Source organism: Miniopterus schreibersii, assembly GCF_964146895.1.
Source record: "Miniopterus schreibersii genome assembly, chromosome: 16".
Classification (NCBI taxonomy): domain Eukaryota; kingdom Metazoa; phylum Chordata; class Mammalia; order Chiroptera; family Miniopteridae; genus Miniopterus; species Miniopterus schreibersii.
In genome coordinates, this window is record NC_138116.1 from 19,312,654 (window position 1) to 19,383,028 (window position 70,375).

Below are 70,375 nucleotides of genomic sequence, written 5' to 3' on the forward strand. Positions count from 1 at the left end.
CAGTTCCATCCCCAGGGGCTCTCTCAGACCCATCAGACACACATCAAAATAGAGAATCAAAAGAAGTGCCGGCAGCAATCTCTGTTTCTATTTCCCCAATAACAGTAATAAGGGTGTGTCAAGGAAGGAGTGGTAGGCTCTGTGAATCCACTGCAAGGCCTTAGCCAAGCCACCATATTTTTCTGAGCTTCACTTTCCTTATCTGAAAATAAGAGAAATACCAGGGGTCTCTAAGATCTCTTCTGATTTAACAGGACTCCCGATTCTGATTATACACACTTCTACAACATTCTCTCATGCATTGCAGACTTAAAGCCAAAAATAATAATAATAATAATAATCGTCTAAGCATCTTTGCCTCTCTTCCACTCCCTACCACATCCCTGGTACATATATACCAAGACCTTCTTGTGACTGGCACAGGAAGGAAGGGCACCAGGAGGGACCTTGCTTCAGGGGAGCAGAAGCAGGGCTCTCTTTTCTCATTAACTTCTTGAAGAATCCCAAACTGAGAAACAGTCTGTGTGTCAACTGCAGAGCAAACAACCTTCTGAGGATTTCATTATTGTCTTACTGTTTATTTATTTAGTCAGGTGGGTGCCTAAGGAAAAAAAAGACAGTGAAAACAACTTTCAGACCTTTTTTTCTCTCTACACACTCTTGCCTCTGAGTTCGTGCTCAGAGGAGGGGACACAGTCCAATTTTTTTGATGACTGGGAGGACCCTCCAACACACTACTTCAACCTTTCACATCTGGGTTTGAAAAAACTCTGCGATTACCATGTTTCTAGTTTGCCCGGCTCTGGAGGGGATGCCTGATGGCGGTTCAAGCCTGCTTTGCTCTACAGCGGAGGCAGCTCTACTGTTCACTCTGTTTGTTCCTGTCATCACCCCTGAAAGAACAGTGGTGCCAGGCTCTGGCCTATTAGCTCCCACTGCAGCCAGTCCTCTCATAAATAACTGGTTGTCAGGGATTTTAATGGAAGCCCTCTGGAAACCATAAATCTATGCAGTTCCCTCCTGCATCCTCCCTCATTTCCATCACAATATCACTCCAGAGGGACCAGAGACCAAAGCAAGAGCTTGGCAGAGCAGATTGGTAGGACGCTAGGGAAAGAGGAAGGTGGGGTGGGGGAGGGGAACAGAGCTGGGACAGTTGGTCTTAGGGAAGCATCTGCTGGGTGGCCTAGGGCCACCTGGAAGAAAGAGGGAAGAGGAAAGAGAATGTAATAGCAGAGGTTTCTGGAAGAGCAGCAGATGGGCCACTGATTCCACCTCCCACCCCCCAGAATGAATCTAAGCACCACGTAGCAGGCTTTCAGTGTCTGCTTGGGACTAAGCTGAGCCTTTACCTCTAGCCTCCTGCGTGGGCAGATTAGCAGGTAAAGGGGCAGTGTCCTGCGTCAGGAGGAAAATTTTTCCTCTACCAACTTAGGTCCAAAAAAATAACTTTTATTCATATGCATATGAGAGCACTTAGTAATCCCCCACGTAGCTAGGGATAAAGGTTTATACATCAGCTTAATAAGGTGGGGGTGGGGCAGAGCTTCAAAGGATGGAAGGCTCTAATGAGACTTGTTTACACAGTGTTTTTTTAATGTGTGTGTTGAGCTTCCCAGAGTAGAGATCTCTCTGGAGGTGGGAGATTGGGGCTGTTACTCTACTAAAGTTCTGCTTTATTCAAGTAAGATTTCTTTCTGCATCCACTGTAGCTCAAATGTTTTCACTTCAAAGTGAAAACCATCCTGGGGTTTTTTTAGTCCCTTCACGTGCCACTTCTCCAGTGTCTTATTGCTGCACAGCCTGATATCCTGAGCACACTCACGGGACAGTGTTCCCAATGAATGAGGTAACGTTCCTGGACCAGCTCCATCAGAGATGTGGATCTTGCCTCTTCCATGAGTCCTTTTGACTAGAAGTTTTCTGAGAAGGGCCTGTTTCTCCTCCTTGGGTGTCTCTCCTCAACTGCCAGAAAAGATTTCTACCCTCAGAAGAGAGTAATGATCCACAGTTTTACATAAGTAAGTCTTACTCCTTGGGACTAAGTAACCCTTTTTCACAGGAGTAGCTACATTTCAGTGGCATCTGGAAAATTCTCAAGAACAAAGAGGGATGGATATAGGCAACAAAAATGCTTGGCTCAGTCCTTAAGGATGTTTCTAAAATCACTATGATTCAGGAACTTAAAGTCGATTTTTTGTTTGATCTTTCACCAATCCTGAATTAACCCAGGCAGAAATAGTTCTACTGGCTGTCAATCCTTTGCAGGTAGGAGTCTGGGCTTAGACAGGTATGGACAAAAAAGGAGCCATGTACTAACCTGACAAGCTCAGGGGAGGCCTGCTTGGCGGCCTTACAAACTCAGAGACGAAAAGTAACCAGGTAGGATGGTCTGAAATTAGAATGTTCTATTAAAAGTGAGTCATGGTGGGTAGTCATGTCCTAGGCTGGTATCTTCCCTGACAAAGGTGAGTCTGTACCTTAACTGAGCCTGTCCATCGTCTTTTTGCATCTAGGGTAATACAACTTTGGAATGTCAGGGTAATTTCCTTTTTCCGGACCCTTCAGGGCACAAACACTGCACCAGAGCAGAGACCACAAAACCCTTCGCTGCTATTGTTATCGTGTGGTTAACTGTTAATTATCCTATACCCGCCTATGGAAAAGAAGTGTCTATTCATTTTACTTTTTATCCAATCCCCGAGATTTCTCCACTTTGCTTTCTCTGGTGTCCCTAATCTATCACCAACGGATTTCTTGTAACCCCCTTACAGTCTTCCCCTTTGAGTCTGATGTATAAAATAAGTGGTATAACTGCCGTTTTCCAGTGCATTTTCTCAATCCGTTGAGATTTTGTTTCCCCATAATTGTCAGTTTGGCTCAAATAAACTCATAGAGAACTACACAGGTAGAAAGGGAGGGAAACCACCATTTTTTGAATCCAGTCACTACTCTGATTCTCCCCTTGTCTGAGGGCAGTCAGCATGTTGCTGTGGGAAGACAAGACCCCCAGCCTCGGGCAGCCCTCTCTTATTGGCCGGTCCAGCGGAGGCGCCACCATCTCCCACACTCTCGGGAGTTGTCATGATTAGAAAAAGCTGAGCGGTTCATTATAGCTTTGGATGCCCATTTTACAGTTCAAGAAGCTAAGCCTCAGAGAGGACACGTCAACTGCCCGAGATTACACAGGTAATAATCATGTCTGAGATCTTGATTTAGGTCCCACCCAATGCTCTCCGTACAGCGCCGCCTGCTTGCTCCCCGGAGGCATAAGTACAAGGTGCCGCTACATCAGCGCAGCCCCGCGGAGCTGGAGCTCCGGAGCCGGGCGGTTCGGATCTGCGCCTGCGCACTGCGCCCCGACGGAGCGGTCCGGGTGGGCGGGGCGGGGCGGGTGAGGAGCGTGGCCCAGCGTCCTCGGTCTCCCGGGACAACGTCGGGCGCTTCCCTTAGAGCGCAGGGGCGGTTAATTGGAATCAGAAAGGAGGAGGGCGTCCTGGGAGCCCACCTCAGGGGCCAATCGAAGGCCTAGAAAGCCCTGTATGCAAATATGAGGGCCGGGCGGACCCCAAAGTAGGAAGAGCGGGGCTGGGGTTAGGGGTTGTCTGGCAGCCAATGGGAGCGCGTCTCAACCCTTCCAGGTGAGGGTCCGCAGGCGTGCTGCCGAGCGACCGGGGCCGCGGAGCCGGGGCGAGACGGGGCGCTGGGGATCGTCGGTAAGAGCTCCCCAAGGCCAGGTGCTGGCCCCAGATCGCGGCCGCCTAGCGCCTCCCCGCTGGAAACCTGGTTCTACGCGCCCCCGATGTCCCCCCCGGGGCTCAGCTCCCCAAGGCTATTCCTCTGCCCGCCCCGCTAGCGTTCTACGACGGCCAAAGTCGCTTACCCTCCGGGTGCCTGCGCCCCCTCGGCTCCCTAGTCTTTCTCTTCTCAGCCATCTCAGCAACGCTCGCTCTCTTCCCCCCCATGCTCGAGCTTACCCGCTAAAATCCCCTCATTCCCTTTTCTCATCCCTAAGAGTCTGATGCCAGGACCTCGCCCACACACCGACCCTCTTTTCCCAGCTCCATACGCCCTCCTGTCCTTGCGTATCTCTCGGGGGCACCCTCACTTGCTGCCCTCCCTCGATTTCCCTAAGCCTGGTGCCCCCAGGGAGCTGTCCCTTAGATACCAGAGGTCCCTGCGAATCGCGCACTCCCTCGGCCTCCTCTTGCCCCATCGTTACATCCTTCCCTTGATCACCTTTCTTCCTTTTTCTGGAGACACCTTCCAGAAAGACACTTGGGTTTTTCAGGGCCTGCACAGCCCTCTGCAAATGCTCCCACCCCCGCCCCTCCTCTTTTTCTCTCGCCTCCAGTTGTTATTCCTCACCCTCCTGAAGGAAGATTCTTCTAGGCTTGAGGGAAGTTCTCTGTTGGGATTTGAATCCTAGGAAAAATGTAACATATATGGGGATGAGTGGGAAGGGAGCTAACACTTACTAAACACTGGTATATAGCAGGCACTTTTAATATGTATACCAGTCCTACCATCATATTTTCCCTTTACAATATAGCCCTTATTTTGAACCAAGCACTGATTTAAGAAATACTAACTTATTTAATCTTTTTTAAAAATTATGTAGCATTCTGCAAACAACACTTTACATGACTTTTATTTATTTATTTTTAAATATATCTTTATTGATTTCAGAGGGAGGAAAGGAGAAGGAGAGAGAGATAGAAACAGCAATGATGGGAGAGTCACTGATCGGCTGCCTCCTGCACGCCCTTGACTGGGGGATTGGGCCCAGTAAGACACAGTAGGAGAGCTCTTCAGTCCATATCTTTCTGCAGACTGAAAGAAAAGTCTGGGCTATGAAGATCAGGATGAAAAGACTTGGCTAATACTTGAAACATGTTCCCCTATTGTTCTTAATCAAATGATTAAGACACTATTAATTCAGCTTTGCAAAAGAAAGCATGAAACATTTTCTACCCTTTTGCACCACCTCTAGGGGCTAGAAGAGTGGTCAACAAGTATAGTTCAGAAAGAACCTGCGATGTGTTTGCATGGAGCCGTCCCAGTGCTCATTTCCTCCCCCTGGTGGCCAATGAAGGTCATTTTCATGCAGTCTAACCAGGCTTTGGTTGGCAGCCTCTGGCTTGGAAGATCCCAAGCTCAAATCCCATTCTAAAATAGGAGAAAACATCAGGGATTTTTCACTGCCTCAACTATCCTATTCAGAAAGGTGAACTGAACATGTCTTGTGTCATTAAGAAAAACTGAAGATGGTATTTACTGTGCTTGCTACATTGGTAGCCCAACATAGGCTTTCTGAACTCCCCAAAGTATTTTGTCCACTTGCCTGTCCACTAACCTTGCATAATGAAAAGATATGTAGAGGGGCAGGAAGCCAGGGCTTCAGTCCTGGCTCCACTGACTTGCTCTCTGGCCTTGTGCAGGTCAAACCTCCTCTAAAAATCAAATGGGTTGAACTAGACACCCTCCAATGTCCCTCCCAGCTGTAGTATTCAGGGATCCCATAAGAGCTTAGGAAATGTTCTAGTTACACCCCAAATAAGAACCCTGGTACAATGTTGACATTGGTAAAAAGAAAGGAAAGAAACAGAGTGAAAATAAATACAAAGTAGAAATAATAGAGCTGTTGCCAGGTTATGGCAAATTTGGGAGACCCAGGCCCTTGTTGGAGGTGGGAATTTAGAAGCAGTTAGTTGGCTTTAAAGAAAACAATGTGGGACCAACTGATTCTTGAGGGGTAAAAGTCACCAAGACTGCTTCTAAGAGCTAGGTGATCAGTTACTTCACTTTATGGTTGCACCACTTATGGGCGATCATCAAAGAGGGAAAGGTAGTGGGTAGAGTGTGGAGGAAAAACAGCCCGTGGGGTCAGACAAACCTGGCTTCTGCCTCTTACCTCACTCTCTCCATGACTTAGTTTTCTCATCTGCAATAGATCGAAAATAATATCTATGATATGAGTTATGAGGATGAGACAGTTTGTATATAAAATGCTTTCCTATAATGCCTACTACTTGGTAAGTAGGTTGTAAACAGTAGCTACTGTTACAAATGAATGAAACTAAGTGTTTTAAGTGCTCACTATATGAAAGGACCCAAGGTTCATCATTTTAAAAAATGTTATTTATTTAATGCTCACAGTAGCACTTCTGTTACATAGATGAGGAAAATGAACCTCAGAAAGGCAAAGTTAGTTCATGCATTTATTTATTCTTCTAGTGCATTCATTCAAGAAGCATATGAACCTCTGCTATGTGCCAGACACTGTGGTAGGAGCTGAGAATTCACAGACCTGGTCTGTCCCATCAGGGAGGTCAGTCCAGGGCCTCACAGCTGATAATGATAGATAGTGTTTAGTGAGCACGTACTATGTGCCAGGCACTGTTCTAAGCACATTGTATTGCCTCAAATGAATTAACTCATTGAATTCCCATAACTGGGACAAACAACTTGACAGATGAAGAAACTAAGACAGAGGGATATTAAGTAAATTGCCTGAGGTCACACAACTAGGAAGCAGCAAAGCTGGGATTTAAATCCAGACAGACTCCAGAAGCTGAGTTCTTAGCAAGTGATTTAAAGTCGCATCTCTGACTGCAGAGGCCCTTAGACCGGGATGTATGTATGTCTCAGGATGCAAGCCACAGCCCCCTTCACACTTTACATTTTCTTTAGGCTTTGCCCTTTGAATCTATTACCTCACCTTCTTTGATTCCCCAGGCTAAAGATTCCTTTTGACTTTATCGGAAGGCTGGAGAGAAAGTGGGACCCCCCAAGTTAGAGGGAGTAGGTAGTTGCTGAGGCTGAGAAAGAAAATCTGATAGTCAAATAAGACCAGCATCTGAACAGACTGAGAGGGTTCTGGCTTCAAGATCTAATTCTTGTTCTGAAAATAAGGGCATTAGAATGTTTTTGGTCCAGCCCTGGAGGGAGCAGCTTTTGTTCTAAATCCAGATGTGTACTGGGCCAGGCATGTAGCCTAAATGAGAGAAATAACCTGAGTATTCTAAAATGTTTCCTCTCTCTTAATTCTACTGTAAGGAAAACAATAGCACAAAGGCAATTGTTACTTGGCTCCTGCATTAGAGAGACAATAGGGAATGTTAGGGACTGGGGCAGACTTGGAAAATGTCTGAAGAGGAAGCCACTCCTCTGCTCTGGTTGATTGCTGACATGATGCAATGGGGACCTATTTTCTGAAAGGAATGGAAATCTGGATTTTTATGGGGGAAAAATCTACATTTTCTAGTTACTGGTAACCACTATTTAACAACTATAACAACAACGACACACTATTGTGAGCCGAGTAAATGTTTTTGCAGGCTAGATTCAGGATGCAAGCCCCAGTAGGCAACCTCTGAGCAAGACAAAACTAAAACAGTCACATGTGGCAATGACTGTTGTCTGCCTTCTTGCACCTGTCTCAGGTGCCATCGAAGTGGCTCGGGGGAGGGTAGGAAGAATGACACAGTGAACTAGTTCCTTTAAAAGTACATGGGCCCAGTTTCTTGCTATATGTGCCCGAGGCTCTCCCTTGCAAGAATAAACAGAATTTGACTGTTTTTTTGTTTTGTTTTTAGTTCTTTGAGGCAGACAAATATAAGTAATGGCTTGTTCTTACTACTTGGGCAAGGATATGAAAAAAGCAAAGACAACCCACAACTCCAGATGCCAAATTCAGGGTCAGTTTTCTCTCCTCAAGTTAACATTAACCTTTAGGTAAACGGGGCCACTCCTCCCCAAGGGCTGGGTAAACAGGAGCCGTTGTGGAGGGGCTGGGGCAGTGGAGCTGGTGGTTTACCGGGGAGGAAGGGAGCAGCCCAAGGTCAAGATTTCATGTACCTTAGCCCTCTTGAACTTTGTCAAGAATGTGCCTGTTCACTGGGAAAAACCGACTCTCAAGGCCCAGGTTTCATCGGTTAGTTGCACTGAGCACAACTCTTTCTCCCCCTGCTCAGGTGTCACCATAAAGGGACTTGGGTATAAGTTTCTCTCCCTCTTCAGCAAGAGAGAGAAACAAGTGACAATCCGTGGCCGACTTCATAATTCTACCTCCCTCTTGCGGGTGACTGTGAGCATTCAGTGAGATGGCGTATGTGGCAATTATTTGAAAAGCCCACATACAGTTTATTATTAAATTATTCATAGGTTAGAGCCACCCCCACCCCCCCTCCAATTTTGGTTTGGGAAAGGGGCAGAGAGAGGTTGAAAGGTGTAGTGATGTTAAAAACATGGCTGTGAGGTATAAAAATTGCCTAGAATTATCAAGTCTGCGTACAGAGGAGAGGTGATTCCCGAGAGACTGTGTGACTCTGGTGAGCCTGCTATAATCGCATATTGCTGGCTGTAGTCCAAAGTGTTGGAATCCCTCTGGGAAACAACATGGTGATATAAAGAAATAAATACATAACACACACAAGCTACAGAATTTTCATATTCTTTAACCTAGTAATCCTGGTTGTGTTATGTATCTTAAGAAAATAATCCTAAAGAAGTAAAAGGCCTTCTGTACATGAAAGTGTGCATTTTAGAGCTAGTTATATGATAATAAAATTGGGAGCAACTTACATTGTTAACAATAGTGCAATGGTTGGTTAAATCCAGACACATTCCTTCAATGGGGTATTATTACACAACCATTAGAAATTAGAAATATGTAAGCTTGGTCACAACTGAAAGGGTGTTGATATGATATTAAGTAGGCAAAAAGCAGATACAAAATTCTTTACATGTTATGGTTACAATTATATAAGAATAATTGTGCTTAGACATTAAGAATAAAAGAGAATACATTAAAGGACCAGCGTTGCCATGTTAGGGTAGAAAAGCTAAAGGTGATTTCTCACCCTACCCTTTCCTAAACTTTCTTTAATGTTGTAGTATTTCAAGAAGAGTAATAATAAATTAGAATAAAGATATTATTAATATATTTTTTAAAAGCCGAAGAGTTTGTGAAGGAAAACCAGGTAGTGAGTAGCAAGAGGACTGCAGGCATTAAGAAGGACTGAAATGGTGAGGATGTTGGCAGGGTTTTGGAGGTGAGGAGGGGCACAAAGAACACCAGAAAATAGGCTTGATGGTCATAGAAATCTTGGATGTGAAGGGGATATTAAGTCAGTTAATTGCGCCTGGGCAGTTCTGGGTTCCCCACAGGCAAACTAAGCACATTCCTAAGGATTAGTGAAGCAGGGGTATTAAAAACCATTTTTAAAACAACTTGATATTTGAAGTTCAGGCAAACATTAAAGAAGTCATGATGGGCAGTTGAGCACTGACCTAGGATCCAGGAGATCGCGGTTCAGTTCCCAGTCAGGGCACATGCCTAGGTTGTGGGCTCGATCTCCAGTAGGGAGCGTGCGGGGGGGCAGCCGATCAATGACTTTTTCATCATTGATGTTTCTCTCTCTCCCTCTCCCTTCCTCTCTCTGAGATCAATAAAGATTTAAAAAAAAAAAGTCATCATGGGGATGGAGGAATGAAAACTCTGTTGGACTTCCTCATAGGTATTTTACAATTGTTCTTGTTTTCACTTTGAATGGGATGGTCGGGGAGACACTATAGCCTCTTCTGGGGTTGGGGGTCTCTGAAGCTCTGCATTAGGCGCTGGGCTTGAATCTTGTTTAATCAGCTGCAAATCAGTCCCGCACTCCATGAGCACCAGCTGCTTTCACGCTCAGGCCTGCGGGTTGCGTGCGCGAGGCTTTGTGCAGTGCCAAAACAGTTAACAGACCTCCTCAGAGCACCTCACCTGCACCCATGGGAGTGACTCCCTCAGCTAGGAGGCTCAGGCCTTGGTTCTGAGGCTGTCTCCAGACACTCGCTCACTTCAATAATAAGATTGTTTACCAGGTGGTGCCATGCAGGGCATCTCAGCCTGCTCCCGAAAACCCCAGGAGGGAAAAACCAAGGCCAGGGTTGGCTGAGTGAGTCCCTCAGGTCATAGTCGGTGGCAAAAGGTGGAATCAGCTCCCTCCTGGAGCCTTGCACCAACCGTGGAGGTGTGGTGGCATTTTATAAACTGCAGCCTGTGGCTTGGTCTCAGCGTGCTGGGGGACCACCCCCAGGAGCAAGGGAGGGGGTCCCCCTGCAGGTGGATCCAAGTAATTGCCTATTTCTCTGCCCTCTTTCCAGGGGCAGGGGCCAGTATTTCCCCAGAGTCTCCTTCCAGTCCCCAGAGATGCTCCAGCGTCAGCCTTTGGAAGACAAGGAAGGGACAGAGTCAGGGGAGAGGGAGGACAGTTCCATAGCAGACCTGAAAGAAATCGTCACCCTGGCTTTTGTGCGAGAGAACACTGGGCCTCCAAAGGGGCTCCAGAATGCCCAACGGCAAGGCAAGAAGAAGAGGAAGAAAAAGAGGTTAGGATCAAAAGGGGGGGAATGGGGATCCGCAGCGGTAAGAGCGGGGGGGGGGGGGGGGAGCCCCGGCTGCTAACGCGTGGGGACAGGAGAAACCCCTGAGGCTGAAAATCCCACCACTTCCGGTTCGTATAAAAAGAACCCGCTTTTGATGATCTGTTTTGTAGAATGAAAGAAAGAATGGTGCGTGTAATCTAACACCGCACCTTGCCCTGATCTTCATTCTGCTTGTGTTCAGACTGTTTTCTTTTTAAGGAGTTGTGTGTGTGGTGGGTTGGGTTTCATGCAGCCCCCGGGGCCGGCATGCTCCTGAGCGCAGGCCCTTGTTCTGCCAAGTGTGTCTGTCTCTGTCTTGCTGCTTTTCTGCTTCTCTTTTCCAGATGATTGGTGATCAATCTATCCAGCTGCCGATACGAAAGTGGTGAGCATCTGCAATCAAGGAATTCGTAATGGGGACCCAGTGGATTCCCCCAAAGAGTTGGGGAGGGTCACTCTTATGTGTTCTTGAGGATGGAAAGGATTGTCTCCAAATCCTGTTCTTTGCTTCTCTCAGCTCATTTAACTAGTTGAGGAAGTCGGGAAGCTCATTCCAAGAAAATGTGGGTTTGACCGCAATGGTGTGTACTTCAACTGCCTATCGTTCTCGTGTGTGGTGATTAGGGGACCTCATTGTAGAGAAGGCGGCTGCTGCTATAGTCAGTGGCTCTTTTTTAGAGCATAACTTCCAAACTGGCAGTCCCTGACCCGCAGACAACCTGCAGACCTACTTTGTGCTACAGAGCAGAGTGTCGTCCTTATTTTAATTTCAGATCTGTATGCTTTGGGCTGGTCCTGACTCTCTTGGTCACTGCAGGCGCTTCCTTTCCAGGCCCTTAAAGGCATCTGAGTTTGTGTTGGAATCAGCTCCCAGTTATCAATATTAATAGGGACAGGGGAAGAAGGATATGAGTATATATGTGGTTTTGAAAGACATTGTATAATTGTTTTCTGTCAATTTACCTTACTAATTAAGCTTGGCTCTGGCTGATGTTAGGGATTTAGGTTTAAATTCCCTGAACATTCAGTGCTTCGTGTTTGGGGGAAAGCCAGAGGCCTACTTCCTGGCAAGGGGAAGCCAGGGTGGGTAAGACGTTCATCCCAGATAACCTTCTGTGGGGATCATGGGGCATAGGCTCTATTCCTTAATTGCTTTCACCTCTTTGCGTTCCTTTCTCGGCAATGATGTGTCCAGGCAGGGCATGGTGGCTTCAGTCCCAAGGAGCCAAGATGTCTCGCTTCAGTGCTTGGCCTGGGAGCACCTAGAATGGAGCCTCCCCACTTTATGCTCCTCCCTCACTCCCAGGCTAATAGGCCTTTCTTTCTCCAACCCATGGCAGTGCGTAGGGCTGCCCAACAGTATGGCCTTCGAGAGGGTGGGGAAAATGACGACTGGACTCTCTACTGGACTGACTACTCAGTGTCGCTGGAGCGGGTGATGGAAATGAAAAGTTACCAGGTATCTGGGTCAGAGCATAAGTGTGGCATCTATCCTGTGGGGACCCCACTGTCCCCCAAGGGGATCTCATGGGTACTCCCATGTCCCCCATTGTTCATGAATTCTGGCTTCCTTTGCAGAAAATCAATCACTTCCCAGGGATGAGTGAAATATGCCGCAAGGACATGCTGGCCAGGAATATGAACCGCATGTTGAAGTTGTTCCCTAAAGATTTCCACTTTTTCCCCCGGACCTGGTGTCTTCCTGCTGAGTGAGTGCCGACCTGTGCTCCCTTCGCCACTCCCCACCCCAATTCCATTTCCCATAGGATCTCCCACCTCTCTCTTCTATTCAGGAAGATAAGGGATATAGGGTGTGGCCAAGGCTGCGAAAACACTAGGCTCTGTCCATAAAATTAGATGACATTTAGGGCTGGGTGCCTTGGAGCCTGTGCCTGCTGTTGGGATGAGAATTTGTTCCGACCTTGAAAGCTGTTGATTTTGAACTTGTTCCAACCTTTTAACTGAATTTCTAAGGACCATGAGCACTTCTGCAGGGAGTGAGGTAATGGTTAATGCCCAGGTTAGGAGCAGGGAGGAATGCCTGACCTCTGTCCTATGGCAGTGCCATGGATGGCGGTCAGCCTTTTCCCATCTCTGGTCTCATTTTACCCATCTTGAAACTGGACATCCATTCCTGGTACATAATATACTCTGGACCACACCACAAAGAAACAGGGGAAATGTGAGATAACATGAACATGACCTGGATACAGTCTGGTGTTTGAGATGAGGTGGAGGGGGCAGTGAGTCGACATCAGAATGATTCTTACATGGCAAGGGCCTGAGAGAAATCCCACGTTCCCCCCTTTGTCCAATGCTTTCCCAATCCCAGAGCTCTGGGGTTCCCAGACTTTCCTTGCTTGTGTGGAAAAACCTAGCAGTAGCTTAGAAGGAAATGTGTTTGCCATCAGGTCAACAGGTACCTCTGGATTTCATAGCCATTGAGGACCATTGAGTTAAGTGACTTCTCCAGTGGTCAGGAGACTCCTTTGAGTTAAGATGCAAAACAAGAAATATAGCAAGACTGAGATCTATAGTCCATTGTTTCTTTTTTTCTTCTGAACATACGTTCTTCAAAGTATGTTCAAAGATAGCATTTGCTGTCTCACACTCTGGCTGGAGTGGAGATGTTATAGAGGAAAAGCTGAGTCCAGAGTGGGACAAGAGGCTAATTGATCCGGGGTCACGTCACTGGGCTCGAGCCAGATTCAGAACTCCAAATCTCCGATCTGCAAACCCAGAGAATCAAACTCCTTGGTTATGGCTAACTTTAGGGGGTGGACAGCATACCTGCCTGCATTGTCATGTGCAAGACAGGCGTCATGATCATTGTGTAGATGATGGAAGTGAGGCTTACAGAGGTCAAGTCCTGGCAAAGGGTTACACTGCGAAGTGGAGTTGCCTGGGTTTAAATTCAGGCCTGAATTTCCTCCAAAGCCCATCTTCTCCCCACTGTGGGTGCTTTACTGGCTCTTCTATGGCCAGACCTCTGGGCATCTGTCTGTCAGCTCCAAGGCTTTTGTCACATTAGATAGTATTTTTTGTTGTTTATTTTTTTTAAATCAAGAGCTAGTCTTCCTTAATTTTGCTCCCCAGTGAAAAGTGTATCTCGTTTCCTCCCTGTTCTGGTAGCTGGGGAGATTTGCAGAACTACAGCAGGTCAAGAAAAAATAAGACATACATTTGTAAGCCGGATTCGGGCTGCCAAGGGAGAGGCATATTCATCACCCGGACGGTGAAAGAAATCAAGCCAGGGGAGGACATGATCTGTCAGCTCTATATTTCAAAGGTACCTCTTCATTGTGATTATTTATTTATCCCCACAGCAACCTTAGGCGGCAGCTCCACTGGACCGAATGTGAAATGAGGGAATGGAGGGCAGGGGTGGGGGTGAAGCCGAGTCCTGTCTTCTGCCTTGGACTTTGTCAGACCAAGCCTTCTGACCAGGGATGTGACTTGTGCCTGGACCAGAGCGTCCCTCACCTTTGCTCCCCTGTCCGTTGGTCTGGCTCTACCGGGCTGGTCCCTTGCCTCTGGGACCAGCCCGGGAGAGCACCTCTGGTCTCTGGAGGCCCCCGCTCACTGAGGAGAGGAGAGTAGCCTGGAGAGAGAATGGTAACCAGCTTTACTCCATGACTGGAGGGCAGAGGTCACAGCGGGCAGCCCACAGCAGGAAGGGGAAGGCACCTGCCAGCGTTGCAGGTCCCCATTGCAGGGAGAACTCTTGCAGAACTGTAACAGTAACATAGCCCTGGATGGTAACAACATGTTCTTTGTCACAGGACTTTTTGTCATTTTGTTTAGTAAACAGGAGTTCCCTTGGAGCTGGTTACTCATGCCACTTGACAGAATAAGAAACTTAGGCACGGTGTGGTTCAGTGACTTCCAAAAGGTCGTGTGGCGGGGTCACAGGGCCCCAATCCCCTTCTCCCGGTCCCCAGCCCTGGCCAAGTCTATACTCTGTAACAAGAGGCAATGTTGGAGCTGACACCACAAACACTAGGTGGGGCACTAATGACCTTCAGGCCTGAATTTCTCCTCCGATGCTTGTGTAACTTCTGTTCTTTCCTCTAGCCCTTTATCATTGATGGGTTCAAGTTTGATCTACGGATTTATGTGCTGATCACATCCTGTGACCCCCTCAGGGTTTTTATGTATAATGAAGGACTGGCCCGCTTTGCCACAACCTCTTATTCCCACCCTTGCACAGACAACCTGGTGAGCTCAGGGGACATGCTCCTTACCCTCCTCCCTTAGCGTGATTAGAAAACCCTAGTTAGCCTGGCTGGGCGTGGCTCAGCAGTTGAGCATTGACCTATGATCCAAGAGACTGAGGCTTGATTCCCAGTTAGGGCACATGCTTGGGTTGAGGGCTCGATTCCCAGTCGGGGTTTTGCAGGAGGAAGCGATCAATGATGACTCTCTCATCATTGATGTTTCTATCTCTCCCTCTCCCTTCTTTCTCTGAAATCAATAAAGATATATTTAAAAAACCCCACCAAACCCCTAGTTAAATCCACATTCAAAAACACTGTGGATTTGGCTGTCATTTGCAGAACATTTACCATGTGCTGGGTCACATACATTCTTTTCTTGAGCCTTCCCAGGAGCCCTCAGAAACGGGGCTTATCACCTCCCTTTTACAGAGAGGGAATGAAAACCCAGAGAGTATAAGACCTTGTCCAAGTCACAGCACTAGGAAGAAGTCAGGCTGGGACTCAAGGCCAGGTCTGCCTGACTGCAAATCCGGTGCCATGGTCCCACAGCCCTGGAGTGTCCCTCAGGCAGTGCACCACCCAACCTCAGGAGCAATTGGAGTTTCTTATACTCCAGGCTGTAGGATCCCCCCTCTCACTTCCTCTGTTTTGCCAGTTGAAGTGAGCCCTAAGACTTCCCCTTTCTTCTCTGTCCTTTTAAGCCCCAGGGGCCATGGGAGGAAGCGGGAGCCTGCCCTTCCTCTGACCCCACAGACTTGTGTCTCTTCCCCCAGGATGATATCTGCATGCACCTGACTAATTATTCCATTAATAAGCACAGTTCCAATTTCATTCAAGATGCACACTCCGGCAGCAAGAGGTAAGCAAGCGGCCTCACTTCTCTTTTCTTTCCCTGCCAATCTCAGAGCTGCTCTCTGGGATTCTACCTAAACCCTGTCAGTCCCCATCAGTGTTTCCATCCTGGGTCACATGCTCTGAGAAAATATTTCTTGGCCTCTAAACCCAGAACAGACTCCTTAGTCTCTGCCCTCCGGCTGTTAATCATTAAAAGGAGGCCACATCATAAACCCTAGGAGGATGGGAGGAGGAGAGATAAACATGAACTGTTTCCCCAGCAGGGTACACACACACACACCCCAAAGCATACTCCTGTTACAGTTGGCCCTTCTGACATTTCCAAACCAACAGATATTTACTGATTGCTGGTCTGCCTCGGGAAAGGGAAGGGCCAGGCAGTTGTTCCTAAGGCTGTGGTTTCCTAGGGTGTTGCTCCAACAGAGATTCTCAACTGATGTGTCAGGATGCCTGGTGTGACCTGCCATGTGGCTAGCTGGCTTTAAGATTCCCCAGAAGAAGGGGAAAGATGAGAAGAATGCATGAGCATCTCCCCAAGCAGCTTTAATATGCATGCTATCGTCTAAGCCTGTCTCATTTGAGTTTCAAGATAAAGGGGGGTTGAAGAATGTGAACATGACCAGGCGAAGGGGAAAGAAAAAGAAAGTATGTGTGGAGGCCTCTTGTGTGTTAGGGGCCTGAGCTGGGTGTTTTGTGGGCTTTTTTTTTCCATTAAAATTTTATAACGCTATGGCAGAAGCATTATAATTTACCTTTTGTAGGTGGAGAACTATGAGTTAGGTGCCACCTCCATTTTACAGATGAGGAAACCAAGTCTCTGAGAGGTTAAGTAAGTTGCCCAAGGTCACACAGTTCTAAATGCTGCAGCAGGACAGGAAGGGAGGTCTGTCAGACTCCAAGGCACGTTCTCCTTCTCCTGCGCCAGATTGAAACGACTGATAAACAGGCAACCTGTTTGGCTTCAGAGCACCAGAGAGGCAAGGTGCACGGGGAAATTTCACCACGGCCTCGGTGGCAGAGTTCCAAAGAGCAAATGGAAAATCACTAGGTTCAGCCTGCCTGAAGGGGACGTGTCGGGCTGGCTGGAGGCGAGCTCCCTTTCTCAGGAGGCACCAGCCACCTGTCTTGCCTGAAGCCCTCCCACCTCATTTCCGCCTGGACTGTGGGCACCGGCTGAGCCTCCTGCGCTGCTGCGTGTGGAGCGGTGCTGCTCCAAGCCCTGGCTGCCAGTCCCGCTCTGACTCTCACCGGTTGAGTCACCTTGGGCAAGTCCCTTCATTTCTCTGAGCCTCCATTTTTTGGTCTTTAAAATGAGAGTGATAAGACTCCGTTCCTGATATTCCGTGCCCTGCCCACCTCCTAGGGACACTGAAACCCAGAGGACCTATGATAGCCACACGGACAGCGCTCGTGGTTAATGTTGTTTTTTCTTAGTGTAAGGGCGTGTGATCGAAGGGCCCTCGTTTCCCTCCTCTTATGCGGCTTCCTGTTGCCTCCAACTCAGCTTTCCCCAACATGGGGGTGTCCTCCCTCCTTGCTTCCACCCCAGCATGCCAAACTGCTTCCGCTGCCCACTTTCCCATCTCTACCTCCTAACTTTCAGGGTTAGAATTTGGTGTCATCTTGGATGTTTCCTTTTCCAGCGAGTCATTGAATCCTGCACGTTTCTCCTTCAAATGTCCCTGTGCCCCTTCCTTTCCACCAGGACCAGACCTCGCTTCTGCCTCAGACCCGAGGGCTGCACTGACCTCTTTGCTCTTTTCCTTAGCTCCGGGCACCTCTGCTGACCCTCTCTGTGCTCCCGTTTTCTCATCATAAAACGACATAATAAAAAAAAGAATGCTGGCTGGCCAGCCTCACAGACACGCCATAAGGACGTATGTATGGGCTTCAAAAGCAGTGAGCCCCATGCAAGCGGGTGCTGTTGTTATACATTCCACACGCTCGCTCCTTCCCATCTCAGAAACCCGTGTGGCTCCCAGGTGCCTAGAGCCAAACTCCTCTGCTCAATATGCTGTAACTTGACCAGGCCCCACTATCCGCTATTATTACTATTGCACTAACAGTCAACATCTTTTTTTTTTTTTCGAGCCCTTGCTATATGCCAGGCACTGCTCTAAGACATTTGCATACCTCAACCCAGTTCATCCTCACAAAACACTGTGTTATTATCGCCCTGATTTTACGTATTAAGAAACAGGTGTAAAAAGTAAAGTAACTTGCACAAGGTGGTGCATTAGGAAGTGGCAGAGCTGGAATTAAACCTTCCAAGGCCAAACCTTAACCACTAGGCACCACTGCCTGTGCTGTTTGATCATGCTGTTCTACCGGGATGTTCTTTTGCTCACATTTGCTGTATAGGCCTTGCTCATTCCCACCTCTCTGCCTTTGCTCGGCTCCAACGGGAAACATGGGAGAACATTCTTGAAGGCCCTTCTGTTTCACTAAGCTTCCATGTTGCCTTCTCTGGCGGGTTCTGGGTTCTGGTCCAGCCACATAACCACTGTAGTGTGGGTGACACCCATCTTCTCTGTGGGCATCTGTTTTCCTACTTGTCAGGTGAGAGGATTGGGTTCCATCTCTAAGGACGGGCCTGTGAAATCTGAGTGTAACCACCCACAGTGACCTTTCCATCTCTGGACTCCCACCACCCTTATTGTCAACATCAGCTGGAGCCTGTAACTGCTCTTTGCTTGGTACACATGTTTGTCTTATGTCCCCAGTTGTACTGAAGCTCCTTGAGGGTGAGGATGGTGCCCTGGCCTTCTGGGTACTTCCCATGTTGCCAGGTAGAGTCCTCCCTTCTCTCCTTCCCTTTTCCTTTCACCTTTTTCCTTCCTTCTTCATCTTTTGAGACAATCTGCTTTTCATACTGATTACCTCCCAGTTCCTCCTTCCCCAGCTTGAGGCCAACTGTGCCCTCAGTCAGTCCCCCACCAGGCTGGAAACTCAGTAGGAGCAGTGAAGAGAAGTCAGAAAACCTGGAAACCTGGCAGGCCTCCGGGCAGAGACCAGGTCCTCTTCATCTTTCAGGGTGCCTGGCACATAGCTGGTGTGTTAAATTGAGTGGACTAATTCATTGCGATGTGCCTGAGTCATCCAGAAGAGATTGTGTTATGATTTGTAATGTATTGTTACAAGAGGGCAAGAAAGTGTATAATCTATTTTGGGAAAATTTATTTCCCAATTTGGCAAATTAAATACAGTTTTGCACTTGAAAGGATTGGACAGTTTGTTTATGGGTAACACTCCTTTCCCTGACAATGGCAGATAGAGGATATGGGCCTCTGTATTGAGTGGGTTTTGCTTACCTGTCTTTATATAAATGCATCCTTGGTTGTTTCATGTGTGTTGACTCCCCAAATGGTCCTTTGGCTTCCCGTGACAGAGGTGGCAGTTTCTTGGGATCCCCTCAGTGTATGAGCTTTGCATGCATAGCTGGCCCTTAGCAAACGTGCATTGGCTGACAATCCTGCGTCCTCTGTTTCAACCCATTGGCTGGGGTCCATTTGAGCTCTTGGAGTTGCCTGGGTGAGCCGTGTCTCTTGTCTTCTCTTTCTCCTCTTAGACCTTCATTCCCCGGCATCTCCTCCTCCCACTTTTCCACTTTCCACCTTGCGTCTCTGTGCACGTGCGTGTGCATGTGAAGGGCGTCTGTCCCCATCATCGCCTCTTAGACCTGTCGGATTCGCCCTCTCTCTGAATTGCCCAGTGTGGAGCTGACTGCAGCAACCCCTCAGATGTTTCCTCACAAACCTCTCCACACAGGGTAGACATCCTCTGACCTCTGTGATAGGGTAACCAGCCATCTCGGGTGGCCTGCGAGTGAGGGGTTCCCTGGGATGTGGGATTTTCAGTTCTAAAATCGGGACCATCCTGGTTTGCCTGGGGCAGTTGGTAACTCTATCTGTAGAAATTCCCTGGGCCTGCCTTTTCCACATGGGCAATCCTGAAACAAAATTTCTGTGTCTTTAGTGTCCCCAGAATCCTGTCAGGTGACTGAGGTGGAACTCAAATAGTAGTTTGCATGTTTGTTTTTTTAAATTTATCTATTGATCCTAGAGAGAGGGAGGGAAGGAGGAAGGAAGAGAGAGAGAGAGGGATATCGACCTGTTTTTCCACCCATCCATGCATTCATCGTTTGATCCTTGTAGGTGCCCTGACCGGGGATTGAACCCACAACCTTGGCTTAACGGGGCGGTGCTCTAACCAACTGAGCTACCCAGCAAAGGTGGTAGTTGTGTTCTTAAAAGGCTCCCTAAGTACTTCTAATGAACACCAAAGTCTGAGAAATTACCACCAAAGCAAAGCATGATGCAGGGTATAGGTTTTTTATTTTTTAATTCGTCCATTAAGCTTTCCACCCAGGATACTCAGTCCCTGCCCAAGCCCACGGTGTGTTCTGGGTCACAGTTAAAGTGCCAGGCAGGTCTTACAAGTCATTATATCCGTGCCCACTCCAGGCTGTGGAGGCTTCAGGAGTGTATCTCTGTGGCTCCCGCAGGCCCCTCCTGAGCTGACACAGTCCTGGTGTCCCCCTAGCTTCTGGGCGTTTATCCCTTTTGGCTCTGGTACCTTATTTTCTCCAGAAGTTTCTGGTTTCCAGCATGCCCTGGCCTTAGATGACCAGAGGTGGGCTGCCCTGCCTCATGGCCTGTGGTTCCCCTCTAGGAAGCTCTCCACCTTCAACCTGTACATGGAGAGCCATGGCTACAACGTGGAGCAGATTTGGAGAGATATCGAGGACGTCATCATCAAGACGATCATCTCGGCCTACCCCATCATCAAGCACAATTACCACACCTGCTTCCCCAACCACACACTCAACAGCGCCTGCTTTGAAATCCTGGGCTTTGACATTTTGTTGGACCGCAAACTCAAGCCCTGGCTATTGGAGGTAGGGAGGTTGGGGCGAGGGGTGAAAATTGGCCCGTTTTGGGGGTCAGCTAGCTTCAGGCTCATTTCTCTGCCCTCCCAGCTCCGCTAGATCTGTTTAATCAACTTAATCACGCCGGACCTACCCACGGTGCTTGTTGCCTGGGGCTTCTCCTTTAGCTGGGAAGTGGCCACCAGAGGGGGGTAGACGGCCGGGAATTGGAGGATTCCTCGCGCCTTTCCGAGGTCCACCCAGACTTGGAAACGCTGATCTCAGGCACAGAGTGATTCTCAAGACAGCTCTGCCTTTTGTAGCAGAGTCGTCTCTCAGGAAGGGGGTGTTCTTCATCAAAGCTGGGTTGATGATGTTGCAGATCAGATGGGAGCTGTCAGGCCTGGCTCTTGGGGGCCTGGATCACTCGGTTCCAAGCACTAACAGAGAATGGCCTGGTGTCTCTGGCCACAGGAATGGGTGGGGAGCCACTCAGTGAGTTTCCTGCCTCCCCTAGACCCACAGGGTGGTGGTGGGAGGAGGAAGAGAAGCTTCTGGGTGGCTGTCTCTTTTCCAGATTGGACTCGTGCTTGGCAGCCCTCTCAAGTGGCTAGTTATTCAGTATGCACACAGGGAGGAGGGGTGTAGGCGTGGGGGTGCAAGTCAGAGGTGCTAGTGCCAGCTGCCAATGAACAAGAGTCAGCCTTCAGAGTGGGAAACCCAGAATTATAGATCAGAGTCCTGGGGCCTTACCTTTCCTTCATTCCCAGTCCTTGTTCCTGGGTGTGGGTGGGAAGGAGCTGCAGAAACTGCTAGGAATCTTCAAATGTCACATAGAGCCTCTGAACAATATGGACGTTTCTGTGAGCAGGAATGAGTCTTCTCCCTTCTCCCACCTGTTTCTCCGGCATCCCCAGTCAGGATCTTGAATGCATCCCTCCTTTCTACTCCCTAGCTCCCCACCTGGCCCTTTGGCTGCCCCTTCCATCTGCTCCATGCATGTGAGAGGACACTGCACACCAGATGGAGGGGAAACCAAAGACGGGGCACTCCGTGATGCCTCTCAAGAACAAAGGACTAAAGTAAAAGCTAATTAAACTAGAGGGGTTCCATTTCCCCCTTGCCTCACTGTGGCTCCAGTCCAGACCTTCTCTCCCTTTCCCTCCCATTCATCTTGGTAGCCAGAGCCCCAAAGTGGGCTTTGGTCACTCTGTGGAGGTGGCATTTTGGCCTCACTCTCTGCTTTCACTCTGGACAGCCCAGTTTCCAGCTGCCGTCTTGCCCTCACAGGTAAACCACTCTCCAAGCTTCTCCACCGACTCCTGCTTGGATAAAGAGGTGAAGGACAGTTTGCTGTATGACACCTTGGTTCTGATCAACCTGGGAAGCTGTGACAAAAAGAAAGTCTTGGAGGAGGAGAGGCAACGGGGGCGGTGCCTGCAGCAATGTCGTTCTCGGGAAACCAGGTATAGTAGCACTCCTCACCCCCCAGGGACCCCATTTTTTATGAGTTCCCTATTCCCAATAAGACTGGCCTGTCCTGGTCCAAGTTATGGTCCAACAGCCTACTAGTTATGTGACCTTTTTGTTATTTCTCTGACCCTCAGTGTTCTTTCTGTGAAATGGAGCTAATGATACATAAAGTTGTAGGGGGAATTAAATGAGATAATATGTATAAAAGGCTTATAATAATGCCTGGCACTGTAATTTATATTTGAAACAATTAAAAATCTTGCCTGGGGTTCATGGGGAGGGGAGTCAGCTCTTACAAATAATTACCCTACTTGGAAAATTAATTTATATTTGTGGAATGTGGCAGTTTGAATAGTTTTACTGTGAATATTCCTTTGTCTCTATTTTAGGAGATTTAAGTTATAGACATAACTATATATAATGAATATAATACCATATGAAAGCTCAGGGATTACCAATACAAAAAGTAAAACCATTCCTTTATTTTTGCCAAAAGAAAGATTTATCTGTCCTACCCCATGTTACTGTGTTGGCCGGAGCTAAGGTGTCCCTGCTCCCTGCCTTTCAGAGGCCTTTCTCTGCAGAGTGAGCCTAATGTCAGAAGACTGAGATGCCTGTGTTGATTTTCAGACCCCACTGTGGCCCCTGCCCTCCTCATGTGCAGAGCCAGCCCTGTCTTTCGAGATTAAACTTCTGGAACCAGGGCAATAGCATCTATTTGGATGGCACTGTGTTTCTCGGAGCACTTTCACGTGTACTGTCTTCCCTGTTAGGAGGGGTGTTATATGGTCCTGTTTGGGGAGCTAAGGAGACAAACACTCTGGAAGGGGAACTGACTTGCATTAGGTCGCCTCCCTGGTAAATGGCAAATCTGGGCCCAGAGCCCAAGGGGTGTGTGGCCTGGGGTTCCAGGACGCCTTTTGCTGTGCCAGCTTTCTCAAAACTGCTTGAGGAGGAGGCAGCAGCTCGCCTAAATCACTCCCCTCGTTACACTGGTGCCGGATAGCTCAGTGGCTCTTGGCTTCCCTGCTGTAAAAGGGGCTTATCATTCCTCCCTCCCTGACCTCCACCTCCCCAGGGGGCTGTGAGGAAGGATGAGATCATCACAGCTCATAAAAGCGCATCCAGCTTATCCAAGAAGTCCTCAAACTTAGCAAAACACAAGCCATCGTTCCCCAGGGTAGTAGGGGCTGTGATTGGGAAGGTGGCGACAGCCTGCCTTGTCAGAACTAAGCCAAGAGGGAAATGGGTTTTACTCGCAACAGGAGAGAATTTGAGGAACTGTCGGAAAGGACTGTTCTAACCAGCGCTTAGCACATTATGACACTGGCTGTCCAGGGAGGGCTGGAATCCTCTCAGGGCAACATTTAGGAAATACCGATTGACCGCTGTTGTGTGCAAGGCCTCCGCCTGGCCCTAGATGACATCCGGCTTGGTCATGTTCCTTCCAAGCATCGGGCCTTGTCCCAACGCAGCCCTGTGTCCTGCTTGCCAACAGGATCGAGGAAGTCAAGGGTTTCCAGGCCTTGCGTTTGGAGAAAACGGAGAAGTATGAGGAGGGGAACTGCGGGGGGTTCCGCCTAATTTATCCCAGACTGAACTCGGAGAAGTATGAGAAGTTTTTCCAGGACAACAACTCCCTCTTCCAGAATACTATTGCCTCCAGGGCCCGGGAGCTGTATGCCCGGTAAGACGGTGCCCTTGAGGTGGGCCAGGTGTTGGGGGGATTGTGCTAGACTTGCTGAGTGACTGGCCTGGGACTGGGGGGGGGGGGTCTGTGAGCTTTAGTCTCCAACCATGAAGTTGCCAGGGAGACATTTGCTTTAGTCTCACAAGGACCAGGAATTGTAAGATTGCCTGGTGTGGGGTGCTGTTAAGTAGATATGAAGCTGTTTCTAGAAACTCACCCCTGAGACAGAATGCCCAGCCCCTCAGAGCTGCCTCCTGGATTCATGCAGGTATATAATCTAAGATCTGGAAGGGACTCATCCCATCTAGTCCAGTCCCCACCCACCACCTCATTCTATGGGAGGGAGGGCAGAGCAGACAAGACATCATATAGAGATAATAACAGAAGAGGGACTACAGTCCCTGTCTCCTGACTTGTGTGACTGTTATTTCCATTACATTATTGGCCAGGGGCCCAGGATATGAAGTGGTCCGGTGTGGGAGCCCTTGACTTTGGCCTCCTGCCCAGACCCTCTTTTCAGCACCTGCCATGTATGGGATCTGTCCTGCTGATGAGATGGGAGGTGGAGAGAGAGAGAGGTGGTGGAGTGGGGTGGTGTCCCCTTCCTGCACGTCTCTTCTGGATCTATTCCTCAGGTTGGGAATGGTGTGGTTGGAGGGGTGACTCTACTCCACCTCCTGTTCTGTGACCTTCAGTCATTTGTGCAGACTGGACACATGCTGGGGAGGAAATGTGGAGCTTTCTGCTCTTTGCAGAGAATGCCCTCATTCAAAACTCATCCCTAACCTACATGACACTCGCTGTTCCTCAATGGGCAGGCAACTGATCCAGGAGCTGAGACTAAAACAGGAGAAAAAATCCTTCCACATGAAAGAGAAGAAGGTAGAGATGCAGGGGGAGTCGGCAGGAGAGCAAACGAGAGGCAAGGGCACGAAGAGCTGGCGACAGACACAACAGCAGAAATACAAGGCCGCCACCAGCCGTGCCCCCAGACAAGTAAACCCGGATGGGAGGGGAGCGCCTGTGCCCAGCACCCTTCCCCGGCTGGGTCCAATTCGTGGGGGGTTGCCGAGGAGACCGCTACTCAGAGCCCAGACACACTGAAGGAATGGGGCTGTATGGGGGGCTGGGCCACAGGAGGGGGAGCCTGGAAGTCACCAGGAGCCCAGCGGCCTTCAGAGGATCCCTGTGTCCAGGCGCAGAGGATGCTCACTGGTCTGTCCTTCTTGCACCCTTCAGTAGGAGTGAGCAGCTGGGAGGGTGAGCCCATCCCCATGGAGGGAGCAGGCTCCAGGACTATGTGGATCCATTACGTATCTCCAATTCCAGTTTGGGTTGTAACACTCCCTCCTGGGAGGCCAGGGCAGGGCTGAGAAAGGAGGCCACAGGGAAGAGCCTCCAGTAGGCAGGACCCTCAGAACACTACATGGGGTGACTGACCACAGCTGGGTCCTTCCAGCCGGTTCTCTGCTCCAAGTGTGGGCCAGCCTCCCACTGAGGGCCACAGTTGTCCTGTGATCTGAACCTCTGGATCCCTCCTTCTCTGCCTAGCTCTCACTATAGGCTCAGTGGAGAGATTCGGTTGACTTTTCAGTCCATCTCCTTCTCAAATACTCATCTGAAGGAACAGGATTAGAGCAGGTTGTGTTTTTGTTTTTGTTTTTCCCATAATTTTGCTGGGGTTATAGGCCCTTTGAGTATTTGATAGAAGTTATGGAATCTCTTGCCATAAAGTATACAAAGATAGAGTTTTAAAGCTGCAGTTTTAAGTGGCTCGAAGACCCCATGAAACCATCCATGAGCTCTCTAGGAGTCCCTGAACTCCAGGTCAAGAGCCCCAGATTAGAGAGACTTTGATACCGATTCCTTTCCTTCTCCCCCATATCTCCTTTGCACCTACTCTTGGGTGCAGATGAATCTGGGAGTGGACAGAGCTGGGTTCCCACGAGCTGTGTTTTTGGTTTCCTCCTTTCCAATCCCTCCAGCCATTGACATTAGTGTCCTGCACACTTGACATGCCCTTGAATGTCAGAGATGCAAAGAAAAATGAGACAGAGATCAGCCTCGAGCAGGAGGCCCTCAAGATGAGCGATGGCTTTGCTCCCCCTAAGCCTATGTCTGCGAGACGTTACAGCTCTGTACCCAACCTGAGGGATTCAAGCTTGTTCAGCTGCTCTGACCTGGAGCTCAGTGAGCCCATCTCCAGACTCAAGGAAGCCAAGTCTGCCTCTGCAGTGAACATGCTCACTGGCACTGTGGTAAGTAGAGCAGTCTACCTCCCAGAGGGCAGAGCTCAGAAGGCGGTGGGTGGTGGGAGTCTGGCTTTCTGGTCCTTTCTGTTCCCCTGACTTCCTATTGGCCCTTGGAGTAAGTCACTTAACCTCCCTGGGCCTTGATTTCTCCATTTGTGAAGCCTAAGATGTGGAATGGTGTAACTACTAGTAGAGACCTATGTTTTTAGGGCTTTTAGAAAGGCTGTCCTATGCATCCCCTCTTTTTAGGCCGGCTACCTCCTAGGGTTGCTGTAACAAAGTACCACAAACTTGGTGGCTTAAAACACCAATTTATTCTCTCAAGTTCTGAAGGCTAGAAGTCTGAAAACAAGGTGTCAGCAGGGCCATCCTCCTCCTGAATGCTCTTCAGGAAGGATCCCTCCTTGTTTCTTGCTAGATGCTAGTGGTTGCTGGCAATCCTTGACATTCCTTGGCTTGTGACAGCATAACTCCAGTCTCTGCCTCTGTCGTCACATAGTCTTTTCCCCTTTGTTTCTCCTCTGTACCTTTTCACATGGCTTTCTTATAAGGATACAAATCATTAGATTTAGGGCTCACCCTAATCCACTATGACCTTATTTGAATTTGACTAATTATGCCTGCAAATGCCCTTTTTTCCAAATAAGATCACATTCTAAGGTTGTAGGTGTACATGAATGGGGGGGGGGCACTATTAAACCTAGTACACCACCTAAACAGTGTTTCTCAAATGCCATTAATGTATGGACACTTTTTTTTTTTTTTAAATGTGTCTTTATTGATTTCAGAGAGAGGAAGGGAGAGAGAGAGTTGAAACATCAATGATGAGAGAGTCATTGATCGGCTGTCTCCTGCACACCCCCTACTGTGGACAGAGCCCACAAGCCGGGCATGTGCCCTGACAGGGAATTGAACCTCAATCTCCTGGATCATAGGTTGATGCTCAACTGCTGAGCCATGCTGGCTGGGCAATGTATGGACACATTTTAAAGGAAAGAAAACCCTTTCAGTTTCCCATTGTAGACTTAAATTATTTTTATAAATATATACAAGCATAAAACCAAATACAAAATCTTTATGATTTTAACTCCTATGCAACTATAAAGCCAAAACAAAACAAACAAGGCCAATAAAATTCACATAAAAAATATTAATTTAATACGACAGTTAATTTTCTATATTTGCAGAAACTAAGTTGCCACATGAATGCGGTCCTGATAGTTCTAGCACAGGTTCTTTAGTGTTCATCCTAGTTAGGCCCACCAAAGGTTATGTGATGACTCTACTGTAACTACTGGAAAATTTTCAGCATTGTTGGGCCTTTACTTGGTCCAAGTGCAGTATAGATCAATGCGATGTTTTTTAAATTTCTAACCAGAGCCCATAATAGAGATCCATTTTATTTTGCAGTCCATCACATACATACACAACTAGAAAAAAGTCTAAAACAATGCTTAGTCATACTAAATACGGTGACTCATTTGATATTTTCTATTCTGTGCTACTCTGTTTTACTCTTTAAAAAAAAATCAGTTACAACTCACTAAATTAATTTCCTGACCTGCTGATAGGTTTATGACTCAGAGTTGGATAAACACCTTTAAGAGAGTATACTTTGGAGCTTCATGGCATTGGATTTGGCAATTATTTCTTGGGTACGACACCAAAAGCAATGGCAACAAAAGTAAAAATAAATGGGGAGTACATCAAACTTAATCAGCAGAGTGAAAAGGCAACCAGTGGAATGGGAGAAATATTTGCAAACCATTTATCTGATAAGGGGTTAGTATCCATAATATATAAAGAAGTCTTACAACTGAACAACAACAAAAATAACACAATTTAAATGAGCAAAGGACTTAAATAGACAATTTTCCAAAGTGAAATAAGTCAGTCACGAAAAGGCAAATAGTGTATAATTCCACTTACATCAGGTATCTAGAGTAGTCAAACTCTTAGAAACAGAAAGTAGAATGGAGGTTGCCAGGGGCTGCAGGGAGGTGAAAAAGGGAGTTGTTTAATGGATATAGAATTTCAATTTTGCAAGTTTAAAAGGTTCTAGGGTTCTGTTGCACAACAATGTATATATAGTTAACACTGCTGTACTGTACAGTGAAAAATGGCTAAGACAATAAGTTTTATGTTACGTTTTCTTTTAACCACACATGTACACGAAAAAGTAGAGAGTATGCTTTGGGGACCTGGCTGCCACTGTTTGGATCCTGGAGTCTCCTTTTATTATATATATGACTTCTGTCTAGTCATTTTAATCTCCATAAGCCTCAGATTCCCTATCTAAAAAAAACTGAGTATCTACCAGTGGATTACTGTGAGGATTAAATGAAAGGATTCATGAAAATGCTTAGAGCGGTGTCTGACGCACAGGACTCAGTAAACATTAGCTATTATTTTAATAGCACTGTTGCTTCTTAAGACTGCCTTTGCTCTTTTCTCATGAAACTAAGAGTTAAAGCTGTACTACTTAACTATAAAGAGATTTAAGAAAATCAGGCAACAACATTTTTTTTCCTTATGCTCACCTCCCATTCTCCTATCTACCATCTTTCGTTAGTATGTTTCCTTCCAAAGTAGAGATTTTAAAAATGCAAGCATTTATAATTAATTTAAATTTGATTGGGTTATTTATCTCATTCTATGTCCTATTTTTTTCTTCTCGAACCCCATTTTTTCTCTGGGCCTTTCTTTTTTAGTTTTCTGGGCAGAAAGCTGGGGTTTTAGTCACCCTGTTTTGCAGCATACTTACTGTGACCATAACTATTTCCAGAGCCAAGTAGCAGGAAGTCAAGAGAGAGAGTGTTAGGGAATCATTCCACCCTCCTGGGATCACACTCCTTCACTTGGAGAGGAAGTTTCCCTTCCCTCAGAACTCTAGGTTCCTTAGGCCCTGCTGTTGATTCTGCTGCTATCACTGCATAAATTCATAACATTATCACCTTAAGATTTCATGGAGATGAGGGCTCAAGAGAATGGAGAAAAGTAAACCTTTGAGCCAAAACTCTAGGGCTACTTATTATTGTCTGATTTCATTTCTCTTTAGCCTGAAAAACTCCCTTTAGTATTTATTGTAATGCACCCCTATCAGCTGGTGATAAATTTTCTGGTTTTGTTTACCTGACAATGCCTTTATTTAGCTTTCATTTTGAAGGATCTGTTTGTTGGACCTTGAGTTCTGGGTTGACATTATTTTTCTTGCAGCACTTTAAAATTGTTGTTACACTGTCTTCTGGTTTTCTTTCCTTTTAAAAAATTCCATAGCATTGTCCCCTATATGCATTGTGTCATTTTTTTGATGGCTGCTCTCTTTATCTCTGGATTATGATGTGTCTGAGTGTAGTTTTATTTGTATTTATCCTATTTAGGATCCTTGAGCTTATTTGTTTTGTAAATTGATGACTTTCACCAAGTTTGAGAAGTTTATGGCTGTTATTTCTTCAAATATTTTTTCTGCCTTATTTTGTTCTTTTCTGTTTTACTTTCTGTTTCTATGACTACTTTAGGTACTTTATATATGTAGAACTATAGCATATTTCTGTGTCGGGCTTATTTCACTTAGCATAATGTTTTCAAAGTTCACTCGTGTTGTATTATGTATCAGAATTTTCTTCTTTTTTAAGGCTGAATAATATTCCATTATATGTATAGACCACATTCTATCTATCCATTCATCTTTTGGTAGACATTTGGCTACTTTTGGCTACTGTGAATGATGTTTCTGGGAACACTTGTGTACATAGTTTTTAAAAAGGGGCTATCTAATAACTTATTTTGAATGTATATCTAGGAACAGAATTGCTGGTCACAGGGTATTTTTAATCTTATTTCACCAAGTATTTCTAGATGGTTCACCAGAATGGCTGTCTACATTCTCATCAGCAATGCATGAGAGTCCCTATACCCCTGCATTCCACTAACAGCTTTCTAATTTTTGCCAGTCTAATAACTGTGAAATATCTATTTCTCTGATTACCAATCTCTAGTGTTTAAAATCTCTGTCATATTTAAAGACCTCCAGAGGAAGCTCTGTGGACATCCCCCACCATCTTTCACCCTAGTGTTTAACCAATTCCTGGTTAGGAAACTATTCTAATCTAATCTTTCTTCCTGCTGATGAAATCTTAATCTGTTTAAATCAAGAATGGCATAGCAAATAGCCCTTTGCTTTCCACGGTCTCATTTTGGATTGTTTTCTCTTCCAGCTCTTAACTTCAGCAGAAACTTCAGAATCCAGCACCCAAGTCTCAGACTCTCCTGAGTCTCTGCTGAGCATGACAGCCAGCTCTGAATGCAGTAGCCCAGAGACAGACGCGGTGGTCTCCTTTAAATGCAAGCAGCAGCCGATCCCCCAGCACCTCCTCCAGGAGAAAATATCAAAAATTTATCTGCCTACAAGATCCCAGCGCTTTTTGGGGAATCTGAACCCACGCTGGACTTTGCTAAAGAATAACATGAAGAAGCAGCATCGGATGTCAGAGCTGTTCACCAACGTTCAACTGAGGAAGAAGCTCTCCTTGTTCCCAGCTGCCTACAACTCGAAGCTGGTGTTAAGCAACCAGTCACGTGAGTGCCAGCCTGTACAGGGATGTGCCAAGGGCTTAGGGGATGGAGAAACCAACAGAACCAGTCCTAATCTTTAGGGAGCTCCCAGTCTGAAGGGGGGTGCATCGCCTGTCCTTAGGGTGACCCAGTCTGATGGTGGAGACACAGTCTCTGTCCTTAGGTAGTCTCCAGTCTTTCTTATTGGGAATATAAGAAAGATAAAATTAGAATGCTCTAAGTACCATCTTCAACATTCGCAGGTTCTCATTCAGTTGAGGCCCACTCAGCTGTCTGTACCAGTTGGGGGCATTAAGTATGAAAAAACAGGGAAGAGAAACTGTTTGGAAAAAAGGAACAATATGGATGATTCTGATTCGGGATCAGATTTAGGCCAGGAGACGCTAGAGGGAGGTGGCCTTTGCCAGGAATTTGTGCTGAGTCCAGCAGCACAAATCGATAATGCCAGTGACTTTGCCTTTCCAGAAAATGCCTTCCTGCCCCAGGATTGCTACTTCCGCAGCCGAAGCTCTGATGGGAAGAGGCCGCTGGATGTGTCCTCCCTCCTCTTCTTGAAGGACTCTCATAGCAGTGATGTCTCTCTGAGCGATCTACTGGTGGTCGCCACCTCAGCCCGACTGGGTCCGAGGCCCGGCAAAAGCCGTCCAGGTGCTGTGAGGGGCCCGTGTATAAAAGATCGGGAAGCATGTAGTCGCTGCCTGATCTCCGGCCAAAAAGGATGCGAGAGAAAATAGGTGGGCCCACTCATATTGCCTTAATGTGCCTGTCCATTGGCAAGCACTATATATGTTTATTTCTGGAGTGAATGTTGGGTAACTAGGTGGATGGATGGATTGGTAAAGCCATAAAGGTAAGTAGGCAATTAAGACTAACCTTAGTCAAAACGTAACCCCCCTTGCAATGTCTATTTCTGCTATGAATGATCCATCCCTACTGCTTTAAGTGCACTTTGCCTTGTCTTCCACTTATGGCTAATACTGAGACCGTCATTAATGCCAGTCCCACACGTAGAACCATGTCAACTGTGAGGGGTCGATTTCTACAACTTTCATGCTGTGCCAACCTGGCTAGGTCCAGGCCACCTGCTCCCAAATCACACAGAGAAAGGGAGGAGATAATTATATTAAAAGGGTGTGATAAAATGCTTCCTGCATTGACCAATGAATTTGGCTCTGAACCTCTTAGCAGAAAAGGCCAAACAGCATTCTGTCTTGGTCTTTTTTTGTTTTTTATCTCCCCAATCAGAATAGATATTCCCTGGGGACGTGGACTATGTCTGTATCATCAGACTGGAGTCTCTCTGAGGGCAAGGGCCTTGTTCCCCACTCCCGCAGGCAGGGTGCTCCCCAAAGATTAGGACTGGTTCTTGGTTATTCCGTCCCCTAAATGCTTGGCGCACATCCCTGTACAGGCTGGCACTCTCGTGACCAGCTTACTCAGCAGCAGGCTTGGGCTGTAGGCAGCTGGGAACAAGGAGCGCCGCTCCCTCTGCTGAACCTCGGTGAAGAGCTCTGACAGCCGCTGCTTTTCACATCACCCTTCAGCACAGTCCCGCATGGGATCGGATTCCCCAAGGAGCTCTGAGATTTTGTAGGCAGAGAAGCTTTTGATATTTTCTCTTAAATGAGTAAAGATAAGTTTACTCATCTAGTAAATAGTTTGTTCTTTGGGACAGACTTCTTTCTCTAGCTCTAATTTTTTTCTTTTTAAAATATATCTTTATTGATTTCAGAGAGAGGAAGGGAGAGAGAGAGAGAAACATTAATGATGAGAGAGTTGTCATTGATCGGCTGCCTCCTGCAGGGCCCCCCCCCCCCCCCCCCCGATTGAGCCTGTAACCTGGGTGTGTTCCCTGACTGGGAATCCAACCTCGATCTTCTGGATCCTAGGTCAATGCTCAACTGCTGAGCCACACCCGGCCAGGCTCTCTGGCTCTAATTGCTAAGAGCACCTTGTCATGCGGTCATTTGTCTATTGTAGACATTTACTCCCATAGTGGTTGATGGCTGAAGGCACTGACATGTTTTTTATAAATATTAATGATGGTAATAGTTACCCTTTTTTGTAGCCTACTATGTGCCAGTACTTTTCTAAATATATATTTAACTTAATTCTGATCACAGTTTAGAAAGGAAAAAAACAGGATCAAAGAGCATAAGGCTTAACATTCAGGAGGTCCCACAGCTTTTATGTGGCAGAGCAAGAATTTAAGTCAAATGTTTCTGATCTCAAACCTCAAGCTCTTAAAGCCACACTATTTTTCTCTCAAATGGATGAGAATTTTTTTAAAACTGATTTTAGAGAGAGGGGGAGGGAGAGAGAGAGAGAGAAACATCTATCGGCTGCCTCCCGCAACCCCCCCCCCATGGGCATGAGCCCTGATTGGGAATTGAACCAGCAACCTTTTGGTGCATGGGACGATGCTCTAACCAACTGAGCCACACTGGCCAGGGCTCAAATGGCATTTTAAATATTAGCTTTTGGTTAGAGCTGAGGGCATAATAAATGGCTCTTCAGTGAAGGCTTTTCTGTAGGTAGCAGAGATGACCAAGACCAAGCAGGGCCTCAGAATACCATGTGAAGTCACCAGATCCCAGAGCTGACCCTCTGCTTTTAGGTCAAATAATGGTTTCTATAATTTACAACTAATCAGAGTGCAAAGGACTGTTACATACAAGGCAAACCCGCAAAGGTCTAATTATATACAGTAGAATGTCTATCGACGCATTGATTTTCAAATGGCGCAGGAAGTGGTGTGAGAATAGGGCTTCTGCATAATAAACAATGGTGGAATGAAAGAAGGAAAGAGCAGAGCGGAGGTCCAAATTATGGGTCGGGGGCTTTCTTGGTAGGTGTAATAATAATAGTTTTCACACACAGTTTACCTACTATATTTCATGTAATCCTGAGGTCATGCTGAGATTGGCAAGGCAGACATTATTACCTTATTTTCAAGTTGCAGATGAAGGGAATCAAGGTTTGGAGACATTAAATGACTTGCCCCATCTCATACAAGTGATGGGCTCTGGACAAAGAGCCCAATGTTGCTTCCTCTTTACCACTCTGCCATGAGCATAGGGCTGGTCTGACCCGTGTGAGGAATTTCTCCATTTTTCTGCTTAAATCACTGTAACCTCATCATTTGTCCTCTGGATCCACTTTCAGAGTGGGTCAGTAAATGAGCCCAGGGCCAACAGTTGAGTTTTAGGGGATAAATAGCCTATTTTGTAGGATTTTAAGGACGATTAAAGCTTGCTAAAGTGGGGCGCCTGGCATCTCACTGAATAAATGGTAGCTGCCATAATGATGGTGATGGTGATGATATTGTGCTGATGGTGATAAACTCAGCATGGACTGGACAAGACATACTTGCTTTTGGTTTTCCAAAAGCTTTGCATGCATTATCTCAATCCTCCAAGAAACTCTGTGGTGACCTACCATTGTTATTCTTTTTCTTTTCAAATGAGGAAACCAAAGTTTAGAGAGGTCAAGTAACTTGCCCAAGGACACACAGATGAGAGCTCTTAAGCTTGTGCTCTTAATCACTGCCCTATATTATCTCTGGCCAAATGGTCTATATCAAATGTTTGGGGCCACAGGGGTGCAAGACGGTGAATGTTGTAAAATGAATGTATTTAAAATGAGTTCTGGTGACCATGGATGTGGATCACCTGAGCACCTCCTGACCCACTGGATAAGAATGGTGATGATGGGTTAATTGACTTGAATATTCTAGAGGCCATTTTACTATTTTAAAGGAAAATGTAAGATTTTTTATTTTATTTTTTTTCCAGAATCAGCCTGGATCTCTGCCATTCCTGCCTCCCCTCCCCTTTTTTTACTTTTTACTCCCAGGAAATAATATGTCTCTTCTTACACTGTGTATAATGCCCATAGGATCAACCAAAATTTTTATTTTCTCATCTAGATATCCTGGTCATATAACTACCTCCCTCTCATTAGCACCACTGAGTCCAACAGCCTTGTTTTTTGCCGCCTCCCAGTTAGCTGCCAGTGCTGTAGGACTATGACTTCTGGGAGTTATTGGTGCTGTCCCAGGACATACCCCAGTTGCTCCTATGAGTGTCATTCCTATGGATCCCTCAAATGGCACCATCATCCAGAACACTCCCCCAGACAGAGCAATGTGAGGGGAGGAGTGTTTTAGAGAAGGACTCACAACTCTCAAGGATCCAAAACCCTCAGTCCACCAACAGGCCTGTGTCAGTTGGTCTTCAACTCCAAAGAGCAAAGGCAGAGAAAGGGCTTGGCATGATGGAGAACCCAGAGCCCCGAGTAAGGGAATCGGAGCAGTTGTAACCACAGATCATACTTCCTCCCCTCCCAGCCCTCTCAGTGCCCAAACATCTTCCTGCTACCTCCATCACCAGCCCAACTCAATCTCTCCAGCGAAGAGCCCTGGTTACCAGAGGAGGGGCGAGAGTACCCAGCCTTCAGATGTTTCTTCCATCGACCTACAGAAATGATGCATTTTCCCCTCACGTGTACATTAATAAAATAAATCGCCATGCTCAATGCCAGGACAAGGAATCTGATTCAGAGACAGAGTGGGAAGGGGAGATGGGAAAGATAGTTCTCCCTCATTCAGAAAGCCCCCAATCCACTGGAAATGTGTCAGGGACCTTTGAAGAATTTCCTTGGATGAATGAGCTCTGCCCACGTTGCTGGGAGCCCAGAGCCTAAGGTGGCACTTTTGTGGGGGGGGGAGTACTGTGGCTGCTCTGACTCTGCCCAGAATTGGGCCTGGCTCCACTCCAGGCCTAACATCTCGCTTTGCCTGCCAGTTTATTCTTTGCCCTCTCCAGGAATGTAATCCAAGGTTTTGGCCTCACTTGTGCTTCCTGAGTTAGATCCCTGGAGAGAGCTTTGGAGGGGCAGAGGTGGAAGAAAGATGAGGTCTGAAGTCAAGAGCACCTGCTTCACATATTGACTCAGCTTTGCCTTATGGATTCCCAGTGGAATGAATTCCTGGCCTCAAGGATATCAGAGGATTCCGGGGTACCTGAAACCTATAGTATCCCTCAAGCAAAAGACCTTAATTATCCAAGATTTTAAATAGAAAAGTTAGACTCAAGCCATTTATGTCCAGCTGTAAAACACACCCAATGTATACAATACCTTCATCCCCACCTAGGCCTGGTTTTTAAGGACTCCTGGTGTAAGGTTCTTTTTAGTAAATAAGTGAAGGCCCACCTAGGTGGCAGAAAAAAGGAGCCCTGGTTACCATGGGCAGACTAATAAAAGCTTAACCATCACCTTGAACCCTCCAATCCCCACTTCACCAGCCCTTTCCTGATGCCATTTAGAAGGCTGAAGACAGACTGACCTGAGGCCAGTTTTCCCATTATCCTTATCAGGTTGTCATCGATCATAGCCAGGCCCATGCAAAAGATGTAAGACTTGCTAAAATGGGGCTTCCTAGGGGATCTGCATTTCTCCCTAGTCACTAGGTTTCTGAGCTGATAAAAAGAAAGTCTCTTAATAAGGTGAAGTCAGAATTATTTGTCTTTCTAAGGGACAACTTGGTGCAGCACCTCTGATCCTAGAGACAGGGTCAGCCTCATGGGAGTGCTGTCTGCAGCCGCACAGGCCTCCACACTTAGAAGGGCTCCGCCCTTGGTTTAATGCTCGGTGGTCATCGTCTTGAAAGTCTGAGTAATTTTTGAACAAGGAGTTCTGCCTTTTCATTTTGCACTGGACCCACCAAATTATGTAGCCAATTCTAACTAGAAACTTGAACAGCTCTAGTTATCCAATGAGAAGGCAAAATGGCAGGCTGCCTCCCTAGCCCCACCCACCTCCTGGCTTCACCATAGGGCTCTGCAGGGCAGCTGTCTGCTGAATGCTTGTGGGGGACAAAAGTGCTGTGGTTGTCCTTGCCCCGGTGGAGTGTGCAGCAGAGTAAGGTCCACAGATAACTGGCCACTAAAGAAAAGAGTACAAATAGATAACACGGAAATGCCCTCATAGGCACCTTCATTGGAGGACTTATTTGAGGGTGCAGGAAAAGACAGAATTGCCCTGGCCAGTTTGCTCAGTGGTTAGAGCATCGGCCTGCGGAATGAAGGGTCCCAGGCTTGATTCCAGCCAAGGGCATGTACTTCGGTTGCAGGCTAGATCCTCAGCCCCGGTTGGGGTCTGTTGGGGAGAAAACCAATTGATGTGTCTCTCACATTGATGTTTCTCCCCCCCTCTCCCTCTCCCTCTCTCTCTCTCTCTCTCCCCCCCTTCCACTTTCTCTGAAAAAGCAATGGAAAAAATATCCTCGGGTGAGAATTAAAAAAAAAAATTAAAAAGACAAACAGGATTTTAAAAAGTGAAAATGAGGTGTGGGACTGAGGTATAGAGACCTGGCAGAAAATAAAAACAACCCTGAACATAATCAAGAAGTGAGGTCTAGTCCAGTTTGGCTGGATTGGCATGGAGAATTGGGGGATGATGGTGGAAGGATGGCTTAAGAGAACACATTGGAGACCCTGGTGCCCTTTGTTTATATCATCGCTATTGCACTCCTCATGACAGTGAACTTGTTGTTTGCATCGCTGTCTCTCTCTTTATATCTTTATATTCCCTATTTTTAGCCTAGTTCCTAGGTCACAACAGGAATTCAGTAAACATTTGCTGAATTAATTAATATTGTGGAGGGTCTAAAATGTTATCCTGCGGAGTGTTTACCTTAAGTCAGTGGGCTGTGGGAAAACCACTGAAGGTTTTGAATGGAAGAGGGACTTTATTTAGGGTGAGAAAGATGAATCTGGTAGCAGATGGTAGAATGAATGATTGGCAAGGAGAGAGCCAGAGGTGGGAGAGCAGTTTGGAGGCCCATACAGTGGCCCGAGTTTTAAGCCCTTGCAGCCCCTATCAGAATGGCTGACTGTGGGAAAGAAAAGAAGACAGGTCAGAAAAACATTGTAGAGCTGGACATAGCAGCTGAACAAATGTAGGGGGCAAAGGAAAAGGGAACAAAAAAGTGGTTTCCAAAGAATTGAGTCCCTGGGAAGAAACAAGACGGCGGCGCAGGTAACAGCTGCGCCCACCGCCTCCTGCAGCCACATCAAAACTACAACTAAGATACAGAACCACCATCACTCAGAGCCTCCTGAAATCTGGCTGAACAGAAGCCCTACAACCAGGAAACTGAAGCAGCACCAAGACTGGTAGGAGGGTCGGAGACGCGGGGGGGGGTCGGGGCTGAGTCTAGAGACCACCGGGGGCCCACACCCGGTGCCCCAGTTTAAAGCCGGGAGGGACATCTCTGGGTGGAGGTTTCCCGGAGCAGCGAGGGGTCCCAGCCCCACAGCAGGCCCCCAGCCCAGAGCTCCAGGCTGGGAAGAGACGTCCCCACAACTCCGGGCTGGGAAACCAGCGGGGACTGTCCCTGAGGGTCGCGGAGGCCGCGGGAGCCCCAGCAGCTCCTCTAAAGGGCCCGGCACGGACTCACTCGGACGCTCCCTCTGAGCCCAGCGCCGGGCAGCAGCCTGAAAGGACCCGGGACACTCGGGGAGGAACTAACCTGCCTGAGATCCGGGCGAGAGGCGGAGGGGCGGCTTCCTCCCGGGCAGAAGGGCTGGCGGAGGCCATTGCTCCTTTGGCGAGTCCTCCCGCACACAGCCAGCAGGCAGGCGCCATCTTTGAGTCGCCAGCACCTGACTCACACCTTTGGCCCCGCCCCTTGATTCCCGGAGGCCCCGCCCCTCCCCACCTGCAGCTCATCCAGGCCATTTCCAGGGGCTTTTCTGTGCAAGTGGCCTCTCGAGCCTCAAGATTAGGACTTTCCTAAAATCTCTCAAACAGGCAGCAGCGGGCCCCATATGGCTTGATTAGTGGCCCCAGGCCTGGCACTAGCGGCAGCCTACACTGGCTCATAGCTTGGCCTCTCCTAGACAATGCCAAGCCCAGCACAAGTAGCAGCCAACTACGGTTTGCTGTGTAGCTCATGCTACATGGCCCTGGGCAAGGCACTGGCAGAGGCTGACTTTGCACCTCCAGGGAGGCCCCAGAGACATTGTACCCAGTGGTCAGACTCAACCACAGTGGATTACAACCCTACCACATCCACGAGTGACACTCAAGGGGTGCACTTGGTGAACACCAAAGCTCCATTGAACTAAATCCTGCTCCATAGGGGTGTCCCCAGCACAGCAGCTCTTGGGCTGTAGCTGCAGCTGGTCCTCACAGCTGATTGGCCTGTGGGTCAATTCTTCCCATTGATGCCAACAGCAACCAAGGCTCAACTACAACAGGACAGTGCACACAGCCCACACAGGGGAGCACCTAGAAGGCCCAGCTCAGGTGACTGGAGAGGCTGAGCCACTAGACCCTACAGGACACCTTCTACACAAAGACTCTACAAATTCCAGGAGACATAGCAGCTCTACCTAATACATAGAAACAAACACCTGGAAGCAGCCAAAATGTGGAGGCAAAGAAACATGTCACAAAAGAAAGAACAGAAGAAATCTCTAGAAGAGGAACTAAATGAAATAGATCCAAGCAAGATAACAGGTACAGAGTTCAGAATTTTGTTTATAAGGATGTTAAAGCATACTGTTAGGGAAATAACTGAGAAAATCGATAGCATAATAAAGTACCAATTTGAAATGAAGGTTACACAAACTGAAATGAAAAATAATTGAGAGGGAGTCAACAATTGAGTAGAGGACACTGAGAATCAAATGAGCAATTTGGAACATGAGGAAACAAAAAACACCCAACCGTAAGAGCAAAAAGAAAAAAGAATCCAGAAATATGAAGACAGCATAAGGAACCTCTGGGACAACTTTAAGAGATCCAACATTTGTATTATTGGGGTGCCAGAAGGAGAAGAAAGAGAGCAAGAAATTGAAAACCTATTTGAAAAAATAATGACAGAAAACTTTCCCTATCTGAGGGAAGAAATAGACTTACAAGTCCAGGAAGCACAGGGGGTCCCAAACAAGAGGAATCCAAAGAGGCCCACAGCAAGACACATCATAATTAAAATGCCGAAGGTTAAAGATAAAGAGAGAATCTTAAAAGCAGCAAGAGAAAAACAGTTAGTTACCTACAAGGGAGCACCCATACGACTGTCAGCTGATTTCTCAACAGAAACCTTGTAGGCTACAAGGGAGTGGCAAGAAATATTCAAAGTGATGAAAAACATGAAACTACAACCAAGATTGCTCTACCCAGCAAAGCTATCATTTAGAACTGAAGGTCAGATAAAGAGCTTCACAGATAAGAAAAAGTTAAAGGAGTTCATCACCACCAAACCAGCACTACAGGAAATGTTGAAGGGCCTCCATTAAGAAGAAGCTAATGAACAAAAGAATCTGATGAACTAAATAGATCCAGAGACATTGATGCATGAAACAGACGATCATATTTCAGAGTAAAGAGGGAAGGGGGGCGGAGGGTGGGAAGAGATTAACCAAAGAAGTTATATGCATATATGCATAACCCATGGACAGTCAATAACAGAGTGAAGGCCTGGTGAGGGGGTGGGAGCGAAGTGGAGGGGGTCAACTGGGGGGAAAAAAATGGGACACCTGTAATGCTCTCAACAATAAAGATAAATTTTAAAAGAAAAAAAAAAAAGAAAATAATTGAATCCCTAAAAGTAAATAGGTACACTGGGAGAAGAAACTTTTGGAGGATGGCGATCAAAGTATCTGTTTTGTAAAGCAAGAGGATGAGCTCCTGGCCCCAGATGGATTTAAAAGAGCAGCACTAAAGGAAAAGTTTCTAAATACAAAAATAATTTTCCTAAAGACCAAGTTGTTAAAAATAGCCACCTAGGTCTGGGCAGGTTCTCCAGGCTCAGAACTATCTGGGCAGCTTTAAAAGACCTATGTGCCCCCACCTCACTGCAGACCAAATTAGTCAATGGGGGATGACATGGGGTTGACCTGGATTTAGAAAGCTCCCTCACAGGGTTCTGATGCATAGCCATGTTTGGGAGCCACTTATCTGGCTCACCCCACATTGGATAGCCCCTAGCCTACCTCAAACAGGCAGGATAATTCTCCTGAGCCTTAAAAGGGTGATTTCAGATTCCAGTTTTGCTTCCACCTTGGCAGGGAGTGTAAGTCAGGCAGATTGGCAGCTGTTCTAAGTGTCCTTCCCCACCCATACTAGGCGATTACCCATACTAGAACAGAATATAATCATTCATAACCTTTGTCTTTACAGCTGGCATGTCACTTAGCTTAATTACAGTGCACTGTGGTGTTTCAACTTGAGGAATCTAAAGAAGCAATAAAATGGGTTTTGCAAATTGTTAGGAAGGCAATGAAGACCTTGGAGCTGCAATTTACTAAGTATTGCTTTCAATTATTTTGCATTCTCCAGCCATGACTCTAACCAGCAGCCTGGGAAAGCCAAACAGGCAGTGTATCAAGTGGAGGGTATTTCATGCCTCCTGAGTGCATACTGTGTGCTGGGGAGGTGGCTGGAGGCTCCAGGAGCTGCCTTGGGGTGGGAGGGGTTGTGATTGTCGTGAGCATGTGTTCTTCCCATCAAGCACCTGCTAATCGTGCTTCTGCCATGATGCTCCCAAACCATGGGCTCTCACTGGTCTGGGGTGACCTTCAGCAAGGGATCCCCTTCCTCTTTACTCTGTAACCTCTGTGTCTGCAGAAAGCATGAGGAAAGAAGTGTGGAAAACAAAACAAGTCCTTTAAAAATCTAAGGTTGGTTCCTGGTTTCTCTGGCTTTCTGATTTCTTTTCCTGGCTTATTTCCTGGTTCCTCTTAACCCTTCAAAATGTACTTCTTGGGCAACCATTGTAAAAGGAAAGACTGTGGTGTCCCTCCCTGCTTTCCCACCCTGCTTTCCCAAGCCCAGTAGTCTTAGGAATGATAATATAAAGGGACCCCATCCATCTGAGAAAGAGGCGGAAGCAGCGGGCAGCTGGAGCAGGCGGTGCTGAGACAGATCACTCTTGCTATGAGCTACACTGGTGGGCATGATAACCGGGAGCAGAATGCCGGCTGCCTCAACAGTTATGCCAGGTGGGAGAGCAAACACTGAAATCCTGTTGGCAAAGCCACCAGGGCCATCACACCGTGGCCAAAGCAAACAGGGGCTGAGGCAAACCTGCTGCAATGAACTCTCACTTCTACTTGGATCTGGCAGAGGGTGAGATTGCGCCAGCTGAGCCCATGAATCAGGGCATCAAGTAGCCATGGGTATGCTCATACCCATTCCTGGGCTTCTCTTCTTGCTCTCTCTGTCATGGTCCCCTTTCATTTTACACAGGCCAAGGTAAGTCTGATAATGATAAAGTCTTTTTGTGAGATTGGTATTATCCCCAAATTTTTATTTTTATTTTTTTAAAAATATATCTTTATTGACTTCAGAGAGAGGAAAGGAGAGGGAGAGAGAGATATAGAAACATCAACGACGAGAGAGTCATTGATCAAGCCTGCAACCCTGGCATGTACCCTGACCGGGAATCGAACCCCGATCGCCTGGATCCCAGGTCCACGCTCAACCGCTGAGCCATGCCTGGCCGGGCTATCCCCAAATTTTTAAAAATATATATCTTTATTGATTTCAGAGAAAGAGGAAGGGAGAGGGAGAGAGATAGAATCATCAATGATGAGAGAGTCCTGGATGGGCTGCCCCCTGCACGCCCCCTGCTGGGGATGGAGCCTGAACCCCGCGTATGTGCCCTGACCCAGAATTGAACAGTGATATCCTGGAGCCTAGATCGATGCTCAACCCCTGAGCCATGCTGGCCGGGCTATCCCCAACTTACAGATGAGAAAACTGAGGCTAGGGAAGGGACATCAGAGTCCGGACTTAATGTGGGGGCCTCTGACTCAGAGTCTGCTGCATTTCTCATTCCCTCCACCCTTCCACCTCTCCACCCAAACCCTCCCATGTCAGTTCCCACAGTCCCTTCATGGGCAGAGCTCCCACAGTCTAAAAGGGTCTTGAGTTCTTTTCATTTCATAGCTGAGAAGCAGGGGCTCAAAGATGTTTGTTTTTAGACCATCCAGCTGACATTTCTGATTCTCCCTCTGTCACACCAGGGGCCCAGGAAAATGAATACGGTGACAAGTATTTTCAATTATTTGCATATTTCAACAATCTACCCCCCCCCCTTTATTTAAACATGAAAGATCCAAATCAAGATCTGTTTGTGTTTTTTTCTTTTTCTTTCATGTCATAATTTGGCTGTATTTGGACACAGCCTGAATAGACCCTCTTATGACCTGCTCTCTCCCAGTGTCTCTAGGGCCCAGTGTCTACCTATGAAAACTCATATCTCTTGCTGCCTGGGTGGGAAATTTATATTCCACAGAATGATGCACAGTAGCTATATTCATGTCTGATGGAGGGACTAGGCTCCTGCTGAGAGAGGAGCCAGCTGTTGGGTTGGCTGTACCCTTGCAGGTCCCCATTGCTCGGCAGCATTCCCGATTATCTGAAATTTCCCAATTATTCCCCAGCGTCCTTGTTTGAGGGGAGAGGACAGGAGAAGAGAGGAACCCTTCACTGAACTCAGGGGGCCTTCTAAGCAGTCCTCCGCCCAGCATTCGGATTTGCTCTCCTCCTGGGCACCCTGCAGGGAAATGCCTTTCTTCAGAAGGGGCCTGGGAAGGTGGAGGTGGAGGCAAGATTGGAGCACGTCTTCCATTTCCTCCTCTCGGGAGACAGGGCTTAGAGGGAGGGGGCCTGGGGTTCCCAGGAGAGAGCGAGGCCTGCGCAGGGCTGGTTTGGAGGTTCTGCACCAGAGGGTGCCCGAGGGGAAGGCACGTCGAGGCGGCGAACGCGCTCGGGGTTGGAGAAGGAAACCTCCCTCCCCACCACCCCGTCCGCTCTGCTGTTCCAAGCGACCCGAGGGGTAGGGCTGACTCCAGGCGCTGAGCTGAGAAAAATCCCGGCTCGACGGTCACTCCCCGCGCGCCTCCCTCCCTCCGCAGCCCCGACGCGCCGTCCAGCCCGAATGCATCCTGCTCTGGGGCCGGGACAGGGACCGGTGACCTGGAACCACAGCCCCCGGGACAAATGGCCCCCGCAGAGAAGCCAGCCTTCGCCCCAGCGGGGTCGAGGAGGATCCGCCGGGCCTGGAAGAGGAGAGACGGAGGCTGGGAGAGCCGTGCCGAGCTCCCGGTAGAACCGCTCAGGGCAGGGCCGGACAGCGGTTGTCAGGCGCTTTTCTCCCGCAGCGTCCCCAGCGGCTCCTGCTCCCAGACCCCCAAGTCGCAGAGGTAAAGCTGGTTCCCCAGGGGGCCTGAAGCCCCCCCCCCGTTTCGTCTTAAGAACACGCATCACTGTTGTTTATATAGCGCGTTATTATGTGCCAGGCACCGGGGCAAAGCGTTTTCTGAGCGTTATGCGCCCGATGCGGGGGCTGCCACCCCCATTTACAGATGAGGAAACTGAGTGGGAGAGGCCAAGCGAACGAATATGTGTTGGAGGCAAGATTAAACATGACAGTGACTCCAGGGCCATGGGGGACCTCGGTGAGGCGCTTCCCAGACCCGGGTTGCTTGCGCTTGGACTGCGTGCTCTGAATTCGTTTTTCAGGGTGGAGAGGAGTGTAGGGCTGCGCAGGGAACAGAGCCGAAGTGTGGTCGCCACCATTCCATCACTGCTCCCACGGGACTCCAGAGGAAGTCAGGGTGGGAATGGCGGTTACCCCCATTTTACAGAGTGAAAAACAAGCTCAGCGATGTCTGGGTCTTAGCTAGTCCAGAGACCAGCTCCAGGGAAGGTCTTCTGATGCCCTAAACCTAGGAAGAGCTTTTACCCAAGCCTCTCACCTGAAGAATTTTCATCTTGGAAGTAAATGGGGTACTGAAAAGGCAGGTTGTAATGAGTGTCTCTGCCCACTGTAGCTACGATTTATAAGCATCTACCTCTTCTCAGAGACATTGGATCTTTTGGTGTGGGGGGCTAGCAGGGAACTGAGTTCTCTGAGGGGTGTGGAGAGGAGTGGAATTGTGTGACTTTTCTCATGATTCACTTCTCTATTTCCTTGGCTGGGACTGGGCAGAGGGCAGGTGGCCAAGGGTTTCTCTGGGACATAGGCAATTGGCGCTTTGGCAAGGTCTGAGAGGAGGCTGAGGCTCGGGGACATTTTTGCTGTCACTAAGTGCTGGGCTATGGGATTCGATTCCAGCATCACCTCTGTAACTGTTAGTGCCATCCCTCTTTTACAGGCGAGGAGAGATGGAGACGCTTTCTGGGGCCTGAAGCTGGTGGGCAGTGGGGCTGGGATGTATGCTGGGTCTGCAAACCTCTTCTTTCCACTTGGCTCATGGCCCAAGGATGGCTATGAATTGAGAGACAAAGCAGGCTCCCTCCACACCATCCTCAGCATTAAAATCGATAACCATAGTAGCCATGCTCTTAAAATTTAGTAACCAAGTCCCTCCCTAAGGAGCGAGGATTTCCATTCTTGTCCTGCACATGCCCTTAACCCTACAGGGAGGCCCAGTCAGAGGAATGGCCTCCAGGTGATTCTGAGAGAACAGAATCAGGTCGCTACCTCCCAGCCCTTTCTCCCTCCCCACCTCCCCCAAGGCTGGAACCATTTCCAAAGTTGCTTTTCCAAGGCTCAATCGTGTGATTCTTTTTCCAGAGGGAGAGAAACAATGCCCCACGGGCTGCTGGAGCTGCACAGGGCTGCCCCCAAGGAAGGCCACCACTGGATTCCTGGCGGGAGAGAAAAAGAGGATTTCAGAACCTCCCCTCCCTTTCCCTCCGTCTCCGGGCACCCCCTTCCTTACCTTTCCCGTCCCGCCAGTTTCCGAAGGGCAGAGGATGTTTACCCTGGGAGAGAGGCCCGGAGCCTCTGAGGTCAGAAGCCTGATTCACTGCAGGGAGGCACCAGATCCCTCCCTGACCCAGCAGCCCCAAGCTGCCTCCATGACCCGAGCTTCCCCGGCACCCCTCCCCAGATAGGCCAGCAGGTGCTCACTGCTCCCCTGTAGCTGTCAGATTGAGGGTGAGGACTGTGGAGAGGGGACCCCATAATCCACTCCACCTTGCCCCCAGTACATGCCTCACCCACCTGAAGCATCATCCCCTGCCAAATCCCTGGGGTTTCCACTCATCACCCTTCACCCCCCTACCTGGCCGAGGGACTTCTTTTCATTCTGGGGGTGAAGGAGCCAGAAGGAACCCCCAAAACTTGCACCTTCCCAGCGGCCAGGGGTTGGGCGTCGGAAGGCTTTGGAAGTGAGTCCCAGGAGGCAGTTAGAAGAAGGGGTTAGGAGTAGGGGTTAGGATAACCCCCTCTTTTTCTCCACGTCATCCACCCACTGAAGCCCCCTCCTTCAGAACCCAGAAGGGGTTAATGTTTCACCAGCTGTCACCTTCTTTCACCTGAAGGCTCCCAAAAGGCAGGTCCCGGAAGCCCAGCTGACACGTGGTCCCAGGTTGTGAGGAGGGCGGGCTGGCCCCCAGGCAGCCCCTCCAAACGGTGCAGCCCCACCTCAGCGCGTCTGCCCCAGCGAGTCGCCCCGGCCCCCGCCTGACCCAGACACACTGATAAGCCCCCAGACGGCCAAACATCAAACATCGTTAACTTCTTTGCCTTTCTAAACTTCTCTCCCTGTCCTTTCCCCGACCCAGGCTGAGGGGTCGCCGGGTGTCTGTACTTCTCCCAGGTGCTGGATTCCGGAGCACCACCCTTGGGCCCTTTGCCATACATCCCCTCCCCCACCCTCATGCTTCCCCAAGGGCAGCTGACTTTCTGTGACACTTGGGTGGCCTAAAAACAGTGTTCTCTCACCCTCTACCCCGCCACAACTCGCCTTGCCCATGTAGGCTCTGCCTTAGAAGAGCTCCAGGAAACAGTAAAAATTAAGAGAGGGAAGGGGAAGGTAGATGTCAGAGAATGTCAACAAGGGTTTCAGGAATTGAAGCTTAAAATTCTTCTTGGCTCAGCCCTGAATAGGGAGGGCGAGGGCTGGATCGTCCAGGGGACTGCACAAGCAAGCAGTGTTCTCAGTTTCTTATTTCCCATTGCTTTTAAAAATTTTGCTCATGCACATAAAAAAGGGGTGAGACTGATACGAGACAGTGTCCACCCGGCTGCTGGGGAAGATCAGGATGATCCTGGTTTTCCCTTGGTGTCGTGGAGGGTGGGCAAAGCCCGCATGGGTCTCGGTCCCAGGTTTGAAGACCATCGTCGGGGGTGGAGAGAGCCACCATCACTAGGAAGCTGGTGGTTCTTGCTGCAGCTGCTTGCGTCGGGCACCCCCACTGCCACCAGCGACATGAGTTCTACTTTCAAATCCTTCCTGGGCAATCTTCTGCCCACCCCTTCTCCCAAGAAAGAGTAGGTTTTTGGAAAAGGCCCCTGGAAGATGGGCTCTGACTGAAGCGACAGGGTGTGGGGGTGGGGGTGGGGGGGGAAGGGACATCAACAGGGAAGGGCAGGGTGGCCCCTGTGGTGAGGATGGGTAGGGACCACCTGCCTTTCTAGACAGGGGTGGAGGTCTTAAGGCCAAGTGTGTGGTTTACATCAATTCAAGCAATTTTTTAAAGATAAATTGGGACATTTTTTTTCTCACCTGAAATAACACAATAATGGGACCAAAGTGTTAAATATCGTTTGCTCAGAAGTCAGGTAAGACAGCCCCTTGGGCCTCTCCTGGGAGAGCACTCTTTTGACAGAAAAAGAAATAGATAAGTAGTTATCCGAATAATTTTTTTAAACTTTAAAATTTGATTCACCAAATCCAGACTTCACTTTCAACAGTTCTGAGGTGATAAAAATAACAAAACCTCGGGGAAGGTGTGTATATTTCGTTTTGGAACCTTAAACACTACCCCGAGGCGTTGGATGAGACCGAAGTCCCCTTCGAAGTTGCCAGCAAGTTCCTGGCGCGAAGGGAGAGCTCAGTAAACGCTAGGGGGTCCTCTCCCCTCTCGGGTGGGCCAGGATCCTAGCGATGGGCCTCGGCAGGGCCAGGGTTCCCTCTTGACCTTCCCTCTAAAGGTCTGCGTAGCTTTTGCCCAGTTCCTTGACTGTATCGCAAGTACAGTAAATGGACGCAAAGCAGCCTGTCTTCCAAAGTCCCCCTGAAAGCGCTGCGACGGCTCATTTTGCCCAGCGGAAAATCCGGTGCGGATGAAAGGGGCCGCGTTTGTGAACAAGCCTGGGACCGCGGAGCACACCCCCCCCAGCCTTGAGCCGCAGGACCGGGATGGGGGCTGTCCACCGAAAGCGGGGACCCCAGACTAAAGGCGCCTCTCGGGAGAGTGAGAGGCGGCTTCTGAGGCCACACTGATCCCTCCAGCCCCCCGTTTGCTGCCCTCTTCCCCTCCCCCCGGAATCCAGCCCCACCGATGGTCCTCCGCTGTCCTACTCCCTTGTCCCCCGGTCCCCTGGGGACATACAGGCGCGTGGCCGTCACTAGGCGCTGAGCAGCCGGGGGCGCGGGCAGCTCCTATCAGCTCGCCGGGACCTGAAGGCCGAGGGCGCGGGCGCGGGTCCTGTTTGCCAGCGTGAAAGCGCAGGATCTCCAAATCCCGGCCGCCGGGTGCCTGGAGGGGCCTTATCTACACCCCACCCCGATTTTCTAGTGCTCTGTAAGCTCAGGCTCTTGAGTGAGGAGCCGCTGACTGCGTGGGGTTCGCGCGGCGCTGAGTCAGGGCAGAGGGGCTGCGGGGAGCGGGGCCTGAGGCCGCAGGCGGCGGCGCTCCAGCCGTTTCGGTCACAGTCCAAGGTGGGGCTTCCCCGCGCCCTCTCAGCCACAGGACAGTCAGCGACGAGGAAACGGTGAAGAAAAGCAAATCGCTCCCCATTTTCCAATAAAGATGGAATTCCGCAGAGAAAATCCAAGAGGGCGACCGTCGGAAGTCAGTTCTCCACCCCCTCCATTCTGTCCACCAGGAAGAACTGCCCGGGAAACGCCAATATATGCAGACGGAGAGATGCGAAACCCTCCCTCACAGTACAGTACTGACCGACAGAACCGCAAGCTCGCTTTTATAAAATAGTAAAACAAATTAATGAGAAGCTAGATAGATCAACCACAAAATAGAAAAATGGTCTGAAAACGACATAGGTTGCTTTCAACACCATGGACATAGGGTCAGCCTCTGTGACTATTAAAAATGCACAAGGTCTTCCATAAGGCCCATTTCTAAGACTAAATCATGTAGATATACTTGCGTATATACACGGAGTGGTGTTTATTAAATGCAACAGCAGATACAAAGGTAGAGAAATTTGGAAACAATCTATCAATAGTTGCCTGGTTAAATAAATCATGGCGCAGCAATACAATAAAATCGTCGTTTAACGATATAAAACTAACAACATGTGTTTTTAAAAAAATAAAAGGCAGAATACAAAGCTATGTGTACAGACGGTGTGCTGCCATTGTGTGAAAGGCGACATTTGTAAGGACACAGAGGACTCTGGGCACAACGGTTGCTTCTGGGAAGGAGAACAGAGGCAGGAGGCAGGAGAAAGGACATACTTTTCAATGCATGTCCTTTCGTACCTTTTGAATATTTCCTTTAGTATACATTACATGTTTTTCAAAGATATTAAAATATGGAAATTTTTATCCTAACGGTGCTTATTTGAATTATATAGGCGATAAAAGCTTAATATGGAAATTTTCAAAAACAGAAAAATTGAAAACTATATTTCTGCTTACTTGGGTCTGATTTACACAATCTTTATAACAACTAAAACGGAGACTTCCCCCAGAGAATTATTACTAATAAAAATCAGACCATGGACTTCATTCGTTTTAAAAAAGAAATACTTTTTTTTTTTTTCCTAAAGCACGTTTGCAAAATTTAACTCGACCAGAACGAAGTTGGTAGTTCGGGTAACCTGGTAAAAAAATTTATTCCGGGTAAAACAGAACGAACTCTTTCAGCTCCCAGACCAGGTCTATACAGCTGAGCCGAAAGGGAAATGATCTGCGCACGGAGACCAGACATTCTCAGCCTCTAACCGTTCACTTTCAAGTTGAAATACATGTACGCTGGCGGCGCTTCCGAGCCGAGTTCTCGGGTCGGGATAGCTCTCTGGATCCTGGATCTTTTCACCTGCCGGGGCGGATCTCGGCAGATCTCGCTCGAGGAGGTGCTTTCCGCCGCCACTGAGTCAAGGAGTCGGGGACACGAGCTGGGGCTGCCCCGGAGGTGGCGCCTCCCGGGAAGCCCAGGGGCGTCTGGGGAAGGAGTCCGACGGGAGCAGCAGGCACCCCACTTTTGATGGGAGTAAGTGCTCCCTGAGGGATATACCTCCCTCTACGGCCCTCTGCGGCCCTCCCGTGCCAAGGCGAGAACCGAGGGCCCGGACCCAGGAGCCCCTCGCTCCCCGACCCCCTGACGGCTGGGCCCGCTCGGCCGTCTCACTGGGGCGCGCAGCCTCCCGCGCGTCACGCAGCAGACGGTCGGCCCACCGTGCGGGCTACCCCAGGACTCGGGGAGGCGGCTGGCGGGCCTGAGGCTCTCTCGCGCCCTGCAGGGAGCTGGGGGCCCCGGGGGAAACGTGGGGCGAAAGCGGCGGCTGTTCCCTGGGGGCCCTCTGCCCCCGCCCCTTTCAGTTAGGGTGACTGGGCGCTGGCTGTGGGTGTCCCTGGAGCGACCAGCAACGGACGCCAACTCCCTTTCCTGCCTCCACTGGTGTCTCAGCTATTTTTTGAGTCTCCCTCGCTAAAAAATAGGGCAACTGAGGCACAGAAAGAGTACAGAGGAATTTTGGAATTGGGTTAAAAAGGAGATTGTGTGGTCGGTATCGTGGTCAAAAGGATCCTTGGCAAGATTGGAGAATAAATTGTGTGGAGGGAAACAGACGGGTGAGGGTGGCTCACGTTCGGGTTGGGGAACATCTGGGCTAGGAGAGGGAACGCTGGGCGGCCGGGAGAACCCACCTTCCAGGAGCCCCACAAAGCGCCCTGGGGAGGAGGGCTCGGGCTCCAGGCGCAGGCCACCCTGCCAGGCTGCCGGTGCCTCTTCAAAAAGCAGCCTCTCAGAGGCTGAAGTGGTTCAAACATCACAGGAATTATAAACTGACTGGATTTATCCCCAGCAGCAATTTCCTCCCTTCCCTCCTTTCTCTCCCTTCCTGGGGATTCTGCTGCCCATTGTCAGTCCCCTCCAAAGAAACTGTTAAATGTAGGAAAGATCCTCGTCGGCCCAGCAGGGCCCTTGGAATCTTAGTCCTGCTACCCCTCCCCCAGTTGGGTTCCATTTGACTAGCAGCTAAAATGGGGGGAGGGGGACTTGGAATTTGAGTATTTGCCCCAAAGCTCCAGCTTTCTTTGTCTAAATGCGGTTGTGGCTCTCTCACACCAAGCAAGAGATGACCAAGAATAAGTCTAAAAATAAAAATTAGAACAAAAATGCATTGGCTTTTCCGGACTTATAAAGTGTGTGTGGGGGTTTTTCTCTCCAGCCCTACTTCTGGCCTATGATCTGATCTAGGAGATGAGATTAGAGTTGATAACACTTCAGGATCACTCTAGGTTATTTTATGTATAAGCAACAAACCAGAATACTTTCTTTCTAATATTCAATCAGTAGAGGTGAGAGTCCCTCTCCCCCCTCCATGGTGGTGGTGGTGGTGGGGGGGCAGCGGAGGAATCTACTCCTAGATCAGGGCAAAGGGAGCTGAGGCCTGACCAACTCCCCAGGAGTTAACAATTCAGGTAAATTGAAGATTCCAGCCAATCAACTATTGTTTGGTCAGAGAAAAGCTAAACAGTGGCTTTGGCTGATTTCTGCTGCAATTGGCAGAGCTGGCTGGATATTTTTGGCATCTCAGAAAGCCAACCTGGGCAGGTGCTGAGCTGGGTGATCTGTATCTGTGTCAACATGGGTTTTGGACAATTCCAGCCCCTGCTGCGCTCCTGTCCAGCTGGCTAGGACTTCCCCTCTGTCTGTGTGTGCTGAATTCCCTAATAATTTCCATCCCTCTTTTCTCTCTATATGCTCCCATCTATCCTTCTGTTTGTCTGTCACAGATTGCGCTTGTTTCTCTGGGGTGGGGGAGTCCTCTGGATTCAGTCTCTCAGGTCTGGTGAACCAGTCACTGGTTAACTGGCTCATCCAAATGCTAGGTCAGAGCCTGTGTGTGAGGATGCAGCTGCTGCCATGGTTCTGTCAGCCTGTCTTTTTGTGGGTGGTGCTTGTGGGACATGTCCCTGATGCCTTATGGAGTAGATAAATTTGTCTTCACGGGGAAGGTGACCTGCAACCATCTGTGTTTATTGAATTCTCAAACACTCATCCCCCCCCCTCCTGAAACTGAAAATTCAAGTGGGCCAGGGAGGGGAGAGAGAATTTAATTTTGTTTCAGTTTGCAGTCTCCTTGGCCTGGACATGAGTGGGGAAAAAAATTCCAGGCCACCACTCAAGCTGAGACAGACTACCTGCCATTTGGTAGGACCTGGGGGACTTTGGGGACCAGCCAGGGTAGACTTCTGGGGTCTGGAGGGAGCTACAGGGTGTTTGGAATTTAGCTTCCCTTTTACTAAAAAAATAAGTAAATTAATTTTGGCGTCCAAATCAAGGTAAAAAATTAAAGGAGTCCAAAGGCAAAAGAAAACCAGGAAGAAAAAAGCTAGGGCCGTCCTTTCTTAGCTCAGAACTGGCTGAGTACAGGGCCCCTTGTTAGAACCTTCCACATCCAACTCCAGGCAGACAATAGACTAAGACAAAACACACCATCCTGCTGTTCGTAAGTCTCCCCTTCCTTTCTTCCTCCAAAAGACCCACACTCTCCTCAGGGACAGGAACCCAGACACAATGATGAGCCTCCCACCCCTTCTCTGGTTAAACCCTGGATGGGGGGGGCGGGTTTCAAAGTTGGCCTTGGATCCATGCCCATCCCCCCCCCAACTGCCTTGGTCTGGGCAAGGAACTTGGCAAACAGGAGTCACTGCCCAGAATAATCCAGAGTACCCAGCTGGCAACCCCCTCCCTCCACTGTATTTCCAGAATCTCTTTTAACCAAACAGCTTCAGGTCCCCACCCCACTATCTCAAAAATGTTTTAAAATGTAGACTCCCTCATGCTGTGGACCGGGCAGCCCCGCAGGGCTAATGGCTCTGCAGGAATCCTGCACTCACTCTGGGAAGGAGCCTGCTTTGTAGATGTGGGGCCTGGAGTAAGGGGCTTTTCAGTTAGACAGAAAGGAACCTAAAGCCCAGACAAGAGCAATTCCATGCAGCACAGCAGAAACCTTGTGATGTGAGGTGAACATGAACTTGGATGATAAGACTGAACTTCAGAGGGCCCCACAGTAGAAGGAGAGACAGCTGCCAGGTCAGCTGAAGCAAAAGTCAGCATAAATTTCTATTCTGCAATGAGGTGGCTTCCCATGTTCTTTACAGATATTGCAAAACAAGTGACTAAAATATATAAATGCGCATGCGTGTATAAAACACTAGATTTTCTAGGAAAGAAATCAGCAGTTGAAAAAACAAGAATCAATCCCTTCATACTCCAGCTGAGTGAGCTCTCTATAAGCTAAAGTCACACTTACATTTCACCACAAGATCTTCGAAGGATAAATAGAAGTTTTGTGCAAGTCTCTGGAGAGGATCACAAGCAGCCAGTTACTCAGGATGGACTTTGTGCAATTCAGTTTACGAAGGCAAACTGCGTTTCACACATGAGTCACCTTGAATAACTCGATAATGAATTAACACCAAGTTCTACACGGAAGAATTTATTACATTTGATGACTTTTTATGAGCTAGGGATAGTTGGGAAATGAAAAATGGGAAGACTTCAATGATGTCTGTGTTGCATTCTGCACTGGCTCAAGAAGACTCCTTCTCACCAGGTCCCAGAGAGCAAAGACCTGGGGCTGGAGATGTCGGCTTGGAAGGGTAGAGCCAATTTATTGCCATCAGGTTGGAACCCCTTCATCTTCTGTCACCAGGCCCCAGCCAGTGTTTCCTGGAATTCCTCCTGAAGACAAGTTGGGGCCTTGGGGTGGTTGATGCACCAAAGCTGGGAGCCCTGGAAAAAGGGAAGGGGTGAAGGGAGTAGGGATAGGCTTCAGGGATGAGAAAATAATCCTGGCTCCAGGCTCCTTGACAGTTTCAGGGAAAGCAGAGTGGGCATCCTGGCAGTCTTCTCTATGCCAGGAGGGCACAGATTCTCTGGGCACCACCAAGTGCAGGTCTCTTCTTAGTTTGGGTGGGGTTGTGTGTATGGGGGTGGTCTCTCCATAGACATGAGGCCAGAACAAGGTGGTAGGCTGGTTCCTCTCCCCCCAGCAGGAATGCTCGCCTTCTCCTCAAATACCACCAACCATGAGAGAAACAACTTATTAGTTACATACGTGCTGTACTCTTTACAGAGTGTTCACTTCCCCCATCTTTGTCTCCAAGGACTGCCCCGTGTGGAAGGTTGGGCAGATGATCACTTCCATTTTACAGATGAGGAGACTGAGGGTCAGAGAGCTGAAAGTCAAACAGCTGGCACAGTGGGCCAGAGCAGGGACAGAGGTTCAAGCTCCTCATGTCAGTAATGTCCTAGAAACAGGAAGGAATGCCGGATGACGGAGCTAGTCTGGGTACTCCACCTTGGAAACAGGCTCTTTGGTTCCCTTGGGAAGCATGGAGGTCTCTGAGGGCATCTCCAAAGAAGGAATTGGGTGGTCTTGGCCCAGTGGCAGCAATCTTGTTGCTCATATGGACCAGCACCAAAGTGAAACGGGGTGATGGGAGTGACAATTGCCCTTTACCCCGTTCTTTTGTGAGGGTTAAATGAATGGCACATATCTACAGGGCATTTACAGTCCCTGGCACATCGGTTAAGATGAGGACTCTGAATGGGCCACCCCCAAAAGCCCGGGTATATAAATCTGTGGGCGCAAGGTGCAGTGCGGTGCGGTGCGGTGCGAAGTGGCGCCCCACGTGCTAACCCGGTGGGCAGGAGGGAGCGGGCCTCCCGTAGACGCTCTAGACGGGTTTTGTTCCAGCGGGAACATGAGCCTTGAGGTAGAACAGCCGCCTCAGGGCGAGGGTCCCTGGAGAGCAGGGAGCACCTGCTGGCCTACAGTTGGTCTCGGGGTGTGGAAGGAAGCCTGGAGGAAGCTCCCGCGCTGGGCAGCGGCGCCGTCTGAGGTTAGAGACCGCACCCACTTCCCCGGCCGCTTTGCAGTCGACTGCGGCGGTAAACCTCGCCCTCGCCCCTGCAGCGTCTTGGGTCGCATTACTGAAAAATCTGCCCCACCAGGTGTTACACAGGCGGAAAGAAGGGAAGTAAGGCTTTTGGACAAGAGGGAGAAGGTCCTTAGGCCGCCCCTTATCTCGATGGAGAATTGTTGGGGTCCCCATGGTTCCTATGAATTCTCGTACCTGGAGGGGCCTGCCTAGCCAGCCTATAACATGCATTAATCTGGGCCACGAAGGACCCTGGGATGAGAGGCTGGTCCACGGTCCATCTGTGCCTCCCCTTTCCAAAGCTCGACCTATGTCCCCAGGACAGATAATTCCTGAAGTAAACCATGTGGGTGGGCCGAGCAGAGGACAAGTGAGGCAGAACCCGAAGGTAGGCTGGTGTGGAGGATTCCAGGTCAGAGAGAGCACCCTCAACCCCCTGCCTGCATCATTCCTAAACACACACACAGCTGGAGGTCGGGGCTGGGCCTGTGTCAGATCACAGGGTTATTGAGGGGTTGGAGGGGATAGAGCATCGAGGTCTGCTTCCCGTGGCTCTTCCCCAGGCCTCCATCTGGGCCTCTGGGGCAGAGCCCCATTCTTAGGGAAAGTTTCCAGGCTGACCTTAGGGATGAGAAACGGGGAGCCCTGGCCTTGTCTAGTGGAGCTGGAACAGCCAGACTGGCAGTTCCTGGGAGGGCGTGCGCTTGAGACCAAGCTTTTGGCCTGTAGGACCTGGATTCCATATGTATGGCCCAATATGCACTCTGGACATTTAGGGTCAGTGTAGACAGACTTCAGGTGATCAGCCAGACTCCTCCAGCCTCATAAGGTGTTGGGACCTGGGGTAAATGGCTGATGCAGAACCTGGGGAGCCTTGTGCTAAGCTGAACTTTCCTCCAGGTCAGAGTCCTCAGGTCGGTCATAACCGGGAACAACCTGGTTCATCTCAGACTAGAGCTGAAATTCAGAAAAGCAGATGGTGTGTGTGTGTGAAAAGTCTGCCTTTCTCTTCTCCCAACTTTGTTTCTTAGAACAGATAACTTAGTGGGAAGAGAAGGGAAAACCTTTTGCTGTGGGAGAGGGGAAAGGACAGAGAGGGAGAGGTGGGCCACAAGATGGTAAAATTCTGGGCCATTGGGATGGCAGGTCTCAAGCCTTTCAGCAAGGGAAATGGAACCAGAGCTAGAGAGCAAATTTCTCAAACTGTACTTTCCTATGAGCCTCAAAGGGATGGCTCCACTGCAGGCCAAATAGGCGGGTTTGGGACTCAAGGGACCAGGACCTTGCCACTGACATTCCTCTTGATTTTAAGAGTGAAAACACAGTCTTTGTCTCTAGCTGGATCTGTACAGGAGCAGCCCGGAGAATAGACAGCATTTACCCTGATAAGCATCACCCACTTCCATATTCTCCGAGGTGGAGACGGGGGCAGTAGTTGTAAGCAACTTCAGTAGCTTTCTTGAATTTGTAGGTGGGGTTTTCATATGCTCCTCATTCCTGAGTGGCAGCCAGAGTCTCAGGGGCTGGAACAAAGGAAGCAGAGTCTCCCAGGACCCTGGAAGCTGCTACAAACCTCAAAGGTCCTGGGTGTGGGTCCCATTTGAGACCCTTACCCCTGTTACTCCATTTCTAAGTACATGTGGGTGCGTGGGGGGAGCGCTGGAAGGCTCCTCAAGGAATTACTGAGTGGGGATGGAGGAGGGGATCTCCCGCACCAATTTGGACCTGCTTAATGGGCACGTTGAAGTTCACACCCTGGGGCTGACCATCCCAACTGAGCCAGCCCATGATGGTTGCCCCACAGATGCCAGGTCAATAGGTTGGGCTCCCTCAAGGCCCTAATAACCATGCCACACCCTAGGTCCACATGGAATACTCAATGGTGAGCTCAGTGGCCTCTTTGTGGCTCCTTCTGCAGGCTTCCTCCACACTGACTTGTGCTCTGCAGTGCAGTCCTCTAGGCCCAGAATTCCTAATGGCTGGGGCACAATCGAGGCCTCCCCAGCAAAGCCCAGGGTCAGAAAAGGAGGCTGGGGACTCTGAGGTCAGTGGGCCTTTCAACTCTGCTAGCCACACATGTGGCAGGCAAGGAGCAGCCCGCTTGCCTGCCCAGAGCTACAAGACCAGAGCCTTGGGGCCCTTGGTCTCTGTCCAGTGACCCTCAATTTTGTCCCCCCCCCCCCCCCCCCCCCGATCCGGACCCCACTCACAGTTGGTGGGCTTGGCTAAGCATGAATAGTGAGGGTAGCAACGCAGTGTGGTTGGAGGTAGCCTCTCCTCTTAGCAGACCATCTTTTCACTGCTTCATAGATCCATTCGTTCTGTGACGGAGTCTGTGGTTGATCAGTTCTAACTTCATAGCTGGCTCCCTCAAGTCTCAGCCTCCAGAAGCCCTTGGGTTTTTCCTGAGAGAGTCCTAATCCCAAGGATGTTGCAAGGCTGCCCGGATGGGGAGAGCCTGGAGATGACAGTGGCCTCCTCGGGACCAGCCAGGCCTTCAATCTCTGGTTCCTGTAACTCCAGACCCTGCCAGCATTTTGCCCAAAAGATTTCCCTCTAAAGCCAGGAGAGGCCCTGGCTGACTTCATCTCAGGGAGAAGGGCCCAGCACCTCTCCTCCCCACTGCGCTTCGCAGTTCTAGTCACTGGCAGGGGCTTCAGGTGGGCGATGCTGACCTAGGCCGACCTGCAAGGCCACCCCCTGCCCAGGGGAGGCTCCAGCCCTGCAGACAGCTGCCCAGCAAGGAAAGCCCTCTCCAGGCTTCGGAGAACAGTGGGGAACGGAGAGAGGGCTGGAAAGGAAAGCCGAGTGTGCTGGTGAGGGGAGGCGAGTGGAAAAAGCAAACTGGAGATAAGGCGGAAAGAAATTGAAGTAAATTAAGAAATAGGCGAGAGGGAAAGAGAAGCAGAAGGAAGGGGAAAATTGAAAACGAAAGAAAGAAAACTCAGAGAACGAAAAAGTAAACGAAGAAAAAATAGTGTAGGTGAAAGAAAAGGAGAAATGGAAAGGGGGGCAGTAAACGCGTCGGGAGGAGACAGAAAAGGGGGCAACGAAGACAAAAACACACCACACACAACAGGAAAGAACGGACAAAAAGCAAGATAATAAAACCGAAGGAAAGAAAGGCGGGAAGAAAAAAATACAGACATGAAAAAGGAAAGAAAGATACCAAGAGACTGAAGACGGATGAGAGAACAGACAGACAGAGAGAAAGGGTCGAAGAAAAGACGAAAGAGAGAGAAGAGCGAGCCGCGCTTAGGCCGCGTCCCCGAAACCGAGCGCGCAGCCCGGCCCGCGCCGTCCGGGGCCGCCGAGCCCGACCTTTCCAGAGGGAGCGGCGTGGCCGCCGCAAGTACATTCCACTCAAACTCTGATCCCTACCGACCTGCGGGCCGGGCTCGTCGCTCGTCGCGGCCACAAACCCCGTTCCAGCTGGGAGAGCGCAGTCACCCGGCGCTCACTTTGCTTTACAAAAAAATAAAACATAATTTCATCGAGGCCGCGAGCGGCCGGTGGGCGCCTCCGCCCCCCTTCCGCCGGCGGGGCCGAGCCCGGGCCGGGGCGGGAGCTGACACCGAGGTGCCAGGTCCCCGTGGCCAGAACCCCCGGGGGCCGGCGGCCGCGCTCAAAGGCCCGGCCGTAAAGGTCACAGGCGGTCTGCGGGGCCGCGCTGAATGGGCTCCCGGTGATAAACAGGCTCTTAACTTTCAACTTGGCCTTGACCTTCCCGGAGGTGTCTGGCCGGTATGTAAAGGAGCAGCTGAGCTCTTTCAGCGCGTTTGGCTGGGTCGGGAAAGGGGGCTGGGGGAGGGGGGCTCGGCGGCCTGAGAGGGTCTGCCTGGCGACTCCCAGCAGGACACAAAGGCTTCTGCGGGGCTGGGGCCCTTTTCTTATTTTTAAATAAAAACAGGTGTCGTGTAATTCATTAGAAACAGATACACATACAGAAACACAAATATAACTCGTATTTATTCCGTTTATAAAATGCTTTCATATGCAAACTCTCAATTTAATCTTCACAGCTTTCCTGCGAGGTAGAAATATTTGTGCTCATAGGGAGACAAGTAATTTTTACAGATAAGGAGACTTCATCTTACTTTAACTGCCCCAGGTTGAGATCTATGATCCATCACAGACAGATGCCCATACATATGCATGCACAGGAAATGGGAGCACATGCTCATCTGTTAATACATATGATGTTCAGAACTGTTCCCTGGGATCTAGCAGTTGCTAAATAAATTGTAGAGTAAAACAAAAACAAAACCAACAAACCCCATAATTTTTATTTGTATTGAGATGTATCTGTTTCCATAGGGGTCTCGAGCACCGCTGGTGAGCTCGCCCAGGACAATCTGGGCATTCCACAACAATGCAGAGCTGTGTGCACTTAGCTGCTTATTTCCATGGACGCGAATATGAAAACTGAGTATCCAAAAAGCACAGTGGCAGACAATGCTGTTACGAATCTTTAAATTTTTGTACTTAATTATTTTATCTTCTAAAAACAGAGATAAAACGAATGTACAGTAAAGTGCAGAAATATCAAGTGTACAGCTTGAATTTTCACTAAGTAAACATAGCCGTATAAGTAGCCTGCAGATTAAAATTGAGAACATTTCCAGCACCCCAGAAAGCTTTCCTATGGCACCTCCCAGTCCAGAGTCCCCCTCTCCAGGGTAATCTCTTCTAACCTAATTTTGCCTGTTCTTGAACTGCATAGAAACAGAGTCAAACAAAAGCTATTCTTTTGTGTCTGGCTTCTTTCAGCCACATATCTTTGTGATTTATTCATTTTGTGTGTAGCAGTAGTTTTTTTTTTTTTTTATTGCTGTGTAGTACTTCAAATTTTAATTGTAGCACAATTTATTTACCCATTAATTATTGCTGGACATTTAAGGTGCTTCTGTTTTCGAGCTTTAATGAATAAAGATGCTTTGGATGTTCTAGTACATGACTTTTAATGGCAATGAACATTTTCTGTTGGGTATATGCCCAGGAATGGAATTGCTGGGTCATAGGGTATGTATGACTACTTTTTTAAATTTAGGGATTTATTCATGCTTGTACTGTCATCTACAAAGTAAAAGCCAGTGAAAAACTTTTGTCTTTTGGTAAAAATCCTGATATTTCTGTCTTTCATAATTAGTGAAGCAAGAAGCTATGACTGGAAACTGGGAAGTATCAAAGAGCGTGTCCAGTATTTTCATCATAAGCATTTTTGCCTTAGGCATCTCTGCTGAAAGCATTTTTTCCATAAACATTTTCACCACATAACTAATTGGCCATAAGGCAATTTTGCTGTAAAAAAGAGAAAATAACTGATTAACAATTTGATTTTTGTTTGGTTCATTTCTCTATTGACAAACCAATCAATTGCCTTTGAAGACGTAATATATTTAAGCTAGTTGTTAGTTTGGTTTCATTTTTGCACTGACAAAGTTTTCACAGTTATTTCCATTTTTATGTTATATATAAATCTTAGCTAGCCCTCATAATAGTCTATACAGTGACAAGTAGATATGGTGGTGGTCTTAAAATAGTTAGCATTTCTTCCAGAGGACAACAATTTGCCCCAAGAGTTAGTTTCTTATTTTGAGACACTATAGGCATCTCTCATGTTATTGGCCTTAGCTTTGTTGCACTTTGCAAATACTGTGTTTTCTATAAATTGAAGATAAGACCCTCCACCAGCAAAATGATTACAATTCACTGAAGTCTCAGATAATGGTCAGTATTTTTTAGAATACAGAATTTTTAGATTAAGGTATGTACTTTTTTTTTTTAGACATAATGCTATTACACACTTATTAGACTACAGTATAGTGTAAACATTACATATTCACTGGGAAACCAATAAGTTCTTGTGACTTGCTTTATTGTGACACTCCCGTTATTGCATTGGTCTGGAACTGAATCCAAAATATCTCCAAGGTATGCCTGTACATTGGGAGGAGAAAGTGTCCGAGGGTTCTCTTTGAGGGAACAAGGTAGAACTCACAGTTCCCATACAATAAAGACAAGTGCTCCTACAATCCCCAGAATAAAGTCAGTTATTTGCACAGGATTGCCATGAATTATACACATTTGAAATGTATTCAAATATTTTGTATTCACAATAAAGCCTTTTTAATTGTTATGTATTTCTTAACATCCCTCTTTTATTTTTTGTGATTTTTATCTTTTTTAATGGCAAAATTGCCTTATGGCCAATGAGTTATGTGGTGAAAATGTTTGTAGCAAAAATATTTGTGGTGTCCGGCCAGCATGGCTCAGTGGTTGAGCGTGGACCCATGAACCAGGAGATTGTGGTTTGATTCCTGGTCAGGGCACATGCCGGGTTGGGCTCAGTCCTTGGTGGGGGGAGTGCAGGAGGCAGCTAATCAATGATTCTTTCTCATCATTGATGTTTCTCTCTCCCTCTCCCTTCCTCTCTCTGAAATAAATTTTAAAAGATTTAAAAAATATTTATGGCAAAGATGTCTACAGAGCAAAGATGCTACAGCAAAAGTACCTAGACCCATCAGAGAGACATCTTCCTTTTCTCTCATGCTGTTTTCAAATACAATAAAATATAGTGAGGATTTCATGTTTGGTGTCTTAAATTATTAGCAATGCTTATTTATTTATTATGAGAGAGGGAGAGAGAGAGAGAGACCGATTTGTTGTTCCATTTGTTGTTTATGCATTCATTGGTTGCTTCTTGTATGTGCAGCAATGTTTGTTATGGGTGAGCTATAATTTCCACGATAGTCCTGCAACTCCTGTTTGCATGGACCCAGTCCCGAAAGATGGCTCAAGTTCAGGTTCAAGTTGGTGAGTGGGCATGGCTGAAACCACTAAGGGCTCAGGGTGGTCTGTTGTATATAATTGCGATGACCCCCATGTAAAATGGAATAGTTCCTGTCTTCTCCAGAAAAACTGGGGGTTCTAGAAAAAGTGGACTCAGACGGATTTGATTTGGAAGGGGTGGTGAAGGAAATGGAAAACCTCAGATTTGTGAAACAAATCAGATTGAGCCTTCTGACTTACACTGAACAATAGGCCCCAAAAGAGGGGCCCCAAGGAATTTCTCCAGCGGTTGGGGCTCCCTCTCCCGTAATTATTCCTTCTAAAAAAATTAAGAGCCTGGAGGAGGCAGATAAAGCCCTGGACTTTCTGGACTCTCAGCGTGGGTGGAAATGTGCCAGAGCCAGGGTGAGCTTCCTGGGCCTCTGGGAACATAGGAGGACTGCAGGGCCGAGACGCATGTCACGCAGGCCAGGCTCCTGTGTTCTTGGGGTCCAGAACCCCCACAGCTAGTTCATGGCCAGTTAGCCAAGCCTGACTTCCTGGAAAGTCCTTAGTTCTCAGGGAAGGGGGGAAGGAATTCTCTTTTCCCACTGGTGCTTAAGGATTTTATAAGATCCTCTCCCATCCCCTCCTTCAATTCCTCTCTTTCCCTCTTTGTGCTGCTATCCCTGGGTCTCTTTCTGCCTCTGCCTCTCTCTCTGAATACTGTCGAGTGTGTCTCCTCTCCGACCCCTTTCCCCACCCTTAACGGGAAATCCTGACCCCCTTTCACAGGCCAGGTCTAGAAGCCCCATATCTCCTTTAAGTCTAAACGTTTTGTGTCCCGGGCTCCAGATCTCACGTCTCCTTCTTTGGAGCCCCGTCCTCCTTGCTCTTTCCCTGCCCCACCCAATCCGGGGCCCTTTGGGGCAGTGGCTGGGGTCTCTGGGGAAGGGGCGTCCCAGACACTTCCCCGGAGCGGGAGCAGCTTATTGTAGTGCCCCTAGGATGGGAGGGGCAGCTGGGGGGATGGGATGCTAGCACCCAGGACCCAAAGCAAGGGGCTCCCAGGAGTACCCCTTAATTCCCGGCTCCTGGCTGCCGCCGGCTCAGGCGCACTCCCAGGTTCCCCTTGCAGGCCGAGCGGCCTCCCGGCTCCACCCCCGACTCCCCTTCCCCCCGCGCGATGGACACTTTATAGGGAGAGCTTTATTCTCTCGTTAAACCTGCCAAAGCACAGCGGCCTGAGCCGGGGCGGGAGAGAAGCGACGGAGGGGGGCTCCTCGCCGTCTCCCCTTCGCCTCCCACTGCTCCCCTCCCCCCAGGGAAGCGGCGAGAGGACACCGCCTATCTTCTCTCTCACGTTTTGGGGGGGTAGGGAGGAAGAGAGGGGAGGAGGGGGAGGGGGAGAGGGAGCGGGCGGCGAAGGGGGGTGGAGCGTTTTCGGGGTTTCTGCCTCGCAGATTTACTAGCCTCTGGCCCCCAGGCCGCAGCCAATCAGCGCGGGCGCCCGGGCACCTGCGTCCGTGCGTCGGGCGCCGGGCCGGGAACGGGGGCGCCCGAGCTGCGAGCGACTTAAAACGCTCGGCGTTCCCAGGGCCTGCGCGGGGAGAGCGAGCTGGGTGCTCCCCGCGTCCCCCGCTCGCAGCGCCCCATGAGCCCACCCTCGGCCCCATGGAGCCGGGCAACTATGCCACCTTGGACGGGGCCAAGGACATCGAAGGCTTGCTGGGCGCGGGAGGGAGTCGGAATCTAGTCGCCCACTCCCCGCTGACCAGCCACGCGGCGGCGGCGCCGTCGCTGATGCCAGCTGTCAACTATGCCCCCTTGGATCTGCCAGGCTCTGCGGAACCACCGAAGCAGTGCCACCCATGTCCCGGGGTGCCCCAGGGGGCGTCCCCGGCCCCGGTGCCTTACGGCTACTTTGGAGGCGGGTACTACTCCTGCCGCCTGTCGCGGAGCTCTCTGAAACCCTGCGCCCAGGCGGCCGCCCTGGCCGCCTACCCCGCCGAGACGCCCGCGGCCGCGGAGGAGTACCCCAGCCGCCACGCTGAGTTTGCTTTCTACCCCGGGTACCCGGGACCCTACCAGCCCGTGGCCAGTTACTTAGACGTGTCGGTGGTGCAGACTCTGAGCGCCCCCGGGGAGCCTCGCCACGACGCCCTGCTGCCTGTGGACAGTTACCAGCCCTGGGCCCTCGCCGGTGGCTGGAACAGCCAGATGTGCTGCCAGGGAGAACAGAACCCGCCGGGCTCCTTCTGGAAGACGGCGTTTTCAGGTAACGTGGCTCACTGCCCTGGGTCCCCTTGGCGCCAAGCATGGGGCTGCAGACCCCGCTGGCACTTGCCTGGGAGGAAGTGGAGGGAGACTTGGGGCTGGTGAGGAGTCTGGTGATCCTCTGGCTATCAGGATTCCGAAGGAGGGTCCAGGCACTTGGAGAGCCTGAGTGGAGCACCCCCCTCCCAGGGCCAGCGTGAGGGCTTGGGGCTGGGTATCATCTGCAGCCGGAGGGTCGCTAGGCCCCTTCACATCCCTCAGACACGAGCCTTTCAATATACCCGTGTTTGGCTCTCTTTGCTGTTAGATGGGGATCAGGGTGTCGCTGCTCAGCAGATCCCAGTTTAATTCCACAAAAAGGCTAAATAACTCTCGATTCAGTGAGTGTGGGGGTGGGAAGGGGTGGGAACAGATATATTGGAAATTCTGTAGCGTAAAGAATACAATTCCTTACTTTCTCTTTGATGAGTTTTTTCAGTTTCCAAAGGAAAATTTAGATTTCCTGCAGTCATAACTTAGGTATGTGCATTGGTATTGGTGTGTGTGTGTGTGTGTGTGTGTGTGTGTGTGTGTTGGGAGTGGGGGCAGAAACGTGTTGTGTTGCTTTCTATACAGAATTTGCCTGTAGAATCTATGAGTGGCTGAGAATCTGAAATGTGTGTGAGGGTGGACATATGTGACTGTGGGCAGAGGTCTAGTTGTGTGTGATGGGTGTGTTTGTAGACTTGCAGGTGTGAGGGCAGTGATGGGTGAGGGTGGTCTACAGGAGCCTACTCTTTCCAAGGTGATCAAAGAACCAACCAGAAGCCCTGGTGTCCCTGGGTGCTTTGGGGGAGTGGGCACACACGTGCGACTGTAGGATGATCTGGGTGCTCCTGCAGGATGACTTAGTTTGTGGGGCCTGGGTCTGTGCCTAGGCAGGGCCTGAACGTGCCTTTCTCTTCCTCTCTTTCCCACTCTTCAGACTCAAATGCTCAGCACCCTCCAGAGGGCTGCACCTTCCACCGAGGCCGCAAGAAGCGCATTCCCTACAGCAAGGGCCAGTTGCGTGAGCTGGAGCGGGAGTATTCAGCTAACAAGTTCATCACCAAGGACAAGAGGCGCAAGATCTCGGCGGCCACCAGCCTCTCAGAGCGCCAGATCACCATCTGGTTTCAGAATCGCAGGGTCAAGGAGAAGAAGGTCCTTGCCAAGGTCAAGACCAATGCTACTCTGTGAGGGAGCTCCCTGGCTGAGGAGGTGTGGGGGGTGGGGGTATCCTGGGGAGACCAGGAACCTGCCAGGGACAGGCCGGGGCCCAGGACTCTGCTGAGGGGCCCCCAGAGGTGATACTTTCTTCAGGCCATGGCTCCTGTGCTGTTTCTCAGGGACAACCTGAGTACCCGATATGTCCCAGTGAGCCAGTGAGGCCCAGAGTTACAGCCTAATCCCCCAGAGTGATACCACCGATAAGGACCAGTTCTAGTCATAATCATTCATCCTGGCAGTGGTGATAATCACCATAACCAGTACTAGTTGCCACGATAATTAGTCTCATATTTTCTATCTGGAGCTCTGTGGAGCACTATAGATACTGTGTTCATGGAATGAGTTGATCATGAATAAACTTGGAAGGAAGCAGTGACAGGGAAGCTTCCTCTGGATCCCTTCTGTTTCCAAAGCCCACCCCTCATCCCAGTGTCTGCAGGGGAGAGGCCATAAGGCAGTCACCCCGGTGACTATGTTTCCCATTGAGCATTTTTCTAAGATAACAGTTGGGCAGGTTAGACAGTGCTGGAGGGTGCCTCTCCCTCCCTGCCCACCCCATAGGTTGTACCCACTGGTCTCAGGAGCCCCCATCCCCAACTCTTGGATTTTATCCTTGTGTGAAAATGAAGCCAGTGGCCTGCCCTCCTGATCTGTTCTCATTCCTTCCAGAGAAATGGAGTTTGAGAAAGTGCCTGGATAATTCACCATTTCTCACTTCTGCCCCAAAACTTTCCAAATCTTCCCCTAAAGTTCCTGGTGGTTCTGACCTAAGCACGCGGTGGTTCATTGGACATTTGGGAGCCGCATGAAACAGATAATTGTGGCCTTGTAATTCAGCCCCATCCAGGCACAAAGACTTACCGAATGACAGCTTAGAATCCTATGCTACTGGCAAGCTGTACCAAACATGCTGGTATAGCTGGGCAGGAGAGAAACCCCCAGGACCTGGCCCCTTTTGCCACCCATTTCTCCTCTGCTTGCCTCCTCGTGACACCCAGAGGAGCTTGCGGGTCTCAGTCCTGGGAGATAGAGCAGGCCCTTTATGGGGGTGGAAGAAAGGAGGGTGGCAGGAAGCCCAAAGATCCAAGCTCACGGTGGGGAACAGTATGCAGCCTCAGTCACAGGGGCTACAGACTTCGTTTTCTTTCCACTTTGCGGTGGTTTAGTCCACATATCCTGAATCCCGTGTGGGCGGAGGGCGGGTTGGTGCCAAGTCTGCTTTCCCCGGCCACGTAGACGGAGACCCACAGCGCGGAATTCCAGGAACCTGGGGCAGGCGGGCTGCTCCGGAGCCCGAGGCCCTGACGCGGCGCCTCCGCGCCAGCTCCCTGACGGCGCGCACCAGGGCACAGTGCCTGGTGGGACTTGTTATCCTGGCTGCGGCAAAACCGGCGGGTTTGCGCTCGATCTTTCTGCAGCCGGGCTGGGGGGATCTAAGCGGATACGCTTCCCGCGGCCGAGCTCACAGGCGTGAAGTGCAGAGGACGCCTTGGACCGACTGCGGAGCCACCCAGCAGCGCGCCTGCGGCCTTGGGGGCCACGGCCGTGATCGCGATGGCAGTTCCCTCTGGAGCCAGCTCCTAGTTCTCCAGGAAATCCCAGGCCTCCAGCTGCAGCCGCCGAGAGATCCGGGTATATCCAGGCTGCGGTGGGGAGGGGTTCCAGTCCCCGCGTCTCTCCCGGAAACAGTTGGGAAGCGACTCAGACTCTTTTAAATCTTTTTACCAAAAAACAGCTGGGGCTGAGGGAAAGGCCCCGAGGCGGGCGGTCACCCTCCCTTCCTGAGCCTCTTAGACTGTGTACTGGGGGGCGGTGTGTGTCAATTTTGTGATTAAAAAAAAAAAAAAATGCATCCAAGCCCGGTGGTCCGATTTAAGCTCCGTTACGCACCCGGCTCAGAGGAGGTTGTTTTCTGCCTCCCTGGTTCCCCTTCAAGTGAAGTCCCAAGCAAGTAGCTTTTAATATCAGTTTCTCGAGGACAGTGCGTGCAAACCCCTCCCTCGCTGCTTCCTAAACGGCGAGACTTCAGCCCAGACAGGCGTGTGGATAGGGTGTGGGACAAATGACCGGGAGCGCCCTGCTGCGGGGTCCCCACAGGCAGAGGGGAAAGGCCGCAAGAGGGGTTGCCACTTGGACTGAACGGGATGGCCTAGGTAGAGGCCTGAAGGAGTCAGGGCCTCCGGACTCTGGACTTCACTATCAGGAACTTAAAGTCTCGGCGTGCCTCTATTATTTGCTCGTAATAATTTCAGAACGAGAAAAAGGTTTGGGATTTTAGAGATTTATTTCGCCACTGATTTGAGTTTGAACTATTAAAAGGACAAGGGCGCCCCCTTCCGGCAGAAACTCGTCATTACAGGGGAAACCTGCGGATCCGCTCCACTGTAACCCGCAACCGGTCCTAGGGCTTCGCGGTGCCTGGAGCCGCCTGGGTTACAGAGTTTGTGGCTGCGGGTCCGACAGAGCGCGAGGACCGGGAGTCGCCTGGAATTGGGCCAGGGTATCGGCAGATGTGTCGGTCCAGACGCCAAGAGACCCAGGAAGGAAGCCAGGAGGGCAGCACGGGCGATCTCGAATGGAGAAAGAACAGGGCGGGCAGGACTCAGGAGCAAGGCCACGGCGCCATCTACCCTTGGATCAGGTCCTCGTTCCGCTGGAGGGTTATAGTATTTCTCATTCTCGCCAGAACAATTCTCGGCGGACCTCCCATTGTCTTTCTGAATGATTTACTTGTATGGACCCTGAGCAAAAAAAAAAAAATTTTTTTGGAAGTTTTGTTTTGTATTAAACTTTTTTTTTTTTTAATCACCAAACACCAATTTTACTCCTGAGGCGAATTGTTACTTTCTGACACCGCCCCCCCCCCCCGACCCACCATTTAAAAATCTTTTACTAATTTGTGTCTACATCACAACAAAACGCCCACATCTGTATTTACTTGCCTGCAGCTTTGCTTTTAAATAGGGCCCTTTTAAGCTATGGGAGAGATGATTTTGCTAAAAGTATACAGACTGAAACCTGTGAACGCAAATCGGTTCATCCAGACAACATTCTGAAAGACAAATACACGCACGGGTGCGCAAATACACTCCGGAAAATCCACAGGGCTTCTTTTCGCCAACAAGGCGTAATTTTCCTCGGAGCTGCGCTCCCCGCGGTGTTCCTCCCATGGAGTCAACACGCTGCTCTGGCTGAGCCTCAGCAAACGTGGAAACAGGATCGTGGGTCGAGTCTACGCTGGCTCCAGGAGCGAAATAGTTTCCACCTCTAAACCAGGTGGAGTTTATTAGGCTTTTTCCACTTCTAAACCAGGTGGAGTTTATTAGGCTTCCGGAGGCCGAATTAAGGGTAGTGGTGGAGAGGTGCGCAGACGCGCCCACTGGATCATTTTGGAACCTAGGTTTCCGCAGCGGCCCAGCGGAGCGCGCACCCGAGGCTCCAGTTCCGGGGTCCTTGGCTCCTTCTGGCAAACGCTTCTGGCCGCCGGGGAGCTCCAGAGGCCGAGTCCAGGCGGGCCGCGGATCTGCACCGCCGTCCCCGCCCCCTCCGGCCCCCGACCTCGTCGCGCACACTCTGAGTCGTTCTAGGCCCTGAAGCTGTGACTGAGGAAAAGCCCCTTGATCAAGCCCCCCAGTTTTCCGACTGGCGCCGGCTCCCCTCCTCCAATGCGAAGCAAGTTGCCTTCCTCTCCTCCCCTTCATTAAAGTTTTATTCAAGGCCCTAAGTGCTGCACTTTTATTAGGTTTTCTTGGGGGGGGGCTCTATGTGCCCTCGCCCCAAGAGTTACAAACAATCCTGAATTAAATAAATGAACCCATGACCGTCAACTTGAAATAAAGTGCGGAGGCGACTACTGGGGGGGGGGGCAGAAGGAGGTTCCCTTGTTTTTGAAAGAAATGTGTATCATTTTCTCACCCACCTGAACAGTCCCTCTGTGGGAAAGGGGGGAGAAAGCGCCAGAGCGGCCCTCAGCCTCTCATCCCAGTGGGACCCCAGGCCAGGGCCTGGAGATTCTAAAACATCTAACGGGGATGCCAACCTTTCTTCCTCTCTCGGCTACTAGTTATTTCTGTGTAGAAAGAGAGTGAGGGTGTTTGGAGCAGACGGAGAAAAAAACAGAGTTCCACCATCGCCCCCTCCCTTAAATTGCCCCCCAAATGAGAGAGGGGTAGGGGCCAGCAAGCGTTCGATCGCCCCCAGACTGGCTGAGGAGAAAGGCGGCGTCTAGCCCGCGCCCGGGGCGGGGGGAGGATGGGGACTTTGCCGTTGAACTTGAAGTTTCAGGCCGGCGGTCTCCGCGCCCACATCCCACTCGGCTAAAAGCTTTATAGGAAGAGGGAGGAAGAGGAGGGAGGGGAGGGGGCATCTCTGGCCTTGGAAGGGGGGAGGAGGCCAAGCGGCCAGGGAAGGCCCAGAGCGACCCGGAGGCGCGGAGGTTGGAGGGAGGCGGGGAGGCCCGGGTCCGCGCTGGAGAGGAGTCCTCGCCAACGCGCTGCCCGAGGTGGGGGCCTCGGGCTGCGGCGCCCTCTCGCCCGGCCGCCGCTCCGACTCCGCCGCGTTCCTGTCGTTCCTCCTCCAGCTGAAGGCGCGCGAGCGGAGCCCTGCGCCCCGCGGCGGCTGAACCCCCAGGCCAGCGCCGCCGAGCTCGGGGCCTTGAGCCAAACGGAACTCGATCCTGGCCTTTTGCAGGGAGAACGAGAGTGTTGTGCGCCCATTTCTCAGACCGGAGACCGGCCCGGTTCACTACCTCCAAGAGTGCTTTTCTCCCTAATAAGGTAAACTACCAGCGTTACCGCTCTCAGTCTCCTACCCACCTCCGGGGCCCGTGGACGGTCCCCTCCTAGGAATTTGGGAGCCTCAGCTCTATGGTAGGGCAGAGAGAGGCAGTCATCAGGCTCTCCTAGAGACCACGGGGGGCGGGGGGGGGCGGGGGGGGCTTCTTGTTGATTGATTTCTGGAGAGGCGAGGCGGCCGCCAAGGCCGAGAGGGACAAAGAAAGCGCTTCGCAGCATGCGGGTCGGCGCGGCCTCGGCCGGGAGAGGCTGGCGGGTGGGAGCCAGCGCCAGGTCCCCATATGACCTTATGCTTGTCTTCGACTGGATGCAGTCCTGGCAGAGACAAAATTAATATTGTTCGTTATTGTTACTATTCTTATTTAAAGGTATAACAATACTTTACAAATCACCTACTTTGAAAACTGGGTGAGTAATAACTGTAATGATTTACTAACTCACCCTTAAGCAAAAGGCTCTGGCCCTTCAAAAAATAAATCTGAACCCCTACATTCTTTCCCCCATTCCTGGGCCCTCTTCAGAAACTTGGTGAGGGTCAGGGTCTGAGGAGCAACTGGAGGGGGTGCCCGCCCCTGGTACATGTGCACAGGGGGTCAGAGCCTGGCACAGAAGTAGTGTGGGGTCACATGCCCAAGCCATTAGCCACTGGCACTGCTAACTCGTTGGTCTTGGGGTGGCAAGGTATTCTACAGACACACTTAGGGCTCACCTAACCCTCCCCTCCAGCCAGCTCCTGCCCATGCCCTCTCAGAGTTACTGCCTCATATTGACAAAATCTGCAACGGAGTGAGCACATTATAGAATTTTTAAAAATCAGACTAAGTTACTTGAGTG

General features: G+C 49.6%; 2 protein-coding genes across 3 annotated transcripts; both read left to right on the top strand.

Annotated features, from left to right (window-relative positions):
• Positions 1-3,610: 3,610 nt before the first annotated feature.
• On the top strand, positions 3,611-34,879 carry TTLL6 (tubulin tyrosine ligase like 6). Of its 2 annotated transcripts, XM_081162369.1 has the most exons (16): positions 3,642-3,716; positions 10,150-10,374; positions 10,755-10,795; positions 11,751-11,869; positions 11,989-12,119; positions 13,543-13,699; positions 14,485-14,628; positions 15,401-15,486; positions 20,154-20,379; positions 21,640-21,815; positions 23,321-23,509; positions 24,331-24,508; positions 25,498-25,770; positions 29,982-30,342; positions 30,805-31,073; positions 34,134-34,879. In XM_081162369.1, exons 4-15 carry the CDS (start codon positions 11,849-11,851, stop codon positions 31,071-31,073), a joined length of 2,211 nt encoding a protein of 736 aa, XP_081018495.1. In that variant the 5' UTR covers positions 3,642-3,716; positions 10,150-10,374; positions 10,755-10,795; positions 11,751-11,848; the 3' UTR covers positions 34,134-34,879. The 2 variants fall into 2 exon arrangements, with proteins under 2 accessions (XP_081018496.1, XP_081018495.1); XM_081162370.1 differs by having other exon boundaries at positions 3,611-3,716; positions 10,150-10,795.
• Positions 34,880-62,897: 28,018 nt separating this feature from the next.
• Positions 62,898-64,718, top strand: HOXB13 (homeobox B13; the record flags this gene model as incomplete). Its single annotated transcript, XM_081161991.1, has 2 exons — positions 62,898-63,501; positions 64,465-64,718. 2 exons carry the CDS (start codon positions 62,898-62,900, stop codon positions 64,716-64,718), a joined length of 858 nt encoding a protein of 285 aa, XP_081018117.1.
• Positions 64,719-70,375: the final 5,657 nt, after the last annotated feature.

Bases quoted from the DNA above. Each gene is read 5' to 3' on its own strand.
- TTLL6 (XM_081162370.1), top strand. From the start codon at position 11,849: ATGGAAATGAAAAGTTACCAG. The intron at 20,380-21,639 runs GTAGGGAGGTTG...TTGCCCTCACAG, and splicing joins TCAAGCCCTGGCTATTGGAG to GTAAACCACTCTCCAAGCTT. The intron at 25,771-29,981 runs GTAAGTAGAGCA...TTTCTCTTCCAG, and splicing joins ACATGCTCACTGGCACTGTG to CTCTTAACTTCAGCAGAAAC.